Here is a 54384-nt window from a genome sequence, read left to right as displayed (position 1 = left end):
GTCCTCTGTGAAGACTGAAAGTTTGACTTCCTCCTGGGTGATTTGGATGCCTTTTATTTCTTTGTGTTGTCTGATTCCAGAGGCTAATACTTCCAATACTATGTTGAATAACAGTGGCGAGAGTGAACATCCCTATCTTGTTCCTGACCTTAGTGGGAAAACTCTAAGTTTTTCCCCATTGAGGATGATATTAGCCTTGGGTCTTTCCTATATGGCATTTATGATCTCAAAGTATGATCCTTCTATCCTTACTTTCAAAGGATGCTGTACTTTGTCAAATTCTTTCTCTGCATCTATTGAGAGGATCATGTACTTCTTGTTCTTTCTTTTATTGATGTGATGAATTACACTGATTGTTTGGTGGATATAGAACCAGCCTTGCATCCCAGGTATTAATCCCACTCGGTCATGGTGAAAAAAAATTGTAATGTATTTTTGGATCTGGTTGGCTAATAACTTGTTGAGGATTTTTGCATCCATGTTCATCAAGGAAATTGGTCTCTAGTTCTCCTTTTTAGTGGGGCCTTTGTCTGGTTTTGGAATCAAGGTAATGCTGGCTTCATAGAAAGATTTTGGAAGTTTTCCTTCCATTTCTATTTTTTGGAACAGTTTCAAAAGAATAGGTGTTAACTCTTCTTTGAATGTTTGGTAGAATTCCCCTGGAAAGCCATCTGGCCCTGGACTCTTGTTTTTTGGAAGATTTTTGATTAATAATTCAATTTCTTTACTGGTTATGGGTCTGTTCAACTTTTCTATTTCTTCCTGTTTCAGTTTTGGTAGTTTATATGTTTCTAGGAAATGTTCCAGTTTTTCCAGATTGCTCATTTTATTGGTGTATAATTTCTCATAATATTTTCTTATTGTTGTGTTTATTTCTGCTGTGTTGGTTGTAATCTCTCCTCTTTCATTATTCATTATTTCATTATTATTATTCACTCATCATTCATTATTCATTATTTCATTATTTCATTATTGATTTTATTTATTTGGGACCTTTCCTTTTTCTCTTTGATCAAACTGGCAAGGGATTTATTAATTTTGTTTATTTTTTCAAAGAACCAGCTTCTAGTTTCATTGATATGCTCTGTTTTTTGTTTTTGTTTCTTTGATTTTGATAGCATTGATTTCCACTCTAATATTTATTATTTCCTGTATTCTGCTGGTTTTGGATTTTGTTTGCTGTTTTTTTCCAGCTCTTTAGGGTATAAGGTTAGGATGTGTATCTGAGATCTTTCTTCCTTCTTTAGGAAGGCCTGGATTGCTATATGCCTCCCTCTTATGACTTCCTTTGCTGCATCCCAGAGGTTTTGGACTGTGGTGTTATCATTTTCATTGGCTTCCATGTTAAAAAGAAGTTAGTTTTCTCTTTAACTTCTTGGTTATCCCATTCACTCTTTAGTGCAATGTTCTTTAGTGTCCAAGTATTTGTTATCTTTCCAAATTTTTTCTTGTAGTTGATTTAGAGTTTCATAGCCTTGTGGTATGAAAATATGCACGGCATGATCTCGATCTTTTTGTACTTCTTGAGGGCTGATTTGTGTCCCAGTATGTGATCTATTCTGGAGAGCACTCCATGTGCACTGGAGAAGAATGTGTATTCTGCTGCTTTAGGATGAAATGTTCTGAATGTATCTGTTAAGTCCATCTCGTCCCATTGGTCATTCAAAGCCATTGTTTCCTTGTTGATTTTCTGTTTAGATGATCTGTCCATTGTTGTAATTGGGGTATTGAAGTCCCCTACTCTATGTTATTATTATCAATGAGTTTCAATGAGTTTGTGATTAATTGATTTATATATTTGGGTGCTGTCACATTTGGTGCATAAATGTTTACAATTGTTAGGTCTTCTTCGTGGATAGACCCCTTAATTTTGATATAATTCTCTTCTTCATCTCTTGTTACAGGCTTTATTTTAAAGTCTAGATTGTCTGACATAAGTATGGCTACTCCGGCTTTCTTTTGTTGACCATTAGCATGATAGATTGTTCTCCATCCCCTTACTTTCAATCAAGTGTCTTTACGTCTAAAGTGGGTCTCTTTTAAACAGCATATAGAGTTTTTTCTTATCTATTCTGTTACCTTATGTCTTTTTATTGGAGCATTTAGTCCATTGATGTTTAGAGTGAGTACTGAAAGATATGAATTTATTGCCATTATGATGCTTGTAGAGTGGAGTTTCTGGTTGTGTTCTCTGGTCCTCTCTAGTCTTTGTTAATTTTGGTCTTTTTTCATCTTTTCTCCCCTCAAAGAGTCCCCCTTAAATTTTCTTGCAGGGCTGGTTTAGTGGTCATGAACTTTTGTCTGGTAAACTTTTAATCTCTCCTTCTGTTTTGAATGACAGCCATGCGGAATAAAGAATTCTTAGCTGCATATTTTTCCAATTCAGCATGCTGAATATATCCTGCCACTCTTTCTGGCCGGCCAAGCTTCTGTGGATATGCCTACTGTCAAACTGATCTGTCTTCCATTGTAGATTAAGGACTTTTTTCCCTTGCTGCTTTCATGATTCTTTCCTTGCCTGAGTATTTTGTGAATTTGACTATGAGATGCTTTGTCGATCATCTGTTTTTGTTGAATCTAATGGGAATCCTTTGTGCTTCCTGGATTTTGATGTCTGTGCCTTTCCCCAGGTTAGGAAAGTCTTCTGCTATCATGTGCTTACATAACCCTTCTACTCCTTTTCCTCTCTTCCTCTTCTGGCACCCCTATGATTCTGATGTTGTTCCTTTTTTCTTTTTTTCTTTTTTTTGATGTTGTTCCTTTTTAATGAGTCACTTATTTCTCTAATTCTTTTTTTAATATAAAAAAATTTTAACATTGATTTATTTTTGAGAGACAGAGTATGAGCAGGGGAGGAGCAGAGTGAGAGGGAGACACAGAATTAGTAGCAGGCTGAAGGCTCTGAGCTGTCAGCACGGAGCCCAACATGGAGCCCGAACTCTCAAACCACGAGATCATGACCTGAGCCAAAGTTGGACGCTTAACCAACTGAGCCACCCAGGAGACCCTGATTTATCTAATTATTAAATCATGGTCTTTTGCCTTAGTCTCCTTCTTTTTTTTGTTTTTTGCTTAATTGTTCTCCATTAGTTTGTCCTCTAAATCGTTGATTCGCTGCTCTACCTCACCCATTCCTGCCACCGTGGCATCCTTTCAACATTGCAGCTAAGTTATACCATTTTTTTTATTTCATCCTGACTAGTTTTTACTTCTTTTACCTCCACAGAAAGAGATTCTAATCTATTTTTGACCCGAGGTAGTATTCTTATTGAGATTCTAAATTCTGGTTCAGACACCTTGCTTGTATCTGTGTTGCTTAAGTCCCTGGCTGTTGTTTGTTCCTGCTCTTTCTTTTGGGGTGAATTCCTTCATTTTGTCATTTTGAAGGAAGAAAAAGAATTAATAAGGTCAAAAATTAAAATTGAAAAATTAAAAACAACACAGACACACACAAAATCAAATAAATGATGCTAGATCCTTGGTGTGTTTTGGTCTGGTTGTTGAAAGGAGCTTGATAGATTAGAGAAAAAAGGGGGGAAAAAGAAAAAAAAGGAAAACGTTTGAAAACTTGAAAAAAATGAATACAATGAAATTGAATAAAATGAAATGATGGAAGTAAAATAGAATTTGAAAAATTTGCAGAAACATAAAAAATATAGTAGAAAAATAAGGAAAAATGTTTTTAATAAAAATTGAAAAGAAAATAATTTTTTTCTCTTTCTGTATTCAAGAAAAAGAAAAAAAGACCCAGAAATTGAATAGATGGACCAGCGAACAGACTGAAATATGAATGAAATTACATCATTTTCCCCTAGAATTCAAACTGTGAAGCACTTTATAGTCTGTAAACCAAGCAGTTGGAGAGACTTGTGTTCCTGAAGAGCAAGGTTGGCTCAGTTAAGCAGGGCTTAGTGTAACAGCTCCATTCTCCACTTGATGGTACTACTTAGCTTACTGGGGTGGATTGTTGTGGCACGTGTAGGTGTTTATGTGCATGTGCAAGAGGGGTGAAAATGGCATCGCCCAGCTACCCAGTCTCTAGTATCAGAACTCTGTTATCCCCACTCAGCAATCATGCACCCGTCCTTTGCCTCTGGCTTCTGTCCACTCTCCACTTTTACACTGTCCGTGACCAAGCTGTCAGGTTGCCAGGTGGCACCTCTCTCCTGACTTTTATCTCAGATGCGGCTGTGTTTCCCTATCCCTCACTTCTGAGGGACTGCAGCTTTCACCTGCTCAGACCTTTTGGGAGAGGGTCTCACTGAGCGGTGGCCAGGTGCCAGTCATGTCCAGGAATGTTCATGGCACCGTGCTGCTGCAGATGGCCAGAGACTGTGGCTGGGTGCCAGCCTGCCCCAGAAAAAGTTCATGCAATCGTGTAGCAGCAGCATTTCAGGGATTATGGAAAATCACAACATCCATCTGGCACCAGGCTTCCCACCAGTGAATGTGATTGTTCTCCAGGCCTGCTGGGAACTTTTCTTGTAGGGAAGCCACACGGCCTCTACCAAATGACCTCCCAGCAGGGGAACCACCTCTCCACGTGTGGCCTGAGGACCCCCTGGGCCTCCCTCTGCTCCTGGTGATTCACCCTTCCCACCAGAACACCGCCAGGTATTGAGCTGTGGAAACTCAGACTCTGTGCCTCCCTGTTTAAAGAGTCTTGATGAAATTTAAACACTCTCCTTTCTCCTTTCTCCCTTTTTAGTTCTGTCCCTGTGGCTGTTTCCACTTTTACACTTTCTCTCCAGCAGCTTTTGGGGGGGTGCTTTTCCCATCCTCTTCCCCCATCTCTGTCCTCTCTCCACAAGCAAAAAGAGCTCCCTGCCCTCTACAGCTTCTCCCTCCCCCAGTTCACCTCTCTGTGTTGTGTACCTGCTGAGTTCTGTGGTTCAGGTTGTGCAGATTGTTGTGTTAATCCTCAAATCAGTTTTCTAGATGTGCAGGATAGTTTAGTGTTGATCTGGCTGTATTTCATGGACACGAGATGGAAGAAAACTTCCATGCTGTTCTGCCATATTGGCTCCTACCACCAGCTATCTTTCTTAATTGCATTGACAATTTTTACAAAGCAGGAACTTTAGTGTGAGACATTTGAAGTCTTCCGACTAATAACCTGCATCTACATTGGTTTGGGTTGGGAAGGAGATCTATGATGAATCCCAAGTTCTGCTAATGAGATCTTCTCCCAAGTTTCTTCTCATATAATTTCTGCCAGAAGGGATGCTCTGTCCAGGGGCGTGGGAGGAGAAAAGAAGGTGATATGGTAGCCGGGACTCAGGGAAGAGGGGTGGAAATTCCTAAACAATATCTTTGAAGTGTTAAGTTCTCTCCTGCTTTCTTCCTCTTTAAAAATTCTATTTATTATATTTTGTCCCAATTTGCATATCATTTTCTCCCTTTTATTACATGTGAACTCATTCTTCAAACCTTAGCTTAAGCATTTCTTTTCATAAATCTGTCTTGACTTCATTGTGTTTCAGGTGACCTTCCTCTCTGCAAATTTAACATACATTCAATTCTCAATTATAACCCTAAACTCATCTAGTGTTGTCAGTTTTTTTAAAAATACTTTTCTTGGGGCATCTGGGTGGCTCAATTGGTTAAGTGTCTGACTCTTGGTTTTGGCTCAGGTCATGATCTCATAGTTTGTGAGTTCAAGCCCCACATTGTGCTTTGTGCTGGCAGCACAGAGCTTACTTGGGATCTTCTCTCTCCATCTCTCTCTGTGCCCCTACCATGCTTGCTTTCTCTCTCTCCCAAAATTAATTAATTAACTAATTAATTAATTAAAAAAAATAAAATACTTTTCTTCCCATTAATTTGTGAGCTTCTTGATGGCACATATTACCACATTCATTTTTTTATGTTCTCTTAGTACCTTGCCTGACAGTAGTAGCTGCTTAATACTGATTCAACTTATTCAACTTTAGTACAGGATGCAACAAATTAATAGGTGACGAAAAATGTGCCTACTCTATCCATTAGAATCTAATGAGGAAGAAGACATTAAAAAAGTAAAACAAAATTAAGGATAATATCACAGTTGTGACAAGTGAAAGAAATACACTGTGCTACAAAGGAAAAGAACAGGGATAGGAAGCAGAGAAAATAACTTAGTAAACCTATTTAGAGGTGGAGTCAAGGAGAATTTCACAGAAATGCACTTGATCTGTTTTAAGGTATGCTTTCAATGAGTGATTTTTGCTCCATTTACATGTACTTTCTACATATTTATAGATTTTTTTCCAGTTGTGGATGTGAAACTTTTCTGAGTTTAATAGTCCAGTCTACCATGAATTGAAGAACATTAAGAAAATTAAAATTCACTTCATAACTAATTCCAAAGAACTCAAAGTGGGCCTAGAGTCACTATTTTTGGTGAACAAAATTATTATTTGGGGAAGAAGCAGAAAGAGAAACAATTCTTTTCTGATTATTGTAGTAATCCTAGAGTAAGGGATTGAAGATTACATACTTCTTTCCTTTTATTCCATTTCTTTGAATCATTCCCTGGTTAGGTGACCATTATTCACCAGATCTTAAATGCCTAATGTTCATGTTGCTTATGAATTGAGGCAAGAGAAAATATGGATATATTTAATCTCTAGACAAAAAAAATTAATTAAATTTCCCTTCACAATATTTTTCTTTCTACCAACTTTTGATTAAAGATGCTAATGGAACAATCCTGGTTAATCAGTAGACTGGTTCTGATTTAAAGCCATTATGCCTTATTTATTTTTAAGATTATTCCTCATCTAGGATTAGTGTTCTTTCAAGATAGACACATCACGAGGTCATTAAAGTATAGAATGACAGCAAAGGAATTGTAGACTCCAAGTGAGAAGAAACCAATGTTGTTCCCTTTTGGTTCCTAGCATAAAAACCCACTTAGTAGTGTTTATTAGATACCATTGTTCATTTATCTATCCAACAACAACAAAAATATCGAATGCTTACTATGTGTTTGTGGAACTATTGTATACTCTCAGGATACAGTGGTATCTGAGATTAAGTGTTATCCTCATGTAACTTACATTAGGGAAGGGAGAGGAGGTAGACAGTAAATAAATAATCAAGCAAATAAGATAATTTCAGATTGTGATAAATTCTATAAGTGCAAAAAACAAGGTGATGTAATAGTGACTTGGAAGGGGGCAATGTTAGATACGAAGACTCTTCGAAGAGATATTTGAATTGAGACTTAAAGCTGAGTAGAACACTCTCATTAAAAAAAAGTCAGGGTGGGGTGCCTGGTTGGCTCAGTTGGTTAAGCATTTGACTCTTGATTTTGGCTCAGATCATTATCTCACAGTCAGGAGATCGAGCCCCATGTTGGGCTTCATGCCCAGAATGGAACCTGCTTAAGATTCTCTCTCTCCCCTGCCCCTGCCTCATGCTCTCTCACTCCCTCTCTCAAAAGAAAAAGTCACAGAAATAACTTAGCAGAGAGAATAGCAACTACAAAAATCCTAAGGGAAAAACAGGTTTTATGTGTTCAAAGAAAGAAATTCAACATGGCAGGAATGTTAATGAAGTAGACAGATCATGCTGGAGTTTGTAGAATATGTCAAGACATTTAGTTTTATTGCCAGCTCAGTGGAAAGTCACACTGTAGGACTACACAAGAATGAGTTTGAATGCTGTTCAAAGAATGGTTTGCAGGGTTCCACAACTGGAAGGAGAAAGAAGAGTTCAGAATCTGACAGAAGTACAAGAGAGTATTGATACCTTCAACTAGAACTTGACAGTGGGGAAAAAAGAAGTAATATATTTCAGCAGTATAACAAAGTTTATTGATAGATTGGACATAGAGCATAAGGGAAAGAGAGAAACTAATGATGACCATTAGTTTTTGTTTAAGCAGCTGAATGAATGGGGAACACTGGAGGAGGAGCAGGAACACTGTGAGGGGAATAATCAGACTTCGGTTTTGACATGGTTAGTTGGGGCACCTACTAGACATCCAAGTGGAGGTCTTGAGTGGGCAGTTGGATATATAAATTTGTATCCCAGGAGACAAGTTTGAAATAGAAATAGAAATTTGATAGTCACCAGGATATGGCTACTATTTAAAGTCATGTTACTAGACTTATGCACAGAGTGTAAATATAGAAAAAAAAAAAAGAAAGGTTAGTAACAAGACTTCAGATGTTTCAACATTTAGACATAAGGTAACAAGGGGAAGCTGGGCCAGCAAAAGGAACTGGGATAGATCACATAGATCATTAGGAGGAAAAACAGGAGAGTGTAGTGTCATGGGAGCAAAGAGAGAGAAGAACGTATTTCAAGAATTAAGAAATGGCCCACTATATTACATGCTACTGACAGAAATGCCAGATGAAGAGAAATAACATTGGATTTGGCAACGTGAATTGGTTAGTAACCTTGACAAGAGCTGTTTTAGCAGAGTAGTGGGGACAGAAGCAAGCCTGGCATGGATTGACAAGTATAGGAGAAGTTAGAGTGTTGTTACAATGAAGACAGACACCTTTTTTTGAAATGTTTTAGAGGGAAAGGAAGCAAAAAAAAATTAAGCAGTAGCTGGAAGATAATGTGGAGTTAAGTTTTTTGTAATGCAAATCTGTATATTAATAAGAATAATCCAGGAGAGAAGGATAAAAGTACTACAAGATAGAATGGGAAAAATTACATGAATAAAGTCCTTGAGATGGCAAGAAGAAGGATCATGAGCACATTTGGAGGAATTGATCTTTGGATATCTTTATCCAAATAAAGTTTATGGATACAGATGTAGGTAGGTTTGTAAGTTGGTGGTGGGAAGATAAAAATAGTTCTCTTCTGATCATTTCTGTTTTCTTAGTGAAATAAAGTGACGTCATCAACTAAAAATAAAGAACATGTAGAAGTAGGAGGTTTGTGGAGAGATGGGGTGATAAAATAATTGTCTCAGAGAGTAGAAGTATGAATTAATTAATTCTAGAATGGCTAGGCAGTGCGTTTAGGCCCTTTGCAATTTTTTTTATCACACATTTTCAAACTTGAAGTTCATCTGAGAAAATCAGATCCAGCCCTCCATGATGCAGTCTATTCCTGGTTCTGGGTATTGCGCCCTAGATAGAGCCTTAATCTATAACAACTGGAAAAACTTTATTGACATAGGAAAATGGAATGAATAGGACAAGTGCTTTGCCTGTGACTTCTAATACATGGGGCACCCGGTCAGCCTGTCCCAGGTAGATAAGATGGACCTGTTGTGTATATTCTTGCACACAATATTTTTTGCTCTATGGAATGTCATTAGAGAAGTCCAGAAACTTCTCTTGATTTTCTTACTTTTACCAACCCTTAGATGATGTTTTGCTCTTTGATCATGAATTCAAATGGGAATCTACTGACTTTCCTTATCAGGTCCTAATGGGCCCCTCCACAAGGCTTTTTCTTTGTCCTTTGAAATTGTCAAGCTAGACCACGGCTTAATGCTCTACTAAATAGATCTGTCTCACACTCTCACAGCATCATCTTCACTGTGAGTGCTGAAAAATGGAATTAATGTTTGTGGCTGTGTAATACCGAATAGGAAATTTCAAGGTTTTTTTTAAAAATAAAATATAGAAAAGGAATTATTTTTGATGGAGAAAGTGAAAGCCACATTGTTTTTGAAAAACATGAAAAGGCTCAACTTTGGGTCTAATAACAGTGACTTCAGGATAGGGTGACCAGGATAGTCCCACTTTCTGTTGGTTGTTCCAATGCAAACATTAACAGTTCCTCGTGTTACTCTCCTAAGTGTTCTGGTTTGGACAATAAACTATATTATCACCCTGTCTCAATGGTCTAATATAGTCACTGACTCTGGAGAAAACTGTCTTCAGTAGCTAGCTGTTATTTTTTCTGGACTCCCATGTGCTTCTAAGAGTAGAGTGCCACACTACTATCAGAACCACCATCACCACTACCTATAGGGCATAATCTCAAAAAATAATCTCACCATGTCAGTCTGGCCCTGCCTTCTGCTCTATAATTTTGTACTCTTAGATTCTGCCTGAAACACATTTCTACATTTAACTAGTTAAATCAAGGGCTAGTTCGGGATTAATAACTTTAAATCAGGCCCAAAATGGGACACACTACAGGTACACAGCAGTCCTTCTACATGATATGACCCCTTTACTACTTTCTATGGTATTTTCTCCCCAATATATCCATTCTCCTGAAGCTAGAGAATCTGGTTTATAACCCCTAGTCCAAATTTTGGATAAGCCTCTTTTCACCAGATCAGATATACTATTCTCTTTTGCCTTCTAGAGAAAGAAACCTGATACAATGAAGTTAAGTCCACTATGGAAGCAAAGGTAGCCCCTTTAAGACCTGATGTATGGAATGATCAGGAACGCTTGATTCTGACTACTGTGACATCAGGAATCAAAGGTCAGAGGGACTGGCTATAGACACAAGTGAAGTTTTCTTGTCAAGCTTCACTGAAATCAAACTTTCAAGAATCATGGTCTTCATTTTTTGTTTTGTTGTGATTTTTTGTTTTATTTTAAAGAAAATCGCAAAAACAAAGCAGAAAAGGAATGGTCGAAGACCAAAGAAAGATATTTAAACAACGGAGGAGACATATTGGGTCAGTCTCATTCTTCTTGTTTGTATCAGAGAGTTTTTCTAGATACCTAATCTTTATCTCATCTCTGACATTATTACCAATCCAAGATTCCTCACTCCACCCCCCAGACGTGGTTGTTAACATGACCTGAAAGTTAGGAATGAGTCATGATGTATATTTCACATATTACTTACTTACTCACTTACTTAATTTTTAATTTTTTTAATGTTTATTTATTTTCGAGAGAGAGGGAGACAGAGCCCGAGCAAGGGAGGGAAAGAGAGAAAGGGAGACATGGAATTTGAAGCAGGCTCCAGGCTCTGAGCTGTCAGCACAGAGCCTGATGCAGGGCTCAAACCCAAAAACCATGAGATCATGACCTGAGCCAAAGTTAGATGCTTAACCAACTGAGCCACTCAGGCAACCCACTTAATTTTTTTTTTTAAATCAGAAAGTGCACTGTTTTATAGTCTGCATCAGATTTCCCCGTGTCAAAATATCTCTACCAAAGTAGCAATGTAAAACAAAATCAATATCCTTGATTTCAATATGGCTCCATCAAAATCATCATGTCAGCAATGTTATGTACCCAACATAACCAGTGTGGTTATAAGAATAGGCTTTGTGTAGATCCAGTATGAATCCAGTTATATGCCTCATATCTGTGTTAAAATGCTGATTTCTTGTTTCAATGCCCATATTATTACAACTTACTCTTTCTAATGCAATTACTCAAAGTGCAGTCTTTAAGTACCAAGCATTTATCAATCGATTTGTATGTATTACCTTCTCTCCAAAGCTCTCTGCAGTATGCCGTGCCTGTTTGATATTGAAGCTCTCTATATTCAGAGAGCTGAAAAGTATTCTTTTTCTGCATTACTTTTGTCCACTGTGTTTTCTCTGGGTATGTTTTCGACACTATGACAATGGGAAGGGGAATTCACATATAATCCTTTTGGCTAGAAAGGTCAGTTAGTGCTTAGAGTGGCAGCTGAAATGAATCTTCTATTTGCATTTCCCCTTCAGCAAACCATTCTCCATCATAGATAAAAAGATGGTAGATAGATGTTGATAGATGATAGATGGATAGATAGATAGATACATAGATAGACGATATAGATAGATAGATGATAGATAGATAGATAGATAGATAGATATGAGAGACAGACTTGCTAAGTTATCGCTATAAGTAAGCATTTGCCTGTTAGCAATAACTTTGTTTATTGGTCATTTTTAATAATGAAGCCTGGAGATATATTGGCATTTAAATATTTAGCATGTAGAATCATTGTGGGCTATTGTGTTTCAAATTTCCTTAAAATCATGGCTAAATTTTTCCTCACTCCCTTAAAAAAATCTATGTGCAGATTCCCTGGAGCTCATCCTGTCAGAGTATCCTTCCTAGAAGTCCTGTATCTCCACCGCCAAAGTTCTCTGGAGGAAATTACAAGTAAGTTCTCTTAAAGAGAAAGTTAAAACATGTAAATACTGAAGAAGAAAGCCCAATCTTATTTGGAAATAATTTTAGTAGGGAGTTTTATGTATTTATTTTTCAGTAGGAGGTGGGGGTGCAGAGAGGAAGAGGCACTGTCAGAGATAACAATGTTTCTAACCAGAAGTATCTGTCGCTGTATTTATACCAGACTAGAAGATAACTCTTTGACACATTTCCTGAGGAAAAAGGCAGTATTGACCAAATTAATCTGCAAGATTTTTAAAATTGTACTTCCTTCATTTATCTAAATATCATAGTAATTTCTCAAACATTCTGAGGAAGAACAGGAAATATTCCCTAACAAAACCCCTAGTTTTAGTGAGAAATTGAATAAAAGGAGAATGATTTTCTTTGTTTTATGAGGATGCCATTATTTTACTATATGTGTTATATCAATCAAAGGTGACTTCTGGATTATTTCATTTATTTGTTTCCTGTAGAGTATAGTAATAACAATCTATTTTATTATAATACTTAACACTATGTATTTTATTTTTTAAAGCACCCTGAAATATTTCATATTTATTTTTTTTTCATTTAAAATAGCTTTATGATTCATGAACACAAAGAGGACAATCCTTTCATCTATCTGTCTTATAAATGGGATGGCTCTCTGGGAACAGCTAAACTTGAAGGAAATTATGGGAGCAACTATTCTTCAACCACATACTTGAAGCCACTCTTCGTATGTATCATACATTTCAATCTCTATATGTGGTTATCATCATCATAATTCAAGTAAAAATAACACAATGAATACTAAGACTTTGCTATAGCAAAATGATATGACAATATCAGTTGAGATAAAGATGGAAAGATTAGCTTATAAGACTTGCTATCACAACTATTTCATTTGTAAAATGAGATTAGGAAATATGAGTCAAAGATATAGTATATTTAATACTCCATACACATGAATATACTTTATGTATATAAAATATTATGTAAAATATTATATAAAGTATACATGAATCATTAGAAATATGAGTCAAAAGTATAGTATATGTAATACTTCAAATGTATTAATATACTATATATACCTTAGTGAAATTTGCAATTTTTAGAAAGGAGATTTGATATCACAGGAAGACTAGTTAAATGCCATGAGATCAATTCAGAGGTCAGAACAGCCTTATGTTATTATAATATTAACTTTCATAATTTACCTGCTATTTTGTGTTGCAAATAACACATTAAATAGTACATTGTTCAAGCTAATGCTGAACACCAGCTAATTGCTTATCTTTAGTTACAAGACGTATTAATAATGAACATAAAGTGCAAACTGCGTTTCTCTGTACAAGTAGAAACAGCAATCAAAATAATAGTGAAATGGATTATCATCTGAAAGTTATTTTTATGGATTTTCTTGAAATGTAATAAATTATAGAAAAATGGGACTAAAAATTCATCAAAAATGAATACCTGGTTTTGTTGACATATTGAAGTGTTTTTTTGAGGAGGCAGTTTTAGTTAAGTTGACCACATGACAAAATAACCTTCCCCAAAAAACTCACTGTGGGGAGTGACAACACCAAGATGGCAACATAGGTCTTTCCTGACTTCACTTCCTCTCACAAGAAGAACAACTAATGACTATTTATGAACAAGACACCATTGAAAGAATCCTAGAACATGGGGCTGAGGTTGAAACACCCGCCAGCACTACAGAGACCAAGACAGACTTCATTAGAAGGGTAAAAGAAGCAGCTACACAGTGACCACATCGTCCCTCCCCTAGGCCAGCATACCACCACTGGGAGACATCTCTCCTGAGTCTCCAGTTCCTCCAGTGGGAAAAAAGATCCTAAGGGGACAACTAGTCCCCCCAGCACTGTGGGAGTCCCTAATGTGGTGTCATCCCATGAGGGCTACAGTGGAATCTGCAGGGCTCAACCACTGGCAATCTGTGACAGAGAAGGTAGGGGGCTTGCAACAACCAATTTACATATCTTGGAAAACTGAGTTCATATCTGCAGTGTCCAAGTAGTAATTCCAACCAGCAGTTCTGCTCATCTGAAGAAGTTGGCAGTACACTTTGGCTAGAGAAGTTTTAGGATGCAGAATTGCCTGATTTGGGTCCTCAATTGAGTTTTTCAGGCCTTAGTGTCTGCTCTGTCCATTCCCAGGAAAACCCCCCATGGGAGGAGTGTCTCTGGGCCCCATCTGACCATAGGGGCTGGCAAGAGCACATGGAAGCTGTGTAGTCAAGCAATGCTCTTGCTGAGAAGCACGTGATGGTGATTGCTCCCAAAGGAAAGCCAGTAGCAGGCATGGAGGATTATTCTGCTATGCCCAGGCAGGAGGGTTAATTTATAGCCAAGGCTGAAAGTAGCTCCCAGTCCCTCTGAACTGGAAAGCCTGTTTGTGAAAAGTGTAAGGGGCCTGGAAGGGCCCTTTCTTATTCTGCCCAAACGAGGAAACTGAGACACAGCTCCATCCACTGTGGAGAGTGTCTCCCAACCCCGTCTGAACAAAATGACTGGAAGTAAGATCTGGTTACACAGGTAACTCAGTAATGCTCTAGCTGAGAGATAGGCAGGCAGAGCCAACAGACTGCAGAGTAAAGCCAGTGGCTCTCTGTGGCCAGGTAACTTGGAGTATGGGTTGGCTTGAGTTAAGACAACAAAGAGCTTTATCACCTTGAGAGCTGCTTCTTCTGCTGCACCTAGTAAAGAAAACTAATTCATAGCCTCACTTATTGCTGAATATAGTTTTCAGCCTGCCTGACAATGGAACCTAACCAGAACACATGGGAAGCTGTGTAGCTCATCCAACAGTCTTGCTCACAGTGGCACTTGAACAAAGCATGGCCTGTGGCTTTCCCCAACTGCAGAGCAAAACTAGTGGCCTCACCTGACAAGGGAATTCAGTCACACTCTTGCATGATTGGGGTCCCCAAACAATGAGCCCAGACCCTGCATCCCAACCTGCTTCCCAACAGGGAAGCTAATTCATAGTCCCGTTTACTACTGAATATAGTACCCAGTTCCAGCCATCTAGTAAGCCTGACCAGAGAATCAGAGCAACCCCACAGCCCATACTACAACTTCACTTGAGCAGTGAACCAAGCCAGCAATTCTATACAACTGTTCTCAGCCAGTGGTACACCTCCTTCATTCCTGACCTCAGAGCTTTAACAGCTGCCTCACCTAAAAATAGACCTTAATAGCCATCTCCACCTACCCAAGGACATTACCAGAAGATACCCAGAAATGCAAGCTACACCTAATGGTGAATATCTGCCTCTACCAAAGTAAACTTATAAAGTCTGGAAGAAAACGTCAATTACTCAAATGTACAGATACCAATATAAGGAATCAAAGATAATGAAAAATCAGGTAAATATGACACCACCAGAGGAAACTAATAAGGTTCCAAATAACTCACCCTAAAGAAATAGATATTTATGAACTGTCAAAAAATTCAGAATAATCCTCTTAAAGAAGATTAGCAACTAAAGGAACACACAAAATCTAAACAAAATTAAGTGAACAAGACGTGAACTAAACAAGAAGTTCAACAAATAGAAACCATAAAATAACCCCAGAAATCTTAGAGTTGAAAAATACAATAGCTGAAATGAAGAGTTCAACAGAGAGCTCCAAAAGCAGATTCAACCATGCAGAAGAATGAATCAACGACTTGAGGATAAGACGCTAGAAATCATTTAGTCAGAGGAGCAAAAAAAATTATTTTTAATGAGACAGAGTGAAAAAAGCCTATGAGACTTATGCAACATAATGGAAACATACAATAATCACATTATGGGAATTCCAGAAGAAGAGAAATAGAAAAGAACAGAGAGTATATTCAAAGTAATAATCACTGAAACCTTTCTGAACTTGAGGAAAGAAATGGACATCCAGATACATGAGGCCTAAAAGATCCCAAATAGGTTGAACCCAAATAGAACTACATCAAGACACATTATAATCAAATCATCAAAAGTCAAAGAGAAAAAAAAAAAGAATTTTAAAAGCAGAAAGAGAAAAAAGAAAAGTTACATACAAGAAAAACTCCATAAGACTATGGGTAGATTCCTCAACAGAAACATTTCAGGCAGGAGACAATGGGATGACATATTCAAAATATTGAAAGGAAAAAAAAATGTATCAACCAAGAATATTATACCTGGCAAAGCTGTCTCCAGAAATGAAGGACAGATAAAGACTTGCCCAAACAAACAGAAGGTGAAGGAATTTATTACCACTAGGCCTGCCTAACAAGAAATGCTCAAAGGAGTTCTTTGAGTGGAAATAAAAGATGCTAATTAACATCATGAAAACACAAAAAGTTAGTGTAAAACTCACTCAATGGTAAACATATAGTCAAAGTTAGATTCTGTAATTTGGTAATGGTGGTAAATAATTCACTTACAATTCTAATTTAAAGGTTAAAACAAAGGTAGTAAAAATAACTGTAATGAAAATAATCTATTATTAGTTACATAAAAAATATGTAAAGTGTAACAGCAGTAACCTAAAATTTGAAGAAGAGGAAATGTAAAACTGTAAAGTTTAGGAATTATATTGAAGTTAAGTTGTTATTGGCTTAAAACTAGAGTGTTATAATTTAAGATAGTTTATGTAAGCCTCATAGTAACTGCAAGGGAAAAACCTGCAGTAATTACACAAAATAATGTGATAAAGATGTCAAATTATACCGATACAAAATATATCAAAATATACACAAAAATACAGCAGAATAAGAAGCCAAAAACCGTGAATCTACAAAATACCAGAAAACAATTAACAAAATGACAAAAGTAAGTCCTTACCTATAAAATATACTTTAAACATAAAAGGATTAAATTCTCCAATTCAAACACATAGAGTGGCTGCCTACAAGAGACTCACAGTAGCCTTAAAGACATGCATAGACTTAAAGTGAAAGGATACAAAAATACATTTCAAGCAAATGGTAACACATACACACACACACACACACACATATATATATATATACATATATATACATATATATACATAAAATGTATACACACACACACATATATAGGATAGTCATACTTCTATAAGACAAAATACGCTTTAAAGTAAAAATGGTAAAAAGAGACAAAGAATGTCATTACATAATGATGGAGTCAACCCATCAAGAAGATATAACAATTGCAAATATTTATGTGCCCAACATTAGAACATCTAAATATATAAAGCAAAAGCAAACATAGCTGAAAGGAGAAATAAACAGAAATACAATAATAGTTCAGGACATAATATCCCACTCTCAAAAATAGCACTGCTAGGAATTTACCCAAGGGATACAGGAGTGCTGATGCATAGAGGCACTTGTACCCCAATGTTTATAGCAGCACTTTCAACAATAGCCAAATTATGGAAAGAGCCTAAATGTCCATCAACTGATGAATGGATAAAGAAGTTGTGGTTTATATATACAATGGAATACTACTCGGCAATGAGAATGAATGAAATATAGACTTTTGCAGCAACGTGGATGGAACTGGAGGGAGTTCTGCTAAGTGAAATAAGCCAGGCAGAGTAAGACAGATACCATATGTTTTCACTCTTATGTGGATCCTGAGAAACTTAATAGAAGACCATGGGGGAGGGGAAGGGGGAAAAAGTTACAGAGAGGGAAGGAGCCAAACCATAAGAGACTCTTAAAAACTGAGAATAAACTGAGGGTTGATGGGGGTGGAAGGGAGGGGAAAGTGGGTGATGGGCATTGAGGAGAGCACCTGTTGGGATGAGCAATGCGTGTTGTATGGAAACCAATTTGACAATAAGTTTCATATTAAAAAATAATAAAAGAATAAATAGACTATCCAGACAATCAATAAACAGTGGATTTGAACAAAATTATAGACCAAATGGACCTGACAGATATATACAAAACATTCTATCCAATAACAGCACTGTACACATTGTCTCAATTGCACATGGATCATTTTCTAGGAGACATTATACGTTAGGCCACAAAATAAGTCTTAGCAAATTCAAGACTGAGATCATAACAAATATCTTCCCTGACCACAATCACATAAAACTAGAAATCAATACCAAGAATAAAAATGGAAAATTCACAAACAAATTGAAATTAAACAATACTCTTCTGAACAACCAATGGATCAAAGAAGAAATTAAAGAGAAAATAAGTGAAAAGAAATGTATTGAGACAAATGAAAGTGGAAATCAAACATACTAGAATTTACAATTTGCAGCAAAAGCAAGTCTAAGAGGAATGTTTATCAAAATAAATGTCTAAATTAAAAAAAAAAAAAGCAAGAAATATACCAAATAAAAAAATTAACTGAACACTTTAAGAAACTAGAAAAAGAAGAAAGAACTGAGCCCAAAGTTAGCAGAAGGACAAAATAAAGACTAGAGCAGAAATAAATGAAGTTGAGATCAGAGAAACAATAGAAAAGATTACCCAAACTAAGAATTGGTTCTTTGAAAAGGTAAACAAAATTGACAAACTTTTAGTTAGACTAATCAAGGAAAAAAGAGAGAGGACCCAAATCAATAAAATTACAAATGAAAAAGTCATTACAACTGATACCACAGAAATACAAAGGATTATAAGAAGCTACTATGAATAACTACATGCCAACAAAGTGGACAACCTAGAAGAAATGGAAAAATTTAGGGGTGCCTGGGTGGCTCAGTCGGCTAAGCAACCGACTTCAGCTCAGGTCATGATCTCACGGTTCATGTGTTTTTGGGGCCCACGTTGGGCTCCACGCTTAGGGGTTGGAGCCTGGAGCATGCCTCAGATTCTGTGTCTCCCTCTCTTTCTCTGCCCCTCCCCTGCTCGTGCCCTATCTCTCTCTCTCAAAAATAAACAAACATTTTTAAAAAATTAAAAAACGAAATGGAAAAATTCTTAGAAACATACAACCTACCAACTGAATCAGGAAAAAATTAAAAATCTGAATAAACCAACTACTAGTAAGGAGATTGAATCAGTAAGCAAAAATCTCCCAGTGAATGAAAGCCCAGGATCAGAGGCTTCTCTGGTGAAGTTTACCAAACATTTGAATAAGAATTAACATCAATCCTTCTCAACCTCTTGCAAAAATAAATAGATGAGGGAACACTCTCAAACTCATTTTACAAGGCCAGCCTTATCCTACTTATGCTAATATCCTAATACTTAATATCCAAATCAAAGCCAGAAAAGGACATTACTAGAAATTATAGACCAATATCCTTGATGAATACAGACGCAAGAATTCTCAACAAAATACTAGCAAGGCAAATTAAGCAGCACATTAAGAAGGATCATTCACCATGATCGAGTGGGATTTATCCCTAGGGTGCAAGGATGGTTCAGCACATGCCAATCAATCAATGTGATGCATCACATTAATAGAATGAAGGAAAAGGATGATTATCTCAATAGACAGAAAACATTTGACAAAATTTAACATCAGTTCATGATAAAAACACTTAACAAATTAGACATAGAAGGAATATATATCAACATAATAAGGGACATATGGGATAAGCCCACAGCTAACATCATGCTCAATAGTGGGAAATTAAGAGCTTTTCTTCTAAAATCAGGAACTAGACAAGGGGACTTAATGTCACCATTAAAAAAAATCAAGTCTAAGTTAGCATATAGTGTAATAATGGTTTCAGGAGTAGAATTTAGTGATTCATTACTTCCATACAACACTCAGTGTTCATCCCAACAAGTGCCCTCCTTAATGCCCATCACCCATTTAGCCCATCCCCCCCCACCTTCCTCCAACAACCCTCAGTTTGTCCTCTGTATTTAAGAGACTTATGGGAGCGCTTGGGTGGCTTAGTCGGTTGTCTCTGACTTCAGCTAAGGTCATGATCTCATGGTTCATGGGTTTGAGTCCAGATCAGGCTCTGTTCTGACAGCTCAGAGCCTGGATCCTGCTTTAGATTCTGTCTCCCTCTCTCTCTCTGCCCCTCTGTCTCTCTCTCAAAAATAAAATAAACGGGAGCCTGGGTGGCTCAGTCGGTTAAGTGGCCGACTTCGGCTCAGGTCATGATCTCGCGGTCCATGAGTTCGAGCCCCACGTCGGGCTATGTGCTGACAGCTCAGAGCCTGGAGCCTGTTTCGGATTCTGTGTCTCCCTCTCTCTGACCCTCCCCCATTCATGCTCTGTCTCTCTCTGTCTCAAAAATAAATAAACGTTAAAAAACAAATCCTTCAGCTTTAAAAAAAATAAAATAAACATTAAAAAATTTTTAAAAAAGAGTCTCATGGCTTGTCTCCCTCTCTGTTTTTATCTTATTTTTCCTTTCTTTCCCCTATGTTCATCTCTTTTGTTTCTTAAATTCCATATATGAGTGAAATCACATGATATTTATCTTTCTCTGCTTGACTTGTCTTACTTAGAATAATACATTCTATTCCCATCCACGTTGTTGCAAATGGCAAGATTTCATTCTTTTTGATTGCCAAGTAGAATTCGTCACATCTTCTTCATCCATTCATCAGTCAATGGACATTTTGGCTCTTTCCATAATTTGGCTATAGTTGCTAGTGCTGCTATAAACAATGGGGTGCATGTGTCCCTTCAAATCTATATTTTTGTATTCTTTGGATAAATACCTAGTAGTAGTGCAATTGCTGGGTCATAGGATAGCTCTGTTTTAATTTTTTTGCAGAATCTTTATACTGTTCTCCAGAGTGGCTGCACCAGCTTGTATTCCCACCAACAGTGAAAAAGGGTTCCCCTTTCTCTGCATCCTCACCAACATCTGCTTTGATTTTCTTTTTCAACATTACTTTGGCTATTCGGGGTCTTTTCTGATTTCCTATAAATTTCAGATTTGTTTGTTCTATCTCTATGAAGAATGCTGGTGTTATTTTGATAGGGATTGCATTGAATATGTAGATTGCTCTGCGTAGTGTCGACATTTTAACCATATTCTTCTGATCCATGAGCATAGAATGTTTTTCCATTTCTTTGTGACTTCTTCAATTTCTTTCATAAGCTTTCTATAGTTTTCTGCATACAGATATTTTACCTCTTTGGTTAGGTTTATTCCTAGGTATTTTTTTGGTTTTCTGTGAAATTGTAAACGGGATTGATTCCTCGATTTTTCTTTCTGCTGCTTCATTATTGGTGTATAGAAATGGAAATGATTTCTGTGCATTGATTTTATATCCTGCAACTTTGCTGAATTTCTGTATCAGTTCTAGCAGTTTTTTGGTGGAGTCTTTCAGCTTTTCCATGTAGAGAATCATGCCATCTTCCAAGAGTAAAACTTTGACTTCTTCCTTGCTGATTTAGATGCTTTTTATTTCTTTTTGTTGTCTGATTGCTGAGGCTGGGATTTCCAGTACCATGTTGAACAGACATCCCTGAACTCAGGGAGAAAGCTCTCAGTTTTTCCCCATTGAAGATGATATTGTCTATGGGTCTTTCTTATATGGCATTTATGGTTTTGAGTATGTTCCTTCTATCCCTACTTTCTTGAGGGTTTTTATCAAGAAAGATACTGTATTTTGTCAAATGCTATTTCTGCATCTATTGAGAGGATCATACGGTTCTTATCCTTTATTTATTAATGTGATATATCACTTTGATTTATTTGTGGATATTGAACCACTCCTGCATCCCAGGAATGAACCCCACTTGATTGTGGTGAATACTTCTTTTAATGTATTGTTGGATTCTCACTCTCGCCATTTTTATCCAACATAGTAATGGAAATCTAGCTAGAGCAATCAGAGAAGAAAAAGAAATTAAAACCTCAAAATTGGAAAGGACAATTAAAATTGTTTCTATTTACTGATGAAATTATTTTATATATAGATAATCCTAAAGAATCAACCAAAAAGACTTAGAAATTATCAACGGATTCAGAAAAGTTGCAGGATATAAAATTAATATACAAATATCAATAGCATTTCTATACACTAACAGGAAATTTTCTGAAAAAAAGAGAAAATGATCCCATTTACAATAACATCAAAAACAGTAAAATCCTTAGGAATAAATTTAACCAAGGAGGTGAAAGATCTGTACTCTGAACACCATAAGGGATTAATAAAAGAAATTGGAGAAGACATAAATAAATGGAAAGGTATTCTATGTTCGTGGATTGGGATAATTAATATTGTTAAAATATCTATCCTATCAAAAGCCATCTGTATATTCAATGCATTCCCTACCAAGATTCCGATGGTATTTTTTACGAAAAAAAAAAAAAACTTCCTAAAATTTATATGGAAACACAAAAGACCCCAAATAGCCAAAGAAATCCTGAGAAAGAAGAACAAAGCGGGAGGCATCATACTTCCTGATTTCAAGCTATATTATAAAGCTATAATAAGTAAAACAGTAAGGTACTGGCATAAAAACAAATAGACCAGCAGAAAACAATCAAGAGCACACAAATAAAACCAAGCATATACCATCAGCTAATATTTGACAAGGGAACCAAGAATACTTAATGAAGAAAAGGCAGTATCTTCAATAAATGGTTCTGAAAACATTGGATATTTACATATTAAAAAATGAAGCTTGACCCCTATCTTACACCACTCACAAAAACAAACTTAAAATGGATTAAAGACTTAAATGTAAGAACTGAAGGGGTGCCTGGGTGGCTCAGTTGGTTAAGCATCTGATTCTTGATTTCAGGCTCAGGTCATGATCTCATGGTTTGTGAGATCCAGGCCCCATCAGGCTCTGTGCTGACAGCGTGGAGTCTGCTTGGGATTCTCTCTCTGCCCCTCCCTTGATTCTTTTAAAGTAAGACCTAATCTCTGCCGCTCCCTTGATTCTTTTATATTTATTTTTATTTTTTTAAATTATATAAATATATAAATATATATAAATGTATATTATATAGTCAAATTGGTTTACATACAACACCCAGTGCTCATTCAAGTGCCTTCTTCCATGTACATCAACCATTTTCCCCTCTACCCCACCCCCATCAGCCCTCAGTTTGTTCTCAGTCCTTAAGAGTCTCTTAATCACTGGGCTTGAAACAGGCATAGAAGACAGCAGAGAATCTATTACTGCAGAGACCAAGGAAGTAAAAAATAGTCATGATGAATTAAAAAAAATGCTATAAATGATGTGCAAAATAAAATGGAAGCAGCCACAGTGCAGATTATTTTAAAATAAGACCTAAAACACAAGCAACAAAATCAAAAGTCAACAATTGGGGCTACATCAATCTACAAAGCTTCTGCACAGTAAAAGAAACCATAACCAAAGTGAAAAGACAACTTATGGAATGGGATAAAATATTTTAAACCATATATCTGACAAGAGGTTAACATCTAAAATATATAAAGAACAAATACAACTCAATATAAAAAAAAACAAATAATCCAAAATGAGCACAGAAGCAGAATAGACATTTTTCCAAAGAAGATATACAAATGCCCAACATGTACATGAAAAATGCTCAACATCAGTAGTCATCAAAGAAATGAAAATTAAAACCATAAGGAGATATCATCACATTTCTGTTATAATGGCCATCATTAAAAAGACAAGAAATAACAAATGCTGGTGTGGATGTGGAGAAAATGGAACCCCTGTGCATTGTTGGTGGGATTATAAACTGGTACAGCCAGTACAGAAAACAGTAAGGAAGCTCCTCTAAATAAACAAACAAACAGAGGAGAAATAAGTAAATAAATAAATAAATAAATAAAGGAGCTATGAGATGATCTAGCAATTTCACTTCTGGGAATATATTCAAAGGAAATGAAAACACTAACTCAAAAAGATATCTGCATTACCATGTTCACAGCAGCATTATTTGCGGTAGCCAAGACATGGAAACAACATAAGGGTCCATCCATAGATGAATGGATAAAGAAGCTGTGGTATGGGGCGCCTGGGTGGCTCAATTGGTTAAGCGCCCAACTGTGGCTCTGGTCATGATCTCACGGTTCGTGGGTTCGAGCCCTGCATCAGGCTCTGTGCTGACAGCTCAGAGCCTGGAACCTGTTTCAGATTCTGTGTCTCCCTCTCTCTCTATCCCTCCCCCACTCACGCTCTGTCTCCCTCTGTCTCAAAAATAAATGAACATTAAAAAAAAAAAAAAGAAGTTGTGGTATATGTATCCAAAAGGAATATTCAGCCATTAAAAAACTGAGGAAATCCTATCATTTGCAACAACATGGATGGACCTTTCAGGCATTGTGCTAAGTGAAATAAGTGAGACAGGGAAAAAAAATATTGTATGATCTCATTTATATGTGGAATCTAATAGAGGTTGGGGTGAGGGGAGGAGGAACAGGAGGAAGGTGGTCAAAACGTACAAACTTCCAGTCATAAGATGAATGAGTACTAGGTGTGTTAATGTAAAACACGATAACTATAGTTAATACTACTGTGTGATATATAGGAAAGTTGTTAATAGAGTAAATCCTAAGAATTCTCACCACAAAGATACTTTTTACCTTTTTATTGTATCTATAAGAGATGATGAATGTTAACGAAACCTGTTGTGGTAATAATTTAACGATATATGTGAATCAAACCATCATGCTGTACACCTTAAATTTATACAGGGATGTAAGTCAATTGTTTCTCAATAAAACTGGGAAAAAATCTGATGAGTGGCATCAGAGAGGTAAATTAAGGAAATGCAAAAATGGAATTTTAAAGATGTTAATTGTGCAAAATAGAGACAAAATGCTGGATGTGTGATAGAATAAAAACTGACTTTTGTAATTTGCTCAGCACATATTACATAGGTGGTACCATCTATGCGGACCAGTGATTCTGGAAGATAGTACTGGGAAGAACCTGGGAACATTTAAACGACATGTGAAATTAGTTAGAAAGAGGAGGAAATAAGAGAGTGGTACTGAACTTATTGTGGGCCATTATATGTGGAAATCCAAGAAGAGAAAGTCTAAGTAATAAGAGAGGAAAGACTGATATTGAGACTATAGAGGGAAAACTGGCTGAGTTTGAATGCAAGTAGCTTCAGAATTAGTTTTGATATGTAGATTAGTTTTGTTGCTGCAAATTACCACAGACTTATCAGCTTAAAACAGCATACATTCATTATGTCACAGTTTATGTGGGTCCAGAGTCTGGATATGACTTATCTGAGCACTCTGCTTAGGGTCTTACACAAGGCTGCGATTAAAGCATTAGGTGGGCTTAATTCTCATTTGGAGTTTGGGTTGTCTTGCAAGTTCACATGGTTGTTGGCAGAATCCAGTTCCTTGCAGGTGTAGAATTTAGGTAGTCTCCTTTCACCCCATTTCTTTCCTTGCTGTCTGTCAGCTAGGGAGTTGCTATTAGTTCCTAGATATCATTTACAGTTGCCATGTGGACCTCTGACAGACCATCTCACAACATTGTAGTTTTCATCAAGGCTAGTGGAAGAATCTCTAGGTCCATTGTTCCATGAGGGTGAGAGGCTGAGACACTGATCCTTGTCTCACGGTGTCGAAGAATGAATCTCCCGGACAACAGAGAGTGAGCAAAACGATAGAGCTTATTGAGGGAAAGCATAAAGCTCTCAAGACTGAGAGGAGTTCCTACTGGGTTGCCATGGAGGAGTTTTGTCCCTGAATGGGACCTCATTAGAAACTTTGTGAGACTCCACTCATGGCACCTATCCCAGGAAGGTCTGGAATAAATTTATCGTTTTTTTTTTCCCAAAACTCCCCACCACTTCTTCCGCTTCCCACTTGAAGCTACAGCTTTCCTCCTCCTCCCAGAGGGTCCCTTATGTCTCTGGGCCTAATGTTAACCCTTTCCCTACTCACCATTATGCTAGGACAGAGTCTTATACAACAAAACCTATTCAAGGAAGTAACGATCCCATTTATATCCCCTCACATTTCCTCCACATTTTTTTGGCTAGAAGAAAGTCACAGGTTCTGCTCACACTCAAGAGTAGGGGGTAATGCAAGGGACATGACCCATTGGGGGGATCATTCATTAAGGTGTGAACAGATAAATAGCATGTTAGCCATTAAAAGGGACTAAAGTGGTACTAAATGAAATAGCTCAGCTTTTTGCTTCAAGGCAAGGTGAACAGGAAAAAAGCATACATATGGCAACCATTCAAGGTTATAAAATTAGACAAATCTTGGGACAGATAATCTTTTAAAACTTAGTGATGTTAACTGAGTAACATGACATTTTTCATTCATTCAACCAAGTGGTTGTCCATGTTGTGTCAGGCATTGTTGTTGTAGTTAAACAATGATAAAAGTTACTATGCCTGCTCCTTAGATCTATAATATAGTAGGGGAAACAGACATTAAGCAAGTAAACACATATAGAATTACAAATTTCAGACTCCAGGGGGAAGATGGCTGTGTAGTAAACACATATAGAATTACAAATTGCAGACTCCAGGGGGAAGATGGCTGTGTAGTAGCAGTCACCTTGTCCTCTGACTGCTTAGATTCCACCCACATCTGCCTAAATAACCCAGAAAACCACCAGAAGACTAGCAGAATGGACTCTCTGGAGCCAAGCATAGACAAAAGGCCCACGGAAGATGGTAGGAAGAGCAGAGAGGCAGTGCGTGCTACACGGACTGGCAGGAGGGAACTGGGATGGTGGAGAGGCAGCCCGCCTGGCAAGGCAGAGCCCCCGACTCTGATTTGCAAAAGTGGAGGGGTTTTGACTCTGTGAGTTCTGACAGCCAACGGGACTTAACATCTGGAATGTTAAAAGTCAACAGCTCTGCTCTCAGAGAGCGGGGATGGTGAGAGGACGTGGGGAGGGAGAGTTGTTGAGCCCCGGTAGAGAGAGCTCAACCCCGAGGGGAACAAAGGTGTTGGCATGTGCCATCTCGCTCTCCCATCCCATAGCTGAAATTCCAAAGGGAACCAGTACACATCAATGAACTTAACTTGCACGCACAAACACCCTACACCGTGCTCCAGTGGAGCCATCCCTCCAATGGGTCTGCCTCCCTCTTGATGCTTCAGGGTCCCTCCCGCAGGGGACCTCCAATGGCAAATCGAGCTAAGCCTGCCCCTCCCGCCCCTGTGCACCTTGAGAATCCACGCCGGCTAATAGCCAGATCCCATCAAAGCATTACCACAAGACTGGCAGTGTGCAAGTAGACCCGACAGGGGCCACACCACTCCACAGTGAGTCCTGCCCCTGGGAGAGGGGAAGAGAAGGTACACACCAGTCTGACTGTGGCCCCAGCTGTGGGCTGGGGGCAGACATTGGGTCTGACTGTGGCCCCTCCCACAAACACAAATTACTCCGGACTGCACAGGGGAAGTGCCCTGCAGTTGGGAGCTACTGCAGGGACTACCCAAAATGACGAAATTGAAGAACTCTCTTCAAAAGAAACTCTAGGAAATAGCGACAGCTAACAAATTCATCAAAAAATGATTTAAACAATATAACAGAAAAAGAATTTAGAATAATAGTCATAAAATTAATCACTTGCATTGAAAAAAAGTATAGAGGACAGAAAGAATCTATTGCTACAGAGATCAAAGGACTAAGTAATTGTCATGAGGAGCTAAAAACTGCTAAAAAAAAAAAGGTGCAAAATAAAATAAAGGTGGCCATAGCACAGTTTGAAGAGGCAGAGGAGAGACTAGTGAATTCGAAGATAAAATTATGGAAAAAGAGGAAGCTGAGAAAAAGAGAGATAAAAAAATCCAGGCATATGAGGGGAGAATTAGAGAATTAAGTGATGCAATCAAACAGAACAATACCCGTATCATAGGAATTCCAGAAGAAGAAGAAGAGAGAGAAAGGTGCTGAAGGTGTATTTGAAGAAATTATAACTGAGAACTTCCCTGACCTAGGGAAGGCAAAAGGCATTGAAATCCAAGAGGCACAGAGAACTCCCTTCAGATGTAACCTGAATCAATCTTCTGCATGACATATCATAGTGAAACTGGCAAATACAAGGATAAAGAGAAAATTCTGAAAGGAGCTAAGGATAAACAGGCTCTAACTTACAAAGGGAGACCCATAGGAGTAGTGGCAGACCTATCTACTGAAACTTGGCAGGCCAGAAAGGAATGGCAAGAAATCTTCAATGTGATGAAAAGAAAAAACATGTGGCTGAGAATCTTCTATCCAGAAAGTCTGTCATTCAGAATAGAAGGAGAGATAAAGGTTTTCCCAAACAAACAAAAACTGAAGCAATTTAACACCACTAAACCAGCCCTACAAGAGATACTAAGGGTGATTCTGTGAGTGAAATGTTTCAAGGACCAAAAGTATCAGAGACATCACTACAAGCATGAAACGTACAGACATCAGAATGACTAAACACATATCTTTCAATAATGAATGTAAATGGACTGAATGTAAATGGACTAAATGCTCCAAACAAAAGACACAGGATATCACAATGGATAAAAAAAAAATAAGACCCATCTATTTGCTTTCTACAAGAGACTCATTTTAGACCTGAGGACATCTTCAGATTGAAAGTGAGGGGATGGAGAACGCTCTATCATGCTACTGGAGGCAAAAGAAAGCTGGTTGCCATATTTATATCAGAGAAACTAGACTTTAATTTAAAGGCTGTAGCAAGAGATGAAGAAGGGCATTATATAATAATTACAGGGTCTATCCATCAGGAAGAGCTAACAATTATAAATGTCAATGCACCGAAAACGGGAGCCCCCAAATATATAAAACAATTAATCACAAACATAAGCAACCTTATTGATAAGAATGTGGTAATTGCACGGACTTTAATTCCCCACTTACAACAATGGATAGATCATCTAGACACAGGGTCAATAAAGAAACAAGGGCCCTGAATGATACATTGGATCAGAAGGCCTTGACAGACATATTTAGAACTCTGCTTCCCAAAGCAACATAATATACTTTCTTCTCGAGTGCATATGGAACGTTCTCCAAGGTAGATCACATACTGGGTCACAAAACAGCCCTTCATAAGTATACAAGAATTGGGATCCTCCCATGCACACATTCAGACCACAATGCTATGAAACTTGAAATTAACCACAGGAAAAAGTCTGGAAAACCTCCAAAAGCACGGAGGTTAAAGAACACCCTACTAAAGAATGAGTGGGTCAACCAGGCAATTAGAGAAGAAATTAAAAAATATATGGAAACATATGAAAGTGAAAATGAAAATACAACAATGAAAATGCTTTGGGATGCAGCAAAGGCATTCCTGAGAGGAAAATACATTGTAATCCAGGCCTATCTCAAGAAACAAGAAAAATCCCAAATACAAAATCTAACAGCACACCTAAAGGAAAGAGAAGCAGAACAGCAAATGCACCCCAAACCCAGCAGAAGGAGAGTAATAATAAAGATCAGAGCAGAAACAAACAATATAGATTCTAAAAAAAACTGTAAAGCAGATCAATGAAACCAAGAGTTGTTTTTTTGAAAAGATAAACAAAATTCACAAACCTCTAGCCAGGGATCTCAAAAATAAAAGGAACATGACCCAAATAGATAAAATAATGAATGAAAATGGAACTATGACAACCAATCCCTCAGAAATACAAGCAATTATCAAGGAATACTGGTAAAAATTATATGCCAGCAAACTGGACGACCTGGAAGAAATGGACAAATTCCTAAGCACCTACACTCTTCCAAAACTCAAACAGGAAGAAATAGAAAACTTGAACGACCCTTAACCAGCAAAGAAATTGAATCAGTTATCAAATATCTCCCAATGAGTAAGAGTCCAAGACCAGGTGGCTTCCATGGGGAATTCTACCAGACATTTAAAGCAGAGATAGGGGCGCCTGGGTGGCGCAGTCGGTTAAGCGTCCAACTTCAGCCAGGTCACGATCTCGCGGTCCGTGAGTTCGAGCCCCGCATCAGGCTCTGGGCTGATGGCTCGGAGCCTGGAGCCTGTTTCCGATTCTGTGTCTCCCTCTCTCTCTGCCCCTCCCCAGTTCATGCTCTGTCTCTCTCTGTCCCAAAAATAAAATAAAATAAAATAAAAAAAATAAAGCAGAGATAATACCTATCCTTCACAAGCTGTTCCAAAAAATAGAAAGGGAAGGAAAACTTCCAGACTCATTCAATGATGCCAGCATCACTTTTATTCCCAAACCAGACAGAAACCCAGCAAAAGAAGTACAGTCCAATATCCCTGATGAATATGGATGAAAAATTCTCAAGAAGATACTAGTGAATCGAATTCAACAGCATATAAAAAGTATTATTCACCATGATCAAGTGGGATTCATTCCTGGGCTGCAGGGCTGGTTCAATATTCGTAAATCAATCAATGTGACACATCACATTAATAAAAGAAAAGAACCATATGATCCTGTCAATGGATGCAGAAACAGCATTTGACAAAATTCAGCATCCTTTCTTGATGAAAACACTCAAGATATTCGGGATAGAATGAACATACTTAAACATTATAAAAGTCATTTATGAAAAGCCCACAGCTAATATCATCCACAGTGGGTAGAAACTGAGAGCTTTCCCCATGAGATCAGGAAGGTGACAAGGATGTCCACTCTCACCACCATTGTTTAACATAGTATTGGAAGTCCTAGTATCAGCAGTCAGACAACAAAAGGAAATCAAAGACACCGAAATTGGCAAAGATGAAGTCAAACTTTCACTTTTTGCAGACGACATCATAATCTAAATGGAAAACCTGGAAAACTCCACCAAAGTCTGCTAGCACTGATACATGAATTCAGCAAAGTCACAGGGCACTAAATTAATGTACAGAAATAGGTTGCATTTTTAGACACCAACAATGAAGCAACAGAAAAGAAATAAAGACACTGATCCCATTCACAATTGCAGCAAGAAACATAAAATACCTAGGAATAACCCTAACCAAAGATGTAAAACATCTATATGCTGAAAACTATAGAAAGCTTATGAAGGAAATTGAAGAAGATGAAAAGAAATGGAAAAACATTCCGTGCTCATGGATTGGAAGAATAAATATTGTTAAAATGTCAATACTACCCAAAGCTATCTACACATTCAATGCAATCCCAATCAAAATGGCACCAGCATTCTTCTCAAAGCTAGAACAAGCAATCCTGAAATTTGTATGGAATCACAAAAGACCCCAAATAACCAACATAATATTGAAGAAGAAGACCAAAGCAAGAGGTATCAATCCCAGACTTTAGCCTCTACTACAAAGCTTTAATCATCAAGACAGTATGGTATTGGCACAAAAACAGACACATAGACCAATGGAATAGAATAGACACTCCAGAATTGGACCCACAAAAGTATGGCCAACTCATCTTTGACAACGCAGGAAAGAATATCCAATGGAAAAAAAGACAGTCTCTTTAACAAATGTTGCTGGGAGAACTGGACAGCAACATGCCGAAGAATGAAACTAGAACACTTTCTTACACCATCCACAAAAATAAACTCAAAATGGATGAAGCACCTGAATGTGAGACAGGAAACCATCAAAACCCTAGAGGAGAAAGCAGGAAAAAACCTCTCTGACCTCAGCCACAGCAATTTCTTACTTGACACATCTCCAAAGACAAGGGAAGCAAAAGCAAAAATGAACTATTGGGACCTCATGAAGATAAAAAGCCCTGCACTGAAAATGAAATAGTCAACAAAACTAAAAGGGAACTGATGGAATGGGAAAAGATACTTGCAATTGACATATTGGACAAAGGCAAGAACTCACCAAACTCCACACCCGAAAAACAAACAATCCAGTGAAGAAATGGGCAGAAGACATGAATAGACACTTCTCTAAAAAAGACATCCAGATGGCCAACAGGCACATGAAAAAATGCTGACCGTCACTCCTCATCAGGGAAATACAAATCAAAACCAAACTCAGATACCACTTCATGCCAGTCAGAGTGGCAGAAATGAACAAATCAGGAGACTATAGATGCTGGAGAGGGTGTGGAGAAATGGGAACCCTCTTGCACTGTTGGTGGGAATACAAACTGGTGCAGCCGCTCTGGGAACATTGTGGAGGTTCCTCAAAAAATTAAAAATAGATCTACCCTATGACCCAGCAATAGCACTGCTAGGAATTTACCTAATGGATACAGGAGTGCTGACGCTTAGGGGCCCTTGTACCCCAATGTTTATAGCAGCACTTTCACCAATAGCCAAATTATGGAAAGAGCCTAACTGTCCATCAACTGAAGAATGGATAAAGAAATTGTGGTTTATATATACAATGGAATACTACATGGCAATGAGAAAGAATGAAATATGGCCTTTTGTAGCCACGTGGAAGGAACTGAAGAGTGTTCTGCTAAGTGAAATAAGTCATACAGAGAAAGACAGATACCGTATGTTTTCACTCTTATGTGGATCCTGAAAATCTTAGCAGAAGACCATCGGGGAGGAGAGGGGAAAAAAAGTTAGAGAGGGTGGGAGCCAAACCATAAGACACTCTTAAAAACTGCAAACAAACTGAGGGTTGATGGGGGATGAGAGGGCGGGGATGGTGGTTGATGGGCATTGAGGAGGGCACCTGTTGGGATGAGCACTGCGTGTTGTATGGAAACCAATTTGACAATAAATTTCATATTAAAAAAAGAATTACAAATTGCAATAATCACTATGAAGGAATAGCTCAGAGAATAGTGACAGAAAATAATTGAGCTGGTGCAATCACCTTCAGTGCAGTGTGTATTATCAACATTACTCTTAAGTATAGCCAATAAAAGAAAATCAATAAAATACAAGAGGTGAACAAGAGACTTAAAAGGGGAAAAATGGGCCAAAGCTCCTTTTCATGGCTTCTTCAGTAAAATAATAGTAGCAATAATTTCTGAGAAGTAGGGGCAGAATTAGAAGTAGAGGAGGCAAGGTTAGAGAAACAGTTGAGGTGAAGTTGATTTTGATAAGGCTAGAAGATAGTGCATCAGACAAGAAAGAATGTGCCCAGAGCTCTTTAGGAAATAGTTGAGGGAAAATTTCATTTGAGTTTCTTTTGACAGCTTGAACTTACTTTTTTCTCAAGAAATCTCTCATTACAGATGTGGTATATATATATACAATGGATTGTTACTCAGCCATAAAAAATAATGAAATCTTGCCATTTGCAATGAGGTGGATGGAGCTAGAGAGTATTATGTTAAGTGAAATACGTTGAAGAAAGACAAATATCATATGATTTCATTTATATGTGGAATTTAAGAAACACAACAAATGAGCATAGGGAGAAAAAAAGAGAGGCAAGACAAGAAACAGACTATTAACTATAGAGAACAAACTGATGGTTATCAGAGGGGAGGTAGATGGGAGGATGTGTTGAATAGGTTACAGGGATTTAGGAGTTCACTTGTGATAAGCACCAGGGTGTTGTAAGGGAGTGTTGAATAACTAGTACACTTGAAACTCATATTACACCATATGTTAACTAACTGGAATTTTAATAAAAATGTTTTAAAAAAGTGGGACACCTGGGTGGCTTAGTCGTTTAAGTGTCCAACTTTGGCTCAGATCATGTGATCTTAAGGTTCACAAGTTTGAGCTCCATTTTGGGCTCTGTGCTGACAGCTCAGAGCCTGGAGCCTGCTTCAGATTCTGTGTCTCCCTCTCTTTCTGCCCCTCCCCATTCACAATCTGTCTCTATCTCTCTCTCAAAAATAATAAATAAACATTAAAGAATCTTTTCAAAAAATTTTTAAAAAGATCTCTCATTGCACTATGATTTAATGGACACTTGAAAAGCAAACTTAACATTCCCTTAAACGATATTATTAAAAGTGTTCTCATTGAGTATACCTGTAATTCCGTTTTTGTCAAACCTAAATGTCTACTGTTAAGACTCTACCTACCCTGATGTGTCTCTTGGCATTTGATACTCACTGCCCTGGTTGTCTGCATACCTCTCTATTACTCCCCAAATTCACTCTGAGACACCTTTAACTCTGTCCAAACTTAAATGGTGGTATTTTTCAGGGTTCCATCTTACTGGTGATTTCAAGTAATTTCAACCCATAAAAGTCTCTCTAGATCTATACCAGTGATTTTAATAGTTTACAAGATATTTGTACATTTTTATTTCTAGCAGGCCTCTTAAAAACCTAAGTCATTATCTCTTCACTCTATCCTGTTCCTCCTCTCCAGTATTCTGTACCTCAGTGAGTGTTGTCATTTTTCCATTTTTTTATAACTGAAGTCTGTGAACACCAGAAGACTCTCTTCACTCCCTTACTGCCCTCCCTAAATCTAATCGTGCACAAAGCCATATGAATTATTTTATCCTAAATCTAGGATGACCAAATCATCACAGTTTGTTTGGGACAGTTTTTGTTTTAAAACTGAAAGTCCTACAGGAACTCCCTCAATCCTGGAAAAACCCATTCCCTTTGCCATTGACTTAATTTAAGTCTTCATCATGTCCCTATTCAATTATTGCTAACTAATTTCCCTAACATTTGTCTCTCCCTTTCAGACTTAACTGTCACACTGCTGTCAAAGTTATCATCCTAAAACTAAATACGATCTTATTGTGATCCAGTTTAAAATATCATACACAATTCTTATTGCCTATAGATTTACTTCAAAATATAAAAGTCCTTAATATTTTAACCTCCCTCATCTCTCCAGCTCTCCAGCTTAATCTCCTGCTAATCCTGGGCTTGTGCCCTATGTATCAGCCATGTCAAATGTATGGTTTTCCAAGTATATGGTTCTCAAGCATTTATGGATCCATGACTGGGAAACTTTCAGTCATCTTAAAATATCTACTTTAAACATCACATTCTTCCTGAAGCCTTTCCCAAATCTCTAAGCAGAGGTAGTGCTCTGTCATCTGCCTTCCCAACAGCAGTTATTGCCTTTATTCTTGTACTAAGGTATAATGTTATAATTATTTATTATAATTACTTAAATATTTTTATGTATTTATTTATCTTTGGACCATTCTTTTAGAAATGAAGAATGTGATCAGTACTGTTTTTCTTTTAAAAAAAATTAAAAATGTTTATTTACTTTTGAGTGAGAGCATGAATGGGGGAGGGGCAGAGAGAGACAGAGACACAGAATCCAAAGCAGGCTCCAGGCTCTGAGCAGTCGGTGCAGAGCCCGACGTGGAGCTTGAACCCACGAACTGTGAGATCATGACCTGAGCCAAAGTCAGATGCTCAATCAACTGAACCTCCCAGGTGCCCCAGTACTATGTTTTTCAAAAAAAACAAAAATAGAGAACTGTAAAAATAAGGACCTTCAGTGTTCATACTTTCTCAAATCTATTTTTAAGTGATATTTCAAAATGCTCATGAACATGTTTTCTCTGGGTCTCTGCAATAGAAAAGTGACTCTGTGAGTGTAGAATTTTAATTGTCAAAAAGTAACATATCAACTACACTGAAATAAAAAAAATTAAGTAACATGTTATGCTGAAAAAATGAAGTTTTAGCATGAACCCCTATCATATAACAATTCTATAGCAGTGACAAAAGTCTGGTTAGTATGACATAAACAATATTGCTATAATAACATGATGTGAAAACACTAATGATGTAATTTAACATTTGTTCAAATAATCATACAATAAGAGAAAAGTGGAATACTTTGTAAAAGCAACAAATTTAATTTTGCAGTTTTACAGTACTAACAGTCATCACTGTGCAAGATCAGAGTGTGAAGTATTATAACTTTTGAAAAGTAGAGATATTTGGTTTTTTATGTAAATTTGTTCCTGTAATGTTTGTTTCTTACTTTAGTAGAGATTCTGGATTGTACAATATTTAAACTTGTCTGGAGCAACTGTATTACAACTACAGTATTTAATGGTTATTTAAAAATAGCCAACAATTCATTTGCTAAAATAAACTATTTTTGTATGTTGTTTTAAATCAGTAAAATTTATAATGGTGATTAAATAGGTTTTTAAAATGACTCAGATATTATATGACCAATTTTCTAATACATAAGTGTATCTAAACAAGAATAGAAATTTTATTAAATGCCATTTAATTACAATTGATACTTTTTAACTTCCTTGCAGAGTTTTTCCACACCAGAGGTCCCAAAGTCAAGCTACATTCAAAAAGATAAACAACAAATTGGATACCCAAGTTCTGAAGAGCCAGAAATCCTTTATAGGGTAGGACATATGCAGATGAAACCCAACTATTAAAAAATCTCCTGCAGAAAAAAATGTTTATATATATTTATACACACATGCATATGATTATTAAAAATCATACTCAGAATACTTTAAGAAAACACTATGAGTATGACTCTGCTGTCAATTATACTTTGCCTTTATTTCTGAATTTATGCTATTAATTCTTATCTCTTTGTACCTTTAACTTTTCATTCCCCCCACCCTATGACTACAGAGCAAAATTTTGATTTCCAATATCTAACTTCATTAACTCAGAAGAGATGGCAAATACCTCCAGAATTCAGCATAATGCTTGCTTATTCATTTAAGACATGTATCTTCATAAAATGGTCAGTGAAATGCATTGAAGGTTGGTTGCAAATTGCTTATAAATAATAGTAAATACTTTTTAGTTACTGGATAAATCTAAAGAATTGCACCAAAGCATAGGCATATAAATAATCAATTCTATTTGAAATATGCAATTTGATTTTAAACTAATTCATTAAAATAAAGTAAGGATTGCTAAATGATTTCTGTAAACTGAGTGGTGAGTGATCCCAAGATCTATGTTCCTTCTTTCCTTCTTCCCTTTCTTCCCCTATTCCTTCTTCTCCCCTTTATCTCTCTTTTCTTTAAAAGGCACTTATTTCACACCACCTATGTGCCAAGCACTTGTTAGTTGCTAAGGTACAAAGACAAATCTGAGACAGTCCCTGCAGCTCAAGACTGGTAGAAGAGACACAGACAAAAATCACTTATTATTCATAAATGGCTAACAGACACATGAAAAAATGCTCAACATCACTCATCTTCAGGGAAATACACCTCACACCTGTCAGAATGGCTAAAATTAACAACACAGGAAACAACAGACGCTGGTGAGGATACAGAGAAAGGGGAACCCTCTTACACTGTTGCTGGGAATGCCAACTAGTGCAGCCACTGTGGAAAACAGTATGGAGTTAAAAACAGAATTATCCTATGACCTAGAAATTGTACTAGGTATTTACTCAAAGGATACAAAAATACTGATTCAAAGGGGCACATTCACCCTGATGTTTATAGCAGCATTAACAATAATAGCCAAATTATGAAAAGAGTCCAAATGTCTATAGACTGATGAATGGATAAAGAAGATGTGGTATATATATATACAATGGAAAATTACTCAGCCATAAAAAAAAGAATGAAATCTTGCCATTTGCAACAATTTGGATGGAGCTTGAGTATATTATGCTAAATGATTAAATCAGTCAGAGAAAGACAAATAAAATATTTCAATAATATGTGGAATTTAAGAAACAAAACAAATGAACATAGGTAAAGAAAGAAAAAAAGAGAGGGAGGCAAACCTAAGAGATTCTTAACTATAGAGAAAAAAACAGGGTTGCTGGAGAGGAAGTGGGTAGGGTAGGGCTAAATGGGTGATGGATATTAAGGAGAGTACTTGTGATGAGCACTGGGTGTTATTTTTTTTTAATGTCTATTTATTCTTGAGAGAGAGACAGACAGAGACAGAGTGTGAGTGGGGGAGGGTCAGAGAGAGAGGGAGACACAGAATCTGAAGCAGGCTCAAGGCTCTGAGCTGTCAGCACAGAGCCTGACGCGGGACTCGAACTCACAAACTGTGAGATCATGACCTGAGCTGAAGTCGGACACCTAACTGACTGAGCCACCCAGGTGTCCCTGAGCACTGGGTGTTATATGTAAGTGATAAATCATTAAATTCTACTCCTGAAACCAATATAACACTATATGTTAACTAACTGGAATTTAAATAAAAACTTGAAAAAAAAACTTCCAACCCTTACTTAATACTTTATAAATGAATGAATAAATGAATGAATAAAATGTATACATAAAAGCTAAAAAAAATAATAAAACCTAAACTTTTAAAATAAAAAAAATCACTTATTATTCAGTGTGATCAATAGAATGATAAAAATGTATACAAGAAAGTGGGAAATCAAAGAACAATTAACCAAATCTAGGGGCAAAATGCGCTGATAAAGGTGGAGGAAGAAGGAGATAAAGAAAGATGATGCTTAAGCTGTCATAGAAGGTAGACGGCGGGGGCGGGGTGGTGTGTCTGGGTGTCTCTGTTGGGTAAGCATCTGACTTTTGATTTTGGCTCAGGTCATGATCTTATGGTCGTAGGATTGAGCTCTGCATTGGGCTCCGCAATGATAGCTCAGGCCCTGCTTGGGATTCTCTCTCTCCCTCTCTCTTTCTCTGCCACTCCCCTGCTCTTCTCTCTCTCTCCAAACAAATAAATAAAATTTTACAAAAGGTAAATGGTAGTCAGCTTCATGAGACACGAGGAAAGCAAAAGGCAAGGAAGTAAGAAACAACATGGAATATGCAGGGAACTTCAAGTACTGCTGGAGTGTAAAACAGAGGAAGAGAATAGGATAAGAGATGAGACTGAGGAGGTAGCTAAAGACTAGGTCATGGAGGCTTTCATATTCCTTGTTAAGGAGTTTAGACTAAATCTTATTAGTTATGGGGATTCATTGAAGGGTTTAAAATAATCATAGCCAGATTTTATGTTTTAGACTGATCACTTTGATGGCTGTGTGAAGGATGTGTTTGAAGGAAACAAAAATGAGAGGCAGAGCAACCATTTAGAAGGCAGAGATAATGAGTACTATAACTGGAACAGTGAGAAAAAGGACTGAGAAGAAAGGCATATTGAAGCAACTTCTAGGAAGTAAATTTACCAGAGCAGGAGGCTCATGAGATGTCACAGATGAGAGGAAGAAGTTATGATTGAAAGAATGTTGGCACTATTCATAGAGGTAGGTCTTTATCAGGTCAACAGGTCAACGAGCAGACAGGGTGGGGGTAAGAGAATGGAAGAGCTGGAAGGATAGCAGCAAATTAATGTCACTGTAAACCTATGACCTTCAGATTTAGCTGGGCCATTAACACCACCAGCCATCTGACCATGAGATAGGTCGCTCTACAACTCCCCACAGTGATTGTTGGCCTTTCCTTGAACTTTGACCAGTTTCCCATTCTTACACCCCCTTTCCCATGAGATGACCTCACTTTGTAATTTAAAGGGTAAATGGAAACCAGAGATGGGAATTCCCAGACCTACAAATGGTCCTTAATTCACTCGCTTATTTCAAGGTGTCTCACACCTCATTTAAGGGCAACACTTTTACCTGTTCTCTGAATTCCATCCTCCCCAGAATTTATCTGGCCCTTGCTGCATCAATTATCTTCTTTTTATCCTGGGCATCTTCAACTTTTCCCTCTCTACTGGCTCCATCTGATTAGCTGAAACATACACTAAACTTTAAAAAAAGAAAAAAAGAAAATCCCTCTATGAAAGCTGTGAGAATGTGCGTGGCAGACCTTTAACCAAGGGCCCAAGCTACTGTGCTCTGAAATACATCCCTGCACTTGCCTGGAGGCTATGCTTTCCCAAGGCTGCTCCTAGCTTAGGCAAGAGAGAAAGAGGGATACTCATGTGAGCACATCTCTAAGAGTTATGGGACTACTCTCAATGCTGACTGGTTTGAGGATTCCCTAATGGCTTTCTGAACATTCCTCAGACTGCACAGGTGTCTAGGACACTTCCTCCCAACTTTCCTTACTTCTCTCCTTCACTCAGGGTAAGACTCTGTCAACCTTTTCCAAATCCCTTCCCATTTTCTCTCAACAGGTGTTTACTCTAATAAAAAAAATCTTTGCACAGTCTAATCCCGTCCTGATGTTTACTTCTGGGAAGGACTAGTTAAACATACTTTCTCAACACCATTTTCTTCTGCAACTTGTCTATTCACCTTCACAGTCAGGCCTCTGAAATAAGTTATCTTTACTCCCTTTTTTCATTTCTTTCTCTCTGTCTCATCCCTCAATTCACATCAATTTACCTTCAATACCTACTACACCTACTATTACATCCACAATGTTCTCAGTAAGGTCATATATTACCTGTGTCATAAAATCTATATATGATTTCTAATCTGTTATTTTACTAGCCATCAGCATTCATCATTAATGACCCTCCTTGAAACATTTTCTTCCTTTGATTTTGTGAGGCTATGTTCTCCTTGTCTTATATATAACTTTTTGCTCTTTCTCAGATTCTTTTGTTGGCTTCTCCCCTTACTCAATTCACTATTAGAATTAGGCCTTTTTTTTTCTTCTAACACTATTCATTCTTCACAAGTAATTTAATTTCCCCCTATTGTTTTAATTATCTGCAATAACTCTCAAGTCTGTATTTGCAGTCTAGACATCTTCCTGACCTTCCCATGTAGCCATTTGCCTATTGGACATCTCCACTTGGATATCTCAAAAACACTGAAATCTCAGTATTTCTTAAAGTGGGCTCATCTATGTAGTTGCATGTATTATTTTACCATGGCTACTGTAACAAATTATCAGGAATTTAATTGGCTTATAACACATATTTATTACCTTGAAATCTATATAGGTCAGAAGTCTAACATGAGTCTCACTGGGTTAAAAAAAAAGGTACAGATGTTGTTTCATTCCTTCTGCTTTAGGAGAAAATCCATTTATTTTACTTTTCCAGTTTCTAGAGGCTGCCAAAATCCCTTAGCTCATGGTCTCCATGGCCTCCAACAATGGTGGGTTGACCTTTCATATTGCATCACTCCAAATTCCTCTTCTGTCTCCCTCTTTCACTTTTAAGAATTACATTGGACCTACCCTGATAAATCCAGGATAATCTCCTTATCTTGAGGTGAGCTGATTAGCAATCTTCATTCCCTCTGCAACCTTAATTCTCTTTTACTATTTAAGGTAACATTAATGGGTTCCAGGGATTATGACATGGACATCTTTGGGGTAAAGGCATTATTCTACTATTCCATTGTTTAAGCCAGAAACTTGAGAGTCATAATTTACTCATTAATCTCTTTGTATCCTGTGTCTTTTAGGGTCTCATTTGATTGCAAGTAAGAGAAAACCTAATTCCAATAGCTTCAACAGATGGATCTATTGATCTCATATAACATGAAGTCCAGAGCTCAACAGCCTATCGCTGGTGCAGAATATTTCAAGAATATCATCTTTCTAGTTCACACTTCTCAACATGTGGCTTTCATCCTTAGCATGTGACAACCATCCATAGTTACAGGGTGGTTGCTTCACCTATAGCTTCACATAAATGTTTAGGAGGAATGGGTAGTGGCAAATGAGTAAAGGGTGAAAGACAAAGTATTTGTCAGCTGTCTGTCTCTTTTCGGAAACCTTCCTGGATGTCCTGGTCAGCAATTTCCCCTTAAATTTCATTGGTCAGAACTAGTCAGACAGCTAGTCCTAATTGCAAGGTTTTCTAAATTTCTAAATAAATAAGTTGCTTTGATCACAGTGAGAGTTGTGTTAGCAAGAGGGAAGGAGAGAATGGATATTGGAATGGTATGCTGTGTCTGACACATTCCCCAAATACAATTCTGACCCATGCAGCACTTCTTTTTTTTTTTTTTAATAGTTTTTAATGTTTATTTATTTTTGAGACAGAGACAGAGCATGAACAGGGGAGGGTCAGAGAGAGAGGGAGACACAGAATCCGAAACAGGCTCCAGGCTCTGAGCGGTCAGCACAGAGCCCGACGCGGGGCTCGAACTCATGGACCGTGAGATCATGACCTGAGCTGAAGCCGGACGCTCAACCGACTGAGCCACCCAGGTGCCCCTAATGCAGCACTTCTTTTTAGAAAGGCATATGGGGATGGGTAAATGGGGAATTGACTTAACAGTTTCTCCATTTAGGCTATTGTTTCAAGAAAATGTTCAATTGCTACTTAGTATTCCACAGGAAAGATGCTGTCACTCTTGTCAACAACTGGAGAGAAGGGATTCGTATGATTATTCCAATGTTGGGGGAGGAAGAATCAAGCATAGTACTTTTGGCAGTTACTCTACCCCCTTTATTGCATAATGGGTAAGATCTGATTAGGCCTCCTTTGTAGAGGTTATGGGATCATGTATCTCCTCCTTAAGCCTTGGAAGAATAAACCAAGTGCATCCCCTCATTCCTTAATTACTCAATATCTCTATCTCATTCTGTCTCTTTGTCTCCATTACTCTTTTGCTCTACCCAGGCTTCCAGCACCCCTTTCCCTTTTGGCCCCTTCCCTCCCCAGCCAACTTTCTATGTCAGTGTCTCCTACAAAAAGCCCTACAGAAATGAACAAATCCTAAGACCCTTTTTGGATTCACAAATTTCATAGTCTCCAGTGTTGAATGTAGCATCTCTTCAGATTTCATGGATGGAGTGGGGATGAAAAAAATATAGAGGTCTTCCAGTATGGGCTTCACTGAGGCTAACTGTTCTTTAAAAAATCTAAAATCAAACACATTTATCTGCCAAAACTATTATAGTAAGAGAGCAATTGCCCCCTCCTACATTTGCATCACAAAGTGTCCTGCACTAACTTTTCAATTACTGTTCCTGTTCTTCAGTCATCTGTCCTTAATCTTCTGAGGAGAAGTGAGGAGGGGGTGAAGAATTAGCTGGCAAGTCTTATTTCACTTGCCTCCACTCCCTATCTCTTCTCCTTCCTAAGTATATCTCTAATATGTTCCTTTTACTACCTATATCTCTATGCACACTGTCCTAGTCTAAGACACAACTATCTTTCCCCTGGACTATCATAACAGATTCTTAATTAAACTCTCTACATCTTTACTTCCCTCCATCTAATCCTTTTTGCCACAGTACAGCCAGAGTAATATTTTAAAATGCTAATCTAACCTTGTTAGTTCTCCCTTAAAAACCTTCAATATTTTCCAATTACCCTAGAATAAGGCTTCAAACCCTTACCATAGTTCATAAGGCTCTCCAAAACCCCAAGACCTAGGGTCTCTATTTCTCTAACATCTATCTATCTATCTATCTATCTATCTATCATCTATCTATCTATCTAATCTATTTACATCTGTATCTATCAAGTGTGTGTTAGTGTATAATACTATACACTAATGTTTTAGTGTATAAAACATTTCAGTACTTACATCATAGTAAGTATTCTGTAAAGAATACTTACTATGATGTAAGTACTGAAATGTTTTACATGCACCGTCTTATAAAGTCCTCAGAAAATCCCTATGAGGTAGATAGTATTAATTTTACTGATTTACAAATAAGGAAATTTAGGCTTTAAGTAGTTTAGTAACTTGCCCAAGTCCCCACAATTAGTATCAGAGCCAGGATTCAAACCCAACGAGCTTGACTCCAAAGTCTGTAACTATTGCAGTGCTTTTTTTTTAAGTTTCCAGTTTCTTCACACATCATTCTCCATCTTGCTCTCTGTTCTAATCATACTGGGCTTTCTGTTTCTCTTTTAGAACCTTATACATGTAGTTCCCTATACATAGATAACCTAATCAGAAATAAGTCCCTGGCATTCAGATGTTTCTTCTCTGAAAAATGTAGCCATCCCAGAAAGAAGCCTCTAAGTTAGGCTGACCCTGAAAGAGTTCCTGGATGGTTAAAAGTTTTGTATCAAATGCCATATAGTCCTGAACATGAACAGGCTTCAGGTTATTGAAAGCTTCCTTTCAATAGTTGTGTAGGACAAGACCCTGGATGGTAGAACTTCTGTAGGTATGTAATACAACACAAGAGCAAGCTCTATCTGGCTTTTAGAGGTCTAAGCAGTAATATATGTTGGGTATGTTCAGTATTGGTCTCTTCATGATGAGGCTGGCATAAGAACTATTCTAGGTAGTTAAAAATTTTGTCTGTATGTACTGAAGAGTTCCAAAATTGCTGGAAACTTTGGAGTTAGAGCAGGAAAGACCTACGATGGTCAAAGATATAGTCTATACACAGAAGATAATGTAGCATAGTGGCTAAGAGCCTAGACAGCTCTGTAGTCAGCCTTCTGCATTAAAGTCCTAGATTCTCCACTTACTAGCTATGGGAAATTGGGTAAGTGGCTTATCCTTTATGCTTTTGACCCTCTAAAGAAGAACTATCACATTTGAATTTACAGTATATGCTTCATTATACCGTCCTTAGCTATTTCCAATCCTGTCTATTTCTCTGGTGTATGCCACCTGGACTGCCTTATTTAACTACATAGTTATTAAATTATGACCAGGTCTGTTTTGTTGACTTCTATATCTCACAGTGATAAAGACAATTTGTTTTTAAATTGCTTCTTTGCAGGCACAAGTATGATTTTGGTTTGCCTTTCTGACACTGTCAAACAATATGCATGTCCTTATATCCCTTGCTCATCACAGCTAAAAAAGACAAAAAATAACATTGATAAGAGTTTAAGAGAGTAAGTACCCACACAAATAGGTTCTCCTCAAGCAGGAGAGAATTTTTTACTAAACTCTTAAGGAATAAAATATTCCACTTTACATTACTTTTCAAACTAGAAATATCTAGCTAATATTATTTTCAAGTTTATACACAATAGCTCTTGTTTTAGTTATCCTTGAGATGGCTACAACTTTATAGTCTTATATACAAAGTTTTCACGGTCTTTCCTGAAGCAATATTCATCCCTTCCAGGATTTTTAAGAGTTTAAGAGGAATTTTTTATTTTTCCTCACTATTTTATCTTAATAGATATTTCGAACACATTGTGTATTCAGTTATCATTGGTCTAGGTAGTACATGTTCAAGGTTTGTGCCTTCATATCATCTGGTTGAGATACTGTGAGATACACGGTAAAATTATTTTATCTTAGGAATTATCCCATGTCCTTGCCCACAAAGGTTGTGTTATGACACTTGTAACTTAGAGAATTCTTGGTATTAGGTGAGTGCTTGGCTGGAAGTTTTATTAGACTGGAAAAGGGGTAATATTTTGAGTAAGGCAGAAAAGAGAATTTCAAGGAAGCTATCTAAGACCAAGAAAAGGCAATAGGGGCACCTGGGTGGCTCAGTTGGTTGAGTGTCCAACTTCAGCTCAGGTCATGATTGCACAGTTCACGAGTTTGAGCCCCGCGTTGGGCTCTGTGCTGACAGTTCAGAGCCTGGAGCCTGCTTTGGATTCTGTCTCCCTCTATCTCTGCCCCTTCCCTGATCATTCTCTCTCTCTCTCTCTCTCTTTCTCTCTCTCTCTCTCTCTCTCAAATAAATTAAAAACAAACATTTAAAAATTAAAAAGAAAAGAAAAGGGAGATATGATAGAACCAAAGAGAAAAGACAGGTCAAATTCTTGGGTTCCTCCTCTGTAAAATGACAAGGTTAGACTAGGTAACCTTTCAGTTCCCTCCCAGCCATTATGTTGCATCATCCAAACCCTGGCGGGTGAGCCAAGATAGGACCCTGGTCCAGAAAGTGGGTCAAATAGAAGAGGACAATTAGTAGAGAAAAGAAACTCAGGCTTGCTAATTGGGAAATAAAGATCTTATACCAAAGAATCAGGGCCACAAAATGTTGCTATCTAATTAGGGATCTATGAGATAGGCATAGGGCATCAGCAAGATATCAGCAGAGATGCTTGATACTGAGCCAAAAACACTTTTAGGAAGCAACTTCTTACATGCCTTCTTTCTAGGGTCACTCAGGATAGTTTTCAACATAGGTACAGGCTTAAATCTATACACAAAAGCAGGAGTAACTATTTGAAGAAATGGACTGGAGGAGGACGGGAAAAGATAATTCTAGATAATGACCATAATAGAAATGGTCTTTGTCAGGGATTGAAGGTAAGTTCAAAAGGAAAGTTCCTAAATAAAAATTATGTTTCTGAGTGAGTTATTAAAAGCCTGAAAATTACCATATTTTATTTATAAGAAGAAAATAATTTTTCTTTTAGCAATAACTTTCTTTTTAAAAAGTAATTTTGAGAGAGAGAGAGAGAGAGAGAGAGAGAGAAAGCGCAAATGGGGGAGGGACAGAGAGAGAGGGAAACAGAGAATCCCAAGCAAGCTCTGTGCTGTCAGTGCACAGCCTGACATGGGTCTCGAACTCACAAATGGTGAGATCATGACCTGAGCTGAAATCAAGTGTTGGACGCTTAACCATCTGAGCCACCCAGGCACACGAGCAATAACTTTCTCCTGATAAATAGTACAAGATGTTTTACATTATCATGATCTTAAAAGCACCCAATTTTGTAGTTTTCCATTATAAATGGATTTTAAAAGTCTGAATCTCTTAACATTGGTAAAGAAATCAGAACATGTTTCATCTTTTCAAGAAGTTCTTGAAACTCAAGTCCTGCTAAACTTATTTCTCTCCTTTATTAAGCCAGACAAAGGTCCAGCTATGGTCCCCAAATGAGAGACAAAATCTGTGTTAGGAGCCTGCAATTCATGAGTTGTTTTTCTTTTAAGAAAGCTGGCAGTTAGTTGGTAATAGCATGCTTAATTTTCAAACACGTGTGAAAAGTCACCATGAGGATGTGAGCAGAAACATCTAGACTGTAGGAGATTGTATAGGACAAATAATTCAGTTTTGTTCAACAAAGTGGAGAAAATAGATGGAAAGAGAATCTATAAATTAACAGTGACTTAAGATACATATTGATCAATTGCAATGAATGGACCTTATTCAGATATCTTGTTTCAAAAAAAAAAAAACATTGCTAAAAGGCAATTGGGGAATTGTGATTGGACACTTAGTGATATTAAAGAATTATTATTAACCTTTTAAGTGTGGTAATGTGGTTATATTTTTTAAAGAGCCATCTTTTAGGGACATATAATGAAGTGTTTATGGCTGTAATAATATGACATACGGATTTCCTTCAAAATAATCTGAGGAAAAGAGAGACTGTAGGTGGGGATATAAGAGAAATAATAGGTGATGAACAGATAATTGTTAAAGCTGCAAAGCCTGCTTGGGATTCTCTGTCTCTGTCTCTCTTGCTCCCCTGTCGCTCATGCTGTACCTTTCTCTCTCTAAATAAATAAGGAAACATTTTTTTTTTTTAATCTGGGTAATGGCAACATGGAGGTTCATTATCTTGTTCTTTTTACTTTTGTATATGTTTGAACTTTTCCATAATAAAGCACATTTTATTTTTTTATTTTTTAATATAATTTATTGTCAAATTGGCTAACATACAGTGTGTAAAGTGTGTTCTTGGTTTTTGGGGTGGATTCCCATGGTTCATTGCTTACATACAACACCCAGTGCTCATCCCAACAAGTGCACTTCTCAATGCCCATCACCTATTTTCCCCTCTCCCACACACCCCCATTCACCCTCAGTTTGTTCTTTGTATTTAAGAGTCTCTTATGGGGGTGCCTGGGTGGCTCAGTCGGTAGAGCATCTGACTTCGGCTCAGGTCATGATCTCCGGCTTGTGAGTTAGTGCCCCGCATTGGGCTCTGTGATGACAGCTCAGAGCCTGGGGCCTGCTTTGGATTCTGTGTCTCCCTCTCTTCCTGCCCCTCCCCCACTCATGCTCTGTCTCTCTCTCTCTCTCAAAAATAAAATAGAACATAAAAAAAAAGAGTCTCTTGGGGTGCCTGGGTGGCTCAGTTGGTTAAGTGTCTGACTTAAGCTCAGGTCATGATCTCACAGCTTGTAGGTTTGAGCCCCGCATCCGGCTCTGTGCTGACAGCTCTGAGCCTGGAGCCTGCTTCGGATTCTGTGCCTCCCTCTCTCTCGGCCCCTCCCCCACTTGTGCTCTGTTTCTCTCTCTCTCAAAAATGAATAAACATTTAAAAAAAAAGAGTCTCTTATGGTTTGCCTCCCTCTCTCTCTGTACCTATTTTTCCCCTCCCCCACCACGGTCTTCTGTTAAGTTTCTCAAGATCCACATATGAGTGAAAACATATGATATCTGTCCTCCTCTGACTTATTCCACGTTGCTGCAAATGGCATAATTTCATTCTTTCTCATTGCCAAGTAGTATTCCATTGTATATATAAGCCACATTTTCTTTATCAATTCATCAATAAAGCACATTTTATTTTTTTTACTTTCTTTTTTGAAATTTATTGTCAAATTGGTTTCCATACAACACTCTGTGCTCATCCCAACATGTGCCCACCTCAATGCCCATCACCCACTTTCCCCTCCCTGCCATCCCCCATCAACCCTCAGTTTATTCTCAGTTTTTAAGAGTCTCTTATGGTTTGCCTCCCTCCCTAACTTTTTTTCCCTTCCCCTCCCCCATGGTCTCCTGTTAAGTTTATCAGGATCCACATGAGTGAAAACATATGGTATCTGTCTTTCTCTGTATGACTTATTTCACTTAGCAGAACACTCTCCAGTTCCATCCACGTTGCTACAAAAGGCCATATTTCATTCTTTCTCATTGCCATGTAGTATTCCATTGTGCATATAAACCACAATTTCTTTATCCATTCACCAGTTGATGGACATTTAGGCTCTTTCCATAATTTGGCTATTGTTGAAAGTGCTACTATAAACATTGGGGTGCAAGTGCCCCTATGCATCAGCATTCCTGTATCCCTTGGGTAAATTCCTAGCAGTGCTATTGCTGGGTCATAGGGTAGATCTATTTTTAATTTTTTGAGGAACCCCCACACTGTTTTCCAGAGCAGCTGCACCAGTTTGCATTCCCACCAACAGTGCAAGAGAGTTCCCGTTTCTCCACATCCTCTCCAGCATCTATCGTCTCCTGATTTGTTCATTTTAGCCACTCTGACTGGCATGAAGTGGTATCTGTGTGTGATTTTTGTGTTTCCCTGATGAGGAGTGACGTTCAGCATCTTTTCATGTGCCTGTTGGCCATCTGGATGTCTCTTTTAGAGAAGTGTCTATTCATGTTTTCTGCCCATTTCTTCATTGGATTGTTTGTTTTTCTGGTGTGGAGTTTGGTGAGTTCTTTATAGATTTTGGATACTAGCCCTTTGTCCGATATGTCATTTGCAAATATGTTTCCCCATTCCATCTGTTGCCTTTTAGTTTTGTTGATTGCTTCCTTTGCAGTGCCAGAAGCATTTTATCTTCATGAGGTCCCAATAGTTCATTTTTGCTTTTAATTCTCTTGCCTTTGGAGATGTGTCAAGTAAGAAATTACTGCGGCTGAGGTTAGAGAGGTTTTTTTCCTGCTTTCTCCTCTAGGGTTTTGATGGTTTCCTGTCTCACATTCAGGTCCTTTATCCAATTTGAGTTTATTTTTGTGAATGGTGTAAGAAAGTGTTCTAGTTTCATTCTTCTGCATGTTGTTGTCCAGTTCTCCCAGCACCATTTGTTAAAGAGACTGTCTTTTTTCCATTGGATATTCTTTCCTGCGTTGTCAAAGATGAGTTGGCCATACTTTTGTGGGTCCAATTCTGGATCTCTATTCTATTCCATTGGTCTATGTGTCTGTTTTTGTGCCAATACCATGCTGTCTTGATGATTACAGCCTTGTAGTAGAGGCTAAAGTCTGGGATTGTGATGCCTCCTGCTTTGGTCTTCTTCTTCAATATTACTTTGGCTATTCGGGGTCTTTTGTGGTTCCATACAAATTTTAGGATTAATAAAGCACATTTTAAAAGAGAGATTTTCCACAAGCAATTGGAAAAGAGATTCCTACTGACTCACCTGCAACAGTGCACACATATTCTCTCTTCCTCTTGCCATTATCCCTGCATATCCTTTTGTGCATTACGACCCATCCCTTCTCACTTATTCAAAGATATCATTCCAAAAATTCTCATTTTTCCCACTTGCATGATTAATTATCCCCTTTCTAGTGGATCAACCCCAATCATTATATTAACATTACTCTCATTTCTAACATTAAAAAGTCCTCATTAGACACCTTGTACCCCCCTCCAACTATTGCCCCATTTTTCTGCCCCTTTTACAGTAAAACAGAAAAGAATTTTCTACATTCATGGTTTCCAATTCCTCCCATCCCATTCCTTCTAGAATCCATTCCAACTAGGTTTTTACTACTACCACTCAATTGGAAATGTTCTTATTAAGGTCACCAATGACCGTGATGTTCTTAAATCTACTTATCAATTCTCAGTCCTCATATTACTTGAACTATCAGGAGCATCTGATGCAGTTAATCACTCCCTTCTCAAAAAGCTTTCTTCATTTGGCTTCAAAATGATGTACTCTACTGATTTTCCTCCTTGTTTGCCATTCTCTCCTTCACAGTCTCCTTTGCTAGTTTATTCTAATTTTTCTGGTCTCTAAACAATTTGCTTCCCTAGAGTTTAGTCCTTTTCTTTTGTATCTATGCTCTGTCTTGATCATCTCTAAATTTTATATTTCTATCCTGAACTCTTCCCCTAAAATCCACAATCCACTTGCATATTTAACAGACACCATGAACTTGAAAGGCCCAAAACTGAACTCACTAAAAACATGCTTCCTTTCTATAGATTTCCCCATTTCAGTTGATAGAAACTCCATCCTTCTATTTGTTCAGGCTGAAAACTTTTGAGTCATTCTTTTTTTCTCTTACTGACTTCCCTCTTTGTCTCTGCCTCACATTTAATCTATCAGTGAAATGTATTAGGTCAACCTAAAAAATATATCTACAATCTGACCATTTCTCACCACCCATTGCTACCAACATGGTCAAAGCCATCATTATTTCTCATCTGAATTATCGTCATTACTTCCTAAGTGGTTTGTTTGCTTCACATTTTGCACTGCTATAGTCTACCCTCAACACAGCAGACAGGATCATCCTTTAAAAAAATATATGTCAAATCATGTCATTTCCATAGTAAAAGTCTTCCATTAGGTTTCCATTTCCTTCAGGCAAAAAGTCAAAAAGTTATTATAATGATAAAAAACCCATGATCTGAAAAACCTTTCTCTCTCTGATTCCAACCACACTGGCTTCCTTGCTACTCAGAGATACACTAACCAAATTCCTGTCTCAAGACCTTTATATTTGCTATTCCCTTACTTGGAATGTTTTTCTTCCAGACATCCACCTATCTCACTCCTTCATCTCTTTCAGGTGCTTGTTAAATACCATATTCTCAGTAAAGTTTTCCCTGAACATCATATTTCAAATTGCAAGCCATTCCCCAAATTCTTATCCTTCTAACCTACTTCATCACTGTCTATCATACTACTCATTTTACTTATTCATTTGCTTAACCTTTGTCTCCCTTCCTTCTTAATAGAATGAACATGATAGGAAGTCATGTTTATTTTTCTTTTTTGTTTACTGATGTACTAATACTCAGTTCCTAGAACAGTGTCTGGCATACAGAAGGCACTCAATAGATACTTTAAAATTATTCAGTGAATGTATATAAAGAGTTAGGCTGGAGTTAAATCACACTAGCAGGGTTGACATATTCATTAAGTACAATAGTCACCATGCCTATGACCCCATGATACCTTTAAAGATCATGAAAATGCTTTACTTTATTTTAAAATCAGAAGAAAAAAGGAATAGAATAAAAATGAATATATAATATTAGTCTTTATACTAATGCAGTCGCAAAATGTAATGTTTCTCATATTCTTAGGGAGGAAGGCAAAAATGCCCAGGGCCTATGAAAGTCATGATATGCTCTTGCATACTAAATTTTATAAGCATAGTTAAGGAATTGAACTTTAGAATAAAAAGGAACAAGCAAAGGATATAAGAAAATAGCAGAATGATTAGATTTTCTTTTTTTTTTTTTTTAATTTTTTTTTTCAACATTTTTTATTTATTTTTGGGACAGAGAGAGACAGAGCATGAACGGGGGAGGGGCAGAGAGAGAGGGAGACACAGAATCGGAAACAGGCTCCAGGCTCCGAGCCATCAGCCCAGAGCCTGACGCGGGGCTCGAACTCACGGACCGCGAGATCGTGACCTGGCTGAAGTCGGACGCTTAACCGACTGCGCCACCCAGGCGCCCCTAGATTTTCATTTTTAAAAGAGCTCTTTTATGGACATGAAAGGATAGATTGAAGAAAGGGGCAGAGCAAGTTAAGAGACCTGTTAGGAAACTATTCCAGTGATCAAGGTAAGAGATGATGACAGATTGAAATATAGTATAGGCCCTGGGGGATGAAGAATACAAAAAATATTTAGAAGTTAGCATCAATCGGATCTTTCAATGACTTCTCATTGTGAATAAAATAAAATCCAAACTCATTACAAGACCCTGAATGATCTGGACTCTGTGTGCCTTCAATTTCATCTTGTACTGTTCTCCCCCTCACCTACCATGATCCAGCTACATAGGCCTTCTTTCAATCTATTTTTTAAATTTTTTTAATGTTTAATTATTTTTGAGAGACAGACAGAACTCGAGCAGGGGAGGGGCAGAGAGAGAGGGAGACACAGAATCCGAAGCAGGTTCCAGGCTCCGAGCTGTCAGCACAGAGCCTGATGTGGGGCTCGAACCCACAAACTGCAAGATCATGACCTGAGCCGAAGTCGGACGCTCAGCCCACTGAGCCACCCAGGCGCCCCTTCTTTCAATTTCTTAAATGAATCAATATTTTTCCAGCTTCAGGGCCTTTGCCTATGTTTGCTCTCTGTGTGCTACTTTTTCATCAACTCATTTTCTGACGAAAAATTTCTCAAACTTTAGGTTTCAATTTGTTACTTCCTCAGAGAGACATTATGTAAGCACTCACACCATTTCCTTCACAGCACTTCTCAAAATTTGCTTGTTAGTTTATTTATTATCTATATATCTCAACGAGAATGTAAGCTCCAAGAGGCAGTGACACACTAGGCAAATGGCTGGCATGTGATAGGCACTCAGAGATTATGAATGTATGAATGACTTGATGACATTTGGTTTGTTTCCAGTTTTTGGCTAACTCAAATAATGACTCTTTGAGTAAAAATGAGAGACCAAAAGTGACAAAGACAAGAAAGGAACAGGGGAAATTTCCAGAAACAAGTAATAAACAAGTGATAAAATGGAACAAAATGCATATCTATCAATAATGCAAATCAATAATTTGCATTAAGGATGCAAATGGAATGAATGCTCTAATAAAAAGACATACAGTGTCAGAATGAATAAAAACCAAGACCCATCTATATGCTGCCAACAAGAGACTCATTTTAGATTTAAATACACCTGCAGATTGAGAGTGAGGGGATGGAGAAACATTTATCATGCAAACGAATGTCAAAAGAATGCCAGAGTAGCAATACTTATATCAGACAAACTAGATTTTAAATAAAAGACTGTGTAATAAGAGATGAAAAAGGGCACTATATTATAATAAAGGGTACACTCTAACAAGAAGATCTAACAATTGTAAATATTTATGCACCCAATATGAAATCACCCAAATATAGAAATCAATTAATAATAAACATAAAGGAACTCAATGATAATAATACAAATAGTGGGATTTTAACACCCCACTTACAGCAATGGACAGATCATCTAAGCAGAAAATCAACAAGGAAACAATGGCTTACAATCACTGGACCAGATGGACATAACAGATATATTCAGAACATTCTACTTTAAAACAGCAGAATACACATTCTTTTCAAGTGCACATGGGAAATTCTCCAGAATAGATCACATACCATGTCATAAATCAGTCTTTAACAAGTACAAAAAGATTGAGATCACACCATGCATCTTTTCTGACCACAATGCTATGAAACTTGAAGTCAAGCACAAGGAAAAATTTGGAAAGTCCACAAATACATGGAGGTTAAACATGTTACTAAATATTGAATGGATCAACCAGTATATTAAAGAAGTAAAAAATACATGGAAACAAGTGAAAATGCTTCCATAATCTGGCTATTGTAAATAACGCTGCTGTAAACATGAGGGTGTATGTATCCCTTTGAATTAGTGTTTCTGGTTTTTTGTTTTTTGTTTTTTTGTTTGTTTTTGTAAATACCCAGTAATGCAATCACTGGATAGTAGGATAGTTCTAGCTTTAACTTTTTGAGAAACTTCCATACTGTTTTCTACAGTGACTACACCAGTTTGCATTCCCACCAAAGTGAAAGAGGGTTTCTTTTTCTCTACATCCTCACCAACACTTGTTGTTTCTTGTATTTTTGATTTTAGCCATTCTGACAGGTGTGAGGTGGTATCTCATTGTAGTTTTGATTTTCATTTCCCTGACGATGAGTAATGTTGAGTATCTTCTCGTGTGTCTGTTGACCATCTCACTCATATGTGGAATTTAAGAAACCAAACAGATGAGCAAGGGAAAAAGAGAGACAAGGAGAGAGAGACAAACCAAGAAACAGACTCTTAACTATAGAGAACAAACTGATGGTTATCAAAGGGGAAGTAGGTGGGGGAATGCGTGAAATAGATGATGGGGATTAGGAAGTGCATTTGTTGTGATGAGCACAGGGTGATGTGCGAGATTGTTGAATCACTATGTTGTACACCTGAAAGTAATATAACACTATGTTAACTATACTGGAATTAACATGAAAAACTAAGCAATCATGAACCCTCCTGAATCAAATATTAAAAATAAAGTATCAGCAAAGAA

The 54384-nt window shown here is 37.5% G+C and overlaps 1 long non-coding RNA gene across 1 annotated transcript; it reads left to right on the top strand.

Annotated features, from left to right (window-relative positions):
- Window positions 1-10407: 10407 nt before the first annotated feature.
- Window positions 10408-36166, top strand: LOC125931807 (uncharacterized). Its single transcript, XR_007460492.1, has 4 exons — window positions 10408-10594; window positions 11941-12023; window positions 12615-12753; window positions 35957-36166. It is a non-coding gene; the product is annotated as an uncharacterized LOC125931807 (long non-coding RNA).
- Window positions 36167-54384: the final 18218 nt, after the last annotated feature.

The sequence above is a fragment of the Panthera uncia genome, chromosome X (genome assembly GCF_023721935.1).
Source record: "Panthera uncia isolate 11264 chromosome X, Puncia_PCG_1.0, whole genome shotgun sequence".
NCBI classification, from domain to species: Eukaryota; Metazoa; Chordata; class Mammalia; order Carnivora; family Felidae; genus Panthera; species Panthera uncia.
This window is presented reverse-complemented; position numbering and strand designations above follow the sequence as displayed.